We start from the raw sequence: 68696 nt of genomic DNA, 5'->3' as shown, positions 1-68696 counted from the left end.
ATAAGTTTTCATGTTCAGTCTGTCTACGTTGTTTACTCTCTCTTTTTGGTCCGATCCTTGCTCCTCCTCAGACGAGGAGGAGAACATTCGTTACACACAGATGCTTTGTTGTACACTTATTCTAACATTAGTATTTTATTAGGATCCCCATTAGCTAATTCCAAGGCAGACACTACTCTTGCTGGGGTCCAAACATGAACAAAACAACACATCACAACTACGGCTGTGGCGGTCACGAAATTTTGTCTGCCGGTGATTGTCAAGCAAATAACTGTCTGTCTTACGGGTAATTGACCCATAATTAACATAAACACATTTAGCATCTCATGGCTTTGGTTGAGTTCTCAACTAATGTGAATTCAACGTGAAATCAACAACAACAAAAAACACCATGTCATTGGATTTGGGTTACAAATTAGGTGAAAAAAAAATGAAATGCCCTTACGTTGATGACTTTTTGCAAATCCAATAAGTTTTCCACCTTGATTCAACCTCATCACATAGATTTTTMGGGGTTGAAATGACGTGGAAACAAGGTTGATTCAATCAGTTTTGCCCAGTGGGTAATGACTGGTTTGTTCTTTCATAGCCATCATAACAACACCGCTAGAATCTCTATCTTACATTTACATTTACATTTAAGTCATTTAGCAGACGCTCTTATCCAGAGCGACTTACAAGTTGGATCTTCTGCATATTTTACTCAGAAAGCTGAAGGCTTTTTGAAGGGAGGCCCTCCTATAGAATCATTAGCTTTATACTGTAGGCCTAAAACCAGAAAAGGCATGCTGTCCACAACCTATTTTGAGCTAGCATGCAGCTCAGCATACAGTATGGTCTTAGAAAAGAGGCCTCTGAGATGATAACTGAACTGTGTCTTCCCTCTGGCTGTGGTGTTTTGAAAAGTTAGCAGGATAAGACTGCTCCACTCTTGTTCAGTATGTGTGGCCCTTTACTGTAGTCTTTTAGGCTACCACAGGCCATCACCTTTGCCTCTGTCATTGGAGCAGCACATTAACACTGAGGGGCAACACCCTGTTTCCCCTGTTTTTCCATAGCCACCTAACACACTGTTGGCCAAGTGTGAACTGAACACACAGTAGCACCGAGAGACTCATTTGTATGCAGATCGTTTCACACTCCATTCGAGTGCATGGTGCGATGCGTGTCCCTCACTTCGATGTGATAGTAGGCCTATTTATCCCCATTCAGACTGCTTGGTGTTGAGAAGGATTTATTGATGAATATGATCCCCTATGTACTGTACTACCGTAATACCTAAATTCAGATTGTATGTTCATCAAATCAAATCAAAGTGTATCGGTCACATACACATATTTAGCAGATGTTATTGCAGATAATGCTTGTAATCCAAAATGTGTGCATCATGGATTACAATATAATATACAAGTTAAATCTACACATTAGGTAATAGCCTAACAGAATATCATGCCTAAATGATTGACCATGCATGTCTTAGGCACTTCTGGTAAACCCTAGGAACAGTGAAGATGTTTTAAACAAGGGGCATGTGAAAACCTGCTTTGCACTGCTGACATATTTTCAGTATGCTAGTATAAATAAATTCAGTAGCACTGAACAAACAAAACAAGACTGCTAAGCAGTGGCATTCCAAACACATTTAACAAACTCCCAATAGTTTCAGAGAAGTAGCTGAGCATGAGACTATTGATGACTATACAAAGATTAAGGACTGCATGATCTTGTCCCCCTATTATTGGTGTTGCGTCCGTGTCTGTGTCTTAAAAGTAAAGGTTGCGTAAAACAACTATACCATTATTCATCTGCAACATCTAGTTATTGTACTACAGCCAACACAACAAAGAAAGGAACACCTCCATTCCCCAAATTAGGAGGAAATGCTAAAAACGCAGACTTCTCTAGTACCCAGACCTGTAGTCCTTACAATGAACCTCCTGGTTGGCTAAACAGACCTTTTGTCACGACACGGTCAGACAACTCTATATGGAGCAGGGATCAAAGGAATTGATTGCGAATCACTTTGACGTGCGTCTGTATCATGTTTTCTTTAGCCAGATGCATCATCAATCATGGTCCCTCAACCATGTTTGTTTTCCCTTTGTACTCCGCCTGTGGATGAGGTATGAATATCATTGGGCATAGAGTTATGTGTGTGTGTGTGTCACAGTGTCAGAAACCATCATAGACACACACACAGACAAAATACACTTGTGGAAATGATGATGCCTCTTTGCATAGATATCCAATACTTATCTCATGACAAGCTGCCCTTTATGAGTCATGTACAAAATATGGCAGTTGCTTAACCCTTAACCCTGACTACAGTGAAGAGTTCCGCAGAAAGTCAACCGGAATATCATAATAAGCAAATGTTGAATAATGTTGTTTACTCTTGTCAGTGTAACAAATGCCGCCTCCATTCCAGAGAAATACAGGTAGTCTAGCAGGTGCCGAGCAGGGCAGAGAAGAAAACAGTTTACGGTCACCAAATGGGAAGTGTCTTTCCACATTACTTCAAGCACAGTAATAATCCCACACATTTTACTGTACTTATCAGGACTCAGGATAAGACCCAGATGTAAGGTACAGAACGGCAGGCAGGCTCAGGGTCAGGGCAGGCAGAGGTCAGTAATCCAGGGCAGTGTCAGAAAGGTACAGAACGGCAGGCAGGCTCAGGGTCAGGGCAGGCAGAATGGTCAGTAATCCAGGGCAGTGTCAGAGAGGTACAGAATGGAAGGCAGTCTCAGGGTCAGGGCAGGCAGAATGGTCAAAACTGGGAAGACTAGGAAAAACAAAAACTAGAGCACAGAAAACACGGGATCACGCTGGTAGGACTTGACGGGACAAGACGAACTGGCAACAGACAAACAGAAAACGCAAGTATAAATACACAGGAGATAATGTGGACAAATGGGAAACACCTGAAGATAGGTGAAACAGATCAGGGTGTGACAGTATTGTCTGGAACATAAAGCACAGCATCCAAGGGGCTTCAATTCCAAGAGGAACAACATGATTTTCATATTCTCTAAAATATGAAATACACAGGTCGTTGGGGAGAAACCAAGTGAAGCCATAAGCTATAACTGTCACTATGTTATTTCTTGATTCAAACTGTGGTGATTTGACGTGTAATTACAAACTGTGGGAAGTAAATGAGGAGCTTTGGCTGTGGCCCATGTTTACTGAAGCTTCTGAGCCCAGGCCAACCAATCAGCACACCGCGTACAAATACAGTATTCAATACATGTTTAGACAGAGAGATATAAGAAGCTCATAACCCTTCAGACTGTGGAATTTATCCATAGCAGTGTGGTGTCAATGCACTACATTTATAGAATAGAAAGATGAAAGAGATGTACAGTGCCTTCAGAAAGTATTCACACCCCTTGACTTTGTTGTGTTACAGCCTGAATTACATTTAGATTCTGGGTCACTGATCCACACACATCCCATAATGTCAAAGTGGAATTTAGCTTTTAGAAATGTTTACAAATTAATTAAAAATGAAGAGCTGAAATGTCTTAAGTCAATAAGTATTCAACCCTTTAGTTATGGCAAGCCTAAATAAGTTCAGGAGAGAAAAATGTGCTTAACAAGTCACATAATAAGTGCCATCGACTCACTCAGTGTGCAATAATAATGGTTAACATTATTTTTGAATGACTACTCCATCTCTGTACCCCACACATAGTACAATTATCGGGTGTGAATACCTTCTGAAGGCACCGCATACCTGTTGGTGGAGAACTGATGATTGAAAGGTTTTCAATTTAATATCAGAATGTTCTACAAATATTATTTAGTATATTTTGGGGATAAGTAGGATGGTAGACAGTTCCACCCACAAATCCCCAATTTAACCCTTAATTGCATATCACAATAGATTATACCCATCTGTTCTGGTCCATAATGTAATACCATAGGAATATTCCCACAATTCAAGCATGCATTGACCATTGAAATGATCATGACAACAAACACATAAGACAATACAGATGCATAACCTAAGACAAGTGGACAGCGTCTCCACTTGTTGTCAAACTGCAAGACTGGGCAGTCACTCCAGTTAATTGTAGTAACTATAGAAAAACTGGGAAAGGTCTTTAAATAGCAAGGAATTAGGAATGTGAGCTGCCTTAAATCATTTAACTCATGACTGCTTCAACAGTTTTTTATAATAGGAGAACCAAGAACTGTAACTATGTACTAGTTTTAATCTCTAGATTCCCACTTTGTGTCATGTTGAAAGTGAGCTGTTCTTATTACGTTCTAGAAGAGGTGTCATCTTGGATTGTGGCTGTAAAGACTCATAATATGAATTTGTACATACCCTAATTTGTACATACCCTTATAATTAATTTTATTTAACTAGGCAAGTCAGTTAAGAACAAATTCTTATTTTTCAATGACGGCCTACCCTCTCCTAACCCGGACGAAGCTGGGCCAATTGTGCGCCGCACTATGGGACTCCCGATCATGGCCGGTTGTGATACAGCCCGGGATCGAACCAGGGTCTGTAGTGATGCCTCTAGCACTGAGATCCAGTGCCTTAGACTGCTGCGCCACTCAGGAGCCCCTATCATGTGTGCTATTAAGACATTTATAGACAGCCACACAGCTGGACTACTTTGTGAGTCAAATAAAAAACAATGCATTAAAGCAGCATTAGTGCATTGGTAATTGACTCATCCTCATCATTTATTTTCATTGTGTGTTGGAAAGGGTAAGTCCTGAAGAACGTCCTTTTAAACAACCTCTTACTATGTCATTTGTTATTTGTGTATAATAGAATGGAAGATCAAGGGAGGAAGAGAGAGGGAGAGAGCGAGAGCAAGAGAGGGGTTATTGTGTAAGTCCTAAAGGCATAATGAGTGGGTTGGCCTGGGATAAATAAATAAAAACCTGATCATGGGGCCTGTAGAAGGTGATGTGACTCATATCTCTTCCAGTCCTGACACTTCTCTGATATGTTTGTATTGTGGTAACTACAGCCAGACAATGTATTTGTTTTCCTTTTTAGTCATAATTCCTTTTGTGTATATACCCTTTGGTGAGAAGCCATCAAAATGCATAAACCTTAGTGAAAATTTTAAATAAATAAAAATGTTTCCAACCTCCCTAATCAGTCCAGATCAGTCCAGCCTGATCCAATTTTCAAACATTTTTCTGTGAAAATAGTGCATTGAGAAATAAAAAATTGCAATTCCTAATTGGAAATGATATAGCATTTGGAAACAAAAACAAAAATCCCTAAAAACACTACTTTAAACGTAAACCACAATGACTGGCTACCAGGACCTGTGGGCTACTGTCCAGTGGCTTAGAGAGTCACAACACACTCCTGTTATTTTGAGACAGCCTTTTCAAAACCATGTCTAGTTGGAGAGCTGCTCTACTGTACAGTCTTGGAAAAAAAGGTGCTATCTAGTGCCTAAAAGTTTTTTGGGGCTGTCCCCATAGGAGAACCCATTTGAACCCTTTTAGTTCCAGGTAGAACCCTTTTGGTTCCAGGTAGAACCCTTTTAGGTTCCATGTAGAACCCTTGGGGATGGCCAAAGAATACTTCTTTTTCTAAGAGTGTAGCATAACATGTCTATCAAACTCTGGCTGCCACCGTTTCCTTCACTGTTCCAGTCAGATGGGTAGCAGCTAACCATGTTGTATCTGTCTGGCCGAAAGCTATGTGATTTGAAAAAAGACTTTCAGATGTTCATTGTGTGGGGCCATACCACATGACAAATGGGGCCACACCAATAATCCACACTAATTTCAAATGCTCAACCTCATTAGCTGACATCGACGCCCCCTTAGAGTTTGGGTTCAATATTTTATATCAGTTCCACTAATTTAGGGGCCTAGTATTACCACTGGAAGGTCGAAATGAACCACTGGTATTCAGACATGGGTTCAATGAGAGAGCCAAGCCCTAGGGTGAGACTAGGATTTCACACTCGTTACTCGTAAAGCTACACAATGCTGTGTTTACTAAAAGGGGAAAAGTGGGACCTACGTGATGAACAACGTTCCCGAAATATGCACTATATTTACGTCTGTGACGGAAAAAAAGATGGAGAGTATTTATACTGAGCTCAACTCTGCACTGTGTCACTTTCCCAGAGGCAGATGTGTTCTCTAAACAAAGCCATGGCCACTTGAAAGTTTAAACCGTTTGAGCTACGGCTATAATGGCACACTTCTCATAACAGAGGCCTAGACTCACATTATTTACAATGGACTGGCAATGATATTAACAGACACTAGATATACTGTACTGTCTGGGCAACCTGTCACATTTACAGGTGTGACATTAGGTAGCTACTTCACACGTAGTATAGAAGGGAAATGATAGCAATGATAGTATTCCAATCAAATCATGCCTCGTCACACATTTAGCATATTATCGAACATTTTTGCCCTTTACTGAAAAGGATCATTTGGACTTTGCTTCTCGCCATTCACAACCCTTGAATGTGGACTTCTGCTTCTGTGGGGTGATGATCACTAACTCGATGGAACTTTCCAGATTCCTGCATTTTCGGGGAAGGCTGCCGTAAGAGTTCAGAGCTTTCCACACACACTCCTATAACACCCCTGTGTTTACAGCTTAGGCCAATCAGAGAGCTAGAGGAATGGAGACACATATGGAAGACATCTTTACAGGATTTGGGGTTTCGTGCCTCTCACTCAGCCAAAGGCTTCATTTTTAGACATGCTATGAGTGCCGTTCTGAGAAATTACATCAATTGATTGGACAAGTTGGGTTTCAACACGATGGACTTTCAATTAGTTGCTTTTCCAGTCAGTTTTATGAAAGCACTGCTTTGGTGTCCTGGAACATTTCCCCCCACTATTATGACTCGTAGTAAAAATAAAAGTCTGTATATAGTTCTTGTGAATCAACTAGTGATGGGGGGAAATGATGTATACAGTTACGTATCGGGTTATTATTTTTTACAATATATCATATCGTTTGGACACTATCCCTATATTACTTTTGCACTTGTTTCCTGTGCTTTTGTTCAGTGTCTATTGCTGTCTAATAACAGTGTAATTGCAGCGGTGAGTAACACATGACAGTCATGGCCGTGCTTAGAGGTCATTAAGTGTTTGTCCTTCAAAGGAAAATCTCCTTCAGCTCTGTAACTTTTTCTGATAGCTACCTAGCAGAATGACTGGCATTGACCTAGCAGAGAAATAATCACCATGTCTAGGCTACATGGTTGTTCCTCTCACAGACCCATTGGGTCAGGTATGATTGAAGTTAAATGGATCATATTGGGTCTTTATGATGGCCCCTCCATCCTGTTCTAACCCAAGCCAGGCTCTTCTTCACCTGGTCTCCGTTGACCGTAGGGCATCAAAAGACATGTCGGAATGGAAACTTTTAAGAGAAAACGGTTCAATATGACAAGGATCATTTGTACTCTGTTATGCAGTTCAAAGAACATTCTCTGAATTACCCCCAAATGACTCTCCCACAAACTCATATGTCAATTTTCGAAAAGAAAATTTACAAAAAATGTTCACATTTTGGACTTGACTATGGGAGCAACCTACAAATGGGGTAATAACATACGTTTAATGGTCTTACCAGAATGTAGCAGAATCTATTATTGTGCCAATGTCGCCAAAACAAAACAACAAATACAGAGTGCCAAAAWCACATTTGTGACACGTGTCACAAATGCCACTCCCCTTCAGAAAAGCCTTCAATCCAAAAGTAGGCAGTAAAACTGCATATGACATGTATATTTGGTTGTGAGGCCTGCCTATCTTCTGTATCATCTGGTAGTTGTCACCCCCCCCCCCCCCCCCCTTCTGTAAACAGAGGCTGGGAGAGGAGATCTGTGGCGTTCCTGCCGTGTAGTTCCTGTAGGTACACCACCTCCTCCTTTCCGGCTGGGAATCTGGGACTTCTCAAAGACTATGTAGCCTCCAAGTTCAGAGGAGGTTGAACCTTTCACTCGCTTAAAATTCCTCCCTGATCGCTTACTTCCTGAAAATAACACCTCTGGCCCTGCCACACACACAAACGCACACTCCTGTGCTAATACCAGTCAAAACGCCAGACTGAGCAAATCATTAATTGTCTCTAAGCCTGGCAACTGAAAGGCACATTACTTGAATTTCTTGTTAAAACAAACAAGGTTGTACCATGTCAAATGTCTATATTGTCACAAAAATGCGTAGGTAAAAAATAATGGAAAGAAGGAACAAATTAAAGCAGGTGAAGAAGGAACAGTGAAACATTAGATGAGCTGAAACAGTGTTCATCAACATGTTCTGATTTGTAGTCAACTTTCATTGCTCTCTTTTCCTGAAACATCATGATTAATACTTTTGATGAGTGACTTGACCTTATGTGAGGGTCATATTCACAGTGCAATGTGAAAAGAATTAATCAACAACGCTTGACTGGCAAACCTCTCCCAAGAGATCACTGAAGAAAATATTACCTGGGTAAAAATAGCCTAATATTAGCTCTCTTGCTGAGAGACAGATAACGCTACTGATAATAACTGAAGTATTTAAAAATGTACCCAATAAAAAAAACTGTCTTGATGAAAAATATGGAGGCTTATACTTGCTTTTAAGATGCAGAGATAGACACGCTAATCTGTGATCATTTATATCAAGACATAACTTTTCAGAAGTTGTATGATGAATATCTTGTGAATCTAAACACATTTTCTCCAAATAAATATGGTCTTAATAATTGTGAGTTGCATTGACACAGTTGGAGTTTGAATTTAACCATTGCATACAGTACCAGTCAAAAGTTTGGACACACCTACTCATTCCAGAGGTTTCCTTTATTTTTACTATTTTCTACATTGTAGAATAATAGTGAAGACATCAGAACTATGAAATAACACATATGGAATCATGTAGTAACCAAAAAAGTGTTAAACAAATCAAAATATATTTTATATTTGAGATTCTTCAAAGTAGCCACTCTTTGCCTTGATGACAGCTTTGCACACTCTTGGCATTCTCTCAACCAGCTTCATGACATGAGGTAGTGCCCTGGAATGCATTTCAATTAACATGTGTGCRCCTTGTTAAAAGTTAATTTGTGGAATTTCTTTCCTTCTTAATGCAATTGAGCCAATCAGTTGTGTTGTGACAAGGTAGGGGTGGTATACAGAAGATAGCACTATTTGGTAAAAGACCATGTCCATATTATGGCAAGAACAGGTCAAATAATCAAAGAGAAACGACAGGCCATCATTACTTTAAGACATGAAGGTCAGTCAATGCAGAACATTTCGATTACTTTCTTCAAGGGCAAAAACCATCAAGCGCTATGATGCAACTGGTTCTCAATGTATAAAATAAATAAAAACCCTTAAGTGAGTAGGTGTGTCCAAACTTTTGACTAGTACTGTAATTCTGGCAAATCCTTTTCCATATTGGCATAATGACAGACAAAAACCTGACTGAGATCACAGACTTTTCACATAGACTAATTGGACATGTTTCCATGTTTTTTTATGTATTTATATATATTTCGTAACACTTCAAATATTTACAAATCACATTGATTGAACTTCAGTTTTATATGGTGAACATTGACAAAGAATAACAAAGAAAGATGGTTTTCATTTTATATATACATTTTTGTTATTCTTTGTCAATGTTCACCATATAAAACTGAAGTTCAATCAATGTGATTTGTAAATATTTGAAGTGTTACCAAATCACTATGAAATGGAAATATTGAATGAATACAACAATGTATACAATTAACAGTTTTCCATTTATTCACAATAATTGTTTTGTTAAAGTCACACTTGAAATGAAAATGRTAAGTGTAAGTGGCAAGTCTGATTCTGATTGTTGCTAGTTGCGGTTTACTAAACAAACAGTAGGGAGACTGCATTCGTATCTCAACAAGTTACAGCAGAGAACGTTTTAGAAAATTGGAGTGATTATCTTAGAACATACAATTCTATTGTGCATAAGGAAATATTTTATATTCTTTGGGGGGGATTTTTGGTTCATTGAAAGAAGCAGACTCACATGTAGGCGTTATGCTCATTGCCAAGATGTAGACATAATTTATGTACAGTGCATTCGGAAAGTATTCAGACCCCTTGACTTTTTCCACATTTTGTTACGTTACAGCCCTATTCTAAAATGGATTAAAAAAAAAAAATCATACATTTTTGGGGGGTGGAAAATGTATTAAAWWTTTTAAAAACTGAAATATAACATTTACATAATTATTCACTCTTTACTCGGTACTTTGTTGAAGCACCTTTGGCAGCAAATACAGCCTCGAGTCTTCTTGGGTATGACGCTACAGGCTTGGCACACCTGTATTTGGGGAGTTTCTCCCATTCTTCTCTGCAGAGCCTATCAAGCGCTGTCAGGTTGGATGGGGAGCGTCTCTGCACAGCTAATTTCAGGTCTCTCCAGAGATGTTTGATCTGGTTCAAGTCCGGGCTCTGGCTGGGCCACTCAAGGACATTCAGAGACTTGTCCCCAAGCTACTCCTGCATTGTCCTGTTGGAAGGTGAACCTTCTGAGAGTCCTTTAGGTGGGGGCTCCCGAGTGGCGCAGCAGTCTAAGGCACTGCATCTCAGTGCTTGAGGCGTCACTACAGACACCCTGGTTCGAATCCAAGCTGTATCACAACCGGCTGTGATTGGGAGTCCCATAGGGCAGTGCACAATTGGCTAAAAAAATCTAAAAACCTGACTTAACTGACTTGCCTAGTTAAATAAAGAATAAATAAAGGTGCCTTTAGGCAAATTCCAAGCGGGCTATCATGTGCCTTTTACTGAGGAGTGGCTTCCGTCTGGCCACTCTACCATGAAGGCCTGATTGGTGGAGTGCTGCAAAGATGGTTGTCCTTCTGGAAGGTTCTCCCATCTCCACAGAGGAACTCTGGAGCTATGTTAGAGTGCCCATCGAGTTCTTGGTCACCTCCCTGACCAAAGCCCTTCTCCCCCGATTCTCAGTTTGGCATAAGAAGAATCTTGGTGGTTCCAAACTTCTTCCATTTAAGAATGAAAGAGGCCACGGTGTTCTTGGGGACCTTCAATGATTAAAAAATTCWAAAAAACTGTGTTCACTTTGTCATTATGTGGTATTGTGTGTAGATTGATGAGGAAAAACATTTATTTAATCCATTTTAGAATAAGGATGTAATGTAACAAAATGTGTAAAAAGTGAAGGGGTCTGAATACTTTCCAAATGCACTGTATTACATGGTTCCTCAAGAGATAGGCCTGTAACTCATGCGTGAGGTCGTTTTGTGCTCAGGAAATAATCAAAATATTAAACTTCTGACAAAACTGCAGCAGGAACAGATACAGTGAATTCGGAAAGTATTATTATTATACCTTTATTTCAAACAAGGAACACAGACTGAGACCAAGGTCTCTTTTACAGCTGGGCACGGCGTATACATGTTTACACATACAGTTTAGGTACAATGATTAAGAAACTACACAAGACAAACAAAACGATCACAGATAACACAAAAAAAATACATCAACAGATTACATTTACACATAGGTTATTCCCCTAACAGCACAAGAACTTGCATTACCCGAAACAGTTACAAGCAATACAAAAATAAAAATCCTCCAATAAATATGTAAAATGGGCAACAGGGGGACAAGAGTCTCAAGTTTAAGTTTAGTCTGCAGGCTATTCCATAGGCAAGGAGCGTAACAGGAAAAGGCAGCCATACCCAACTCTGTGGAAATCGCATGGGCCTCAAGTGTAATCCATGTTTGAGACCTGGTTTTAGGAATTATAATTATAATATTGACGAGTGATGATAAATAAGAAGGTAGTTTATTCAGAAGTGCTTTATAGACAAACACGAGAGCATGTTGTTCTCGTCTCACGGACAGCGAAGTCCAACCCACATTATGATATAAAACACAGTGGTGAGTTCTGTAGCTAGCACCCGTAATAAACCTAAGTGCGCAATGATAAGTAGCATCCAGCGATTTAAGTGTTGATGCCGTAGCATGCATGTAAATAATATCCCCATAATCTATAACAGACATAAAAGTAGCMTGCACAATTTGTCTTCTATTTGTAGAGGACAAACATGTCCTGTTTCTATAGAGGAAGCCTAGCTTGATTTTTAGCCGTTTACAAAGTTCGTCAATATGCATTTTAAAAGACAGTTTATCATCCAACCATATCCRATCTAAGCTCGTAAATGCTTCGCCTTTTCCACATTTCGTTACGTTACAGCCTTATTCTAACATTTATTAAATWGTTGTTTTTCCTTATCAATCTACACACAATACCCCATAACGACGAAGCAAAAACAGGTTTTTAGAAATGTAGGTTCGAGTCCTTAACCCTAAATCAACCATAACTCTACGTCTCTACCCAAACAGGACATCGCAGTGCCTGGGACATAGTCTGCATATGTGAGATTTGAGCGTGCCTGCTGCTCCTTGCTGCAGCTGGATACTGTATATTGTGGGGCAGCGCTACAGAAGAGTGTTAGGTGAACTATGGCGCTGGGAGAGAACAACGTCCAAATCCCTCTGATTTATTATAGGGATTAACGTGTCTCTGATGAACCCTGAATCCTCATTGTCATCCAACCCTCTGCAGGTGTAACCAATTACCAGCCTATATTACAGACACACTGCCCTTAATCACTGGCCGTATAAGAGCACTCACTGATATTGTTATAAATTAGTGTGTGTATACGGTTTGTGGTTGTGTGTGTGTGTTATACACTGTCTAAGCCTATCACATGTGTTGTTGTGAGTCAGGAGAAGAACATGCCAGTTGTCTGGAGATTGAAATTAATATACTATATTAGTCAATCATTTGTGGTCTAAATCATCTGAGTATATAGGAATGCCAGGGTGGCCTTAGCAAAATAGTTATGCATCACTTGCAAGCATATAATATGAAAAATACATAGATGTACTATACTGTAGGCTATTTATTCAGCAGGAACTGCAGAAATAGCATAATTAGACAAATACATGTGTTAGCATTGGTTTCAGATGTATTATTTGAAAAGTATAATAATGTTTAAAAAAATATGATTCATGTCATTTAAACAATTTTGATTACATTTTGAGGCTTTGGTATTGCTAACAGGATGAGCTGTCTGTTAATCCTTTCTTGACACTGTACAATCTTCAAACCAAGAGCACCCTCCTGTGGTGAGATACCYACACTTACAAGGACAGACTGAGCTTTCAGGCTTGTCTACTCATAGGTAGTGCTGAGCGATTAGTGCTTTTTGCTGTTGCTTCTGTTTCTGTTCGATGATTAAAAATGAATGACGGTTTTCGATTTCGATTATTATTATATATATTTTTTACATTAAATGCACTATGCATTATGTGGGTTGGATGCTGTAACAGCACTGAATAAAACAATTAATAAAAGTCCCATGGTGGTAGTGACTGCCCATTACTGCATAATTTACTCACATTACTTTAATAAAATATTTGTTTTATTTGATGACTATTATTTAATTCCAAGTCATCATCTCATCTCTATTGAGCTGCTGTCTACGCTGTCTAAAAAAAAACTATTTTAGTACTTCAAGTAAATAAGGCATACRTTTATGACTGCTGAATACCAACTATCAATCACTTAGATCATGTATTTTAATGCTTGCGAAGCAACTGCTTTCTATCCCTCTCGATCGCACATTKTCTCTTCTCTCAGTTTCTTCTCTTAGTTTCGGCGTCTGTTCCACACATTAGGACAAGTTTAAGCGGGTGCGCAATGGATTATGGTCACTGTAGTTAATTACCACGTTTCTGCGCTAAACTATGTATAATATTTACTATTGGAAACTACAACTCCCTACTACATAGCACAGTTCAGGCTTGATCTGATTTATGTCTACAGACGTTGCACATCCAGCTCACAAAAAACGGAACTAAATGGAATTCGAATAATTTAACCTACGTTGGTCAATTAGTTGTTTAAAAAAACGCTCATCACTACTAATAGGGTTGCAAAGGGAGGGCATGTTATTGATAACTTTTAAAGTTTACCAGTAAACTACCAGCATTTTGGTAACTTTCAAGTTTGTTATTTTATCACATTACATCTAGTGGCCTTTTTGGGTACTTCCAAAAGCCCCATTCAGCAAGACGTGATTGTCTATGGAGATTGCATGGCTGTGTGCTTGATTTTATACACCTGTCAGCAATGAATGARTTTTACGTGATATGCGCTTCAGCACTCGGRGGTCCCGTTCTGTGAGCTTGTGTGGACTACCACTTCGCGGCTGAGCCGTTGTTGCTAGARGTATCCACTTCWCAATAACAGCACTTACAGTTGACCAGGTCAGCTCTAGCAGGGCAGATATTTGACGAACTGACTTGTTGGAATGGTGGCATCCTATGACGGTGCCACGTTGAAAGTCACTGAGCTCTCCAGTAAGGCCATTTTACTGTCAATGTTTGTCTATGGAGATTGCATGGCTGTGTGCTCGATTTTATACACCTGTCAGCAATGAGTGTGGCTAAAATAGCCAAATCCACTCATTTGAAGGGGTGTCCACATACTTTTGTATATACTGTATATTTCCACACTATGAGGTTGGAATAATACTGTGAGTTGTGGGTTCATTCCCCACAGGGGGACCAGGATGAATATGTATGAACTTTCCAATTTGTAAGTCGCTCTGGATAAGAGCGTCTGCTAAATGACGTAAATGTAAATGTTTTGTACCTGTTTCCTGCAGCATCTTCACAAGGTCCTTTGCTGTTGTTCTGGGATTGATGTGCACTTTTCGCACCAAAGTACGTTCATCTCTAGGAGACAGAACACATCTCCTTCCTGAGCGGTATGACGGCTGCGTGATCCCATGGTGTTTATACTTGCGTACTATTGTTTGAACAGATGAACGTGGTACCTTCAGGCGTTTGGAAATTGCTCCCAAGGATGAACCAGACTTGTGGAGGTCTACAATATTTTTTCTGAGGTCTTGGCTGATTTCTTTTGATTTTCCCATGATGTCAAGCAAAGAGGCACTGAGTTTGAAAGTAGGCCTTGAAATACATCCACAGGTACACCTCCAATTGACTCAAATTATGTCAATTAGCCTATCAGAAGCTTGTAAAGCCATGACATAATTTTCTGGAATTTTCCAAGCTGTTTATGGGCAGTCAACTTAGTGTATGTAAACTTCTGACCCACTGGAATTGTGATACAGTGAAATATAAGTTAAATAATCTGTCTGTAAACAATTGTTGGAAAAATGACTTGTGTCATGCACAAAGTAGATGTCCTAACCGACTTGCCAAAACTATAGTTTGTTAACAAGAAATTTGTGAAGTGGTTGAAAAACGAGTTTTAATTAATAACTTCCGACTTCAACTGTATATAAAGCCTTACCGCTTGCTCTGTAATACGAGTAGTACTTCGATTTCAATGACAATTTTTTTCACATAAATGTATGAATATTCAAAGATATACACATGTAAAAAAAAATATATATATATTTTGGCTAATTTCGCATATATATATATTGTAGAATATAACATACTATACGGGCATATCAAAGTTCCAGACTGGGATCTCTGATACTTTTGGAGTTATGATCCAATTTTTAAGCATTACCAATTGGGTGAATGTGAAAATGGATTCAAATTGGTCGCCTCTGTTGGTGATTTGTAGGATGTGCAATGAAAGTAAAAAGAGGGCTGTGATTGGTTACATTGCCTATTATGCCAATTTCTCTGTATAAAATGGGTCTTAACTATAAAACTAGCAGATATCCCAATCTGGAACTTTGATATGCCCGTGGAGTATATTATGTTCAATAATTTAGTGAAAAAATGTGCCAATATATATTTGTCAATATTTAGTGTTTAATTTAAATCCAAATACTACTTATATTACAGAGCAAGCAGTAAAACTTCATATAACAAACTAATTTTGTCTTTGTAGTAGCTACAGATGAAATATTATGGGGTCTTAAAGGTTGAGTAAATTCTGTCCACAAAAGTACCCACATTTGTATTATATGTAAATAGTTTGATTAATTAATGCCATAATGTAGCCATTTTGTTAGATACTTCTCCATATTAGCTGAAATATGATTTTTTTCAAAGCCATTTTAGCTGTTCGGTCCYAAACAGATTCACAAATCGAGGGAATTTGTTGCGCTATGCACACGGTCTCCCTCCAAAGCATGAGTTGCTAGGCAACCTCCATGTACCTTCTGGGCAGGCCTGGTCCCTCTGTGGCTAAAGCCAGTGTGAAAAAGGGTGCTAATAAACATTTGTGCTATAAAATGAGAAATACTGCACTGACCCACAAAACATATTTGCTAGATTCATGATAGTGTTGTTAGAAAAGCAAGGAAAGTGAACTACAAAACGTGATTTTTCAGCTGTTGGCAAGTAATAAATCTGCTAGCTTCTGATATGACTGCAACTAGAAATGAGACCTGGTTAAGGACAAAATGTAAAATGTTCCAACTTCAATTAATGATTAGTCAATTATGGTATAAGATACCAATGGGATCCTTCTATGGTTTACATTTTAAAATCCAATAAGTCAGGGTCTTGTTTTGTTCTAGTTTCGTGAGGAATCCCACCAAAGCTATCTGACCAGTCCAAATACAAAATCTTTAGAAAACTCAGTAAACCATGAAGACAAGTTTTGCTTTCTGTTAAAAGTTTTAATGTAATTCTGAAATACATTTGATATGACAACTTTACATACTTTTTTTTTTTTCATAACAAGTGATTATTATTTTTTGCCTCTTTTTGTAGCCATTTTATATTAAAGCTCAAAGCAAAAAATAACATGATGATTGTTGAARCTGGCAAGACAGTAGGCTCAACAATACATTTCAGGGAAAGGGACTGGGGCAGTGGTGGGCAACTCCATTCATGGAGATCTGTACAGGCTTTTGTTTCACCAGTGTTCAYGGCTTATTCTATTCCTTCTTCAATTTTATTGTAAATCATTATGTGCAAATAACCAAAAGTCTCTAATGCCTGCACTCACTGCAGCTCTCCAGGTCCGGAGTTGCCCATCCCTGGACTGAGGGTTCCCCACCCAGACCTTTTAGCATCCCTGTGGTTTGTTTGGACTGGTGGACAGACCTCTATGGTTTGGTGACGGACAGCAGTGTCGTAAACACGTCTATGCCACATGTTTCCTTGCCTTCCTTGAGTAAGTCCAGACCACTAAAATGACTCACTGCAATGCTGTGGTTCTCCAGCCCAATGTCACTCAGCAATGAGTCATGTCCTGGTCCCTCATCTCTTACATGTCTATAGGGCGGTGGAAGGGAGGGGAACATGTTGACAATTACCGTCTTTGTTATCCTCAAAACCTTCAAGGAGAAATCAAAGAAAAGTCCAAAAGGCTAAAATGTGTCAATAACATTTGACGGCACTATACTAAGGTTATTAGAATGATGCCTCCCTTCCAGTTAATGTATTAGAGATTCGTTAAAAACATACTGCAGAGAGTGGATGCTCTGACAGCCGTACAAGATATCAGAGAGGAGGAGGAGATTGAAAGTGGTCTTTCTGTGATACACATAACAGAGCTGAATGGTACAGTACTGCTGTGTGTTGCCTGAATGGAGAATTGCTATGACGATGCTATGACCTTTTTAGCCTATCTATTGCTATGATATGACTGCATCTTTGCCCTTGTTCCACACATACTGGGTGATCGATATCAAAATGACTGGTAACGACGTGGGCATTGTTGAAAAGAGACATGTAGCTATTCTAGTGTTCCTCAATGACAAGCACCTCTCCCGATGGGTATGGTCCATCTTTACATGTCTCTAGAGGATAGCTGGTTAAAAAGCCTATCCCACAAGTGGGAAACAATACAGCTTTTTCTGTTCATTTCATTAGCCTATTATGGACCCCTCCTGATCGCTTACGCATCTCTGGCGCACCTACTCTATGACCACATCTCCGTTGTATTGGACTAATCAAAATAAAGAGCAAAGCCACTACTGTGAACTATCAGCTAATGTATTGAAATGGATGACATGTTTAGAAGCCAATGCAGATGACATTATTATGAAAACATATTCCAGTCACAGACACAGTATGGGACAGGTGTTCTTGTACAATAGGGCTCGTCATGTCAACTAAAGTTTCAGAACATCTTGACCACTTGACTTCCATTCAAAGATGTACTGTTTTGATATAATTCTAAGGAATATCAACATTGACTTGTATAGTGATAGGAACGGCAACAAAAWAGCACCAGGTTATGGAACTACACCTAACTTAAAACAGAAAACAGGTAGACATTTTGAGGGACACTAGCAGACATGACAAACAATACAGCAACAAAAATATAACATGAACAAAAGTGTTTCTGTCTTACAGTCACTCCCCATCAAATAACCATCAACAACCCCAATGTAAACAACATTCAACACTTCATCATTGACCACCTTTTGCCATTTTATTAACGGACAGCCCAAGTTAATTTGCATTTACGAACATTTAAAAATTCATATTGATGGGAGAAATATAACAGAGAAGGAAAAGTGCTGAAGAACGTCGGCCCCTGGCTCTTTATACAGACCCAAGATGCCATACATTCATGTCTGAGCCCCATGTCCGGAGGAATAGTCCTATGTTTGTCGCTACATAAGCAGAATGTGAAGAATGGAGAGAACACAAACGTACAGAGCACACTACATGGTGAGGTTTCTACAGACAACGGTGAAGAAGAGTACAAAATAAGGAGGGGCATCCTTTTTATTTTTTTTACACTTAAAGGCTGCTCAATAATATACATTACGGGAATTATACATTTTAACCAAAAACATTTCCTACTTGCCTGTTTTTTTTGTTTTTTTTTCTCTCCAGTTTTCTTAGTGTGCTTTTTTTGTGTTAAAAATACATATTTTCACATGAAAGGCTTATAGTACATGAAAAAGGATCACACTATAATACAACAGTTTAGAGATATGACTAATTCCACTTATATGAAGAAAGGCTTAAAACAAGAGGAGCCACACTTCACTGAAGGAAATATAACTGCAGTCATCTATTCTCGTAGGGGATCCGTTTTAAATACACCAAACCAAAGCCACCGATTAACAGAGGAATAAAGAGGGCTCAGCACCAGACTATTGGTGAGAAACAATGTACTTGTAGTCTTCCATTCATGTGCYTGTAGAACCACCTGTTCCAATGCCTATAGCTCTTTGAATTAAAATGGCAGCATTAGTTGTTCTGAGAGTATATGTGCATTTTGTAGGGTTTTGAGGTCAAACCCATTTAGGATAGATGCAAATAACGACATTTTCGGAAAAACCAACTGCCAACACCCAAACCTAGAAGTTATTATATTGACCTTTCTCATGGTGTGAAAAAACATAGGTAAAATATGTTTGCAATGAACGAGGTTGTTATAAACAATGTCTGTGTAACTTATTTAAAGCAAACTAAATAAACAATTGTAAACAACTAATAGAATTGGTTTATTCAATATATATATTTGGGAAGATATCTTTTCAGATCCATCTAAAAATGTTTTATCTTTTTGAAACAAACAAATCTAACATCTATATTTATGGAAAACTTTGAGATCATGGGAAAAAACCTGCTGTAAAACTATCAAATCCAACTAGCTTATTTGCAAAATGGGTTCATTTTCGAATGAACTTCAAAATCAAAGTCGATATATCAACTACCAATAATAATAATCATCATAATAATGAACACAGGTCAACTCCATTATTAAATGGAATTCTTTATTAAATCATTCACGTCAAAGCAGGTGTTTGCACAAGGGCTTATATTTCAAATGATTTGTGGTCAAAAATAATTTCTAATGTAGACTACAGACTAAAAAACTAAGTGGCCAAAGGAGGTATCGACGGACTTAAAATACAAAATAAAACTTGAAGTGAGAGTTCAGACACTCTTCAATGACAGACAACTCAGTGAAATAAAAAATACTTTATAAACAATTATTTGCTAGGCAACTAGATCTTTACCTCTCTGAACAAAATACAAGCCCCACTGGATTTGAAGTGCCTGAGGTCTGTTTTCTTGCAAGGTGGATAAAGAGGTCCCACTTTTAACGGCAAGCTCTTTAGAATGTACTTACATCGGCGAGAGAAGAAAACTGCTTTCTCATTCCGTCTTGCAACGTCTCACTCATCAATATGATGAGCGACAATTCACAAACTCAAAAAAATATATATTTTTCAGTTCTATAGGTTAAAAAAACTAAAATAAAAAACAAACAGAAAGACCATCCATCCCGGATATACTGCGAATGCAGAGAGACTGAACTGCACAGAGTTAAGTTAGTAGCACCTGCATAGGATCCTTCCTGGAACTCCACTGTGACCTCTGACCATTGGGGAAATGCTGGACTGAGGTGTCCGTGGAGGTGCCTGTAGGGGTCCCGACTGCAGCGTGTGGAGGGGGGCAGGCGCTATGAGGACCCACTCCCGCTGGCCTGGACCTCTGGACCCTCTGGGGAGAGGAGAGACAGGCCTGGTGAGTGATTGCCATTGGACTGTTGTTTTAAATTACATTCTTGGACTTTTTGAATGGGCCAGATGTAGCTTGAAAAAATAAGACAAAATCCAAGACAATTGACAACATCCAATGAAAAAGTACAAAAGTCCCATTCAAAGATGCCCAGATAACTTCCTTGGACCCCCAGATAACTTATTTGGCACATCAGTGGGGGTGTCCAAGATCACTTACTTGGACTTTCAAATATGTTTGTTTGACAGTTAGGGGGCATGTCCAGGCGACCTTTTTGATCCCCGAGATTACTTTTATGGACCATCGATAGGGGTCTCACAGATCACTTCCTTGGAACAACAAATAACACTTTTGGACAATCATTTTGTCCAGATATCATCAATTCACTTTTTGAATAAATCACAGTAAGAGGTGTGGTGGAAATTGTTTTGTTTGGGCTTTTCTATAAACCAATTTCTGTGTTCATGCAAGTGACTGATTGAACGAATTTGGCAGTATGCCGAGAAACTTGTTTAGAGAAAGGGCTCTCTCAGTTTCAAGGTCTCAGCTTAGAGAGAAGAAGCCTCGCTTTCCAGTGGGGGTCTGCGAGGAAATCGGTGGCGCATTTTATGAAGCGCGAGGGAAATTCCCGTCTGACCTAAAGATGACGAGACCCACCCAGACCAGACCCTTACTGTGAGCTGCCCAGGAGGAGACACATCATCGGCCAACAATTGACGGATGGCAACTGATTTCAGTAAGTGAATAAAAAATGTATAAAAGTGAGAGAGAAAAATGAATGAAATCAAGGCGAGAAACCCATAAAAAGGTACCCATAATCTTGTAGAGAGAAGACTATTCACTAGTTTTATGAGAAGACTAGAGTGAGGGCTAACAATATCATGGAATGCCCCGCTGACAGCTGTCTGTAGGCATTTATAAGAAACGTCTACCGCCACTACGAAATAGCAAGGTATTATTGAATACAGGGTGTTATTTATATGTATAGCAAGTAGCGACAAGAGAACCATTGAAGATACATATGGTGCATAGCAAGTAACGACAAAAGAATCTTTGAAGATGTACATGGGGTGTGTTTGGGAATAGTAATAAGTGAATATGGATGTAAAAGTATGATTCTGAGATATGCCATATTAAGCTGACTGAAAATTGGCTGATTGAAATGTGGATAATACATGGACTTAAATTATTACTATTAAGACTGGAATAAGGATCATAAGATTGAAATGTGGATATCAAGCTGATTGAAATTTGCATAACAAGATTGAGATTGAAATATAGCTATAAATTATTGAGTGAATGAGAGCTGTCAGGGGACTAGCTCATGTGTGAAAGAGGTGAATGAATGCCCCAACCAGTTTTTTGATCTGTAACGTTATCTAGGATTCTGTCCACCACCGCTGTTGGATCTACAGGTAGAGGATAACATGTCTCATAAATCTCATAGGTAACATGTCGCAGTAGTGACGAGGATAACATAATAACATGTCTCATTAGATAACATGTCTCATTAGTAACGAAGATAACATGTTATCCTTGTTACTAATGAGACATGTCTGAGGATAACATGACCCATCCGTGGAGTTTGATGGTATAATGTTATTATGTGTGTGGAGATATGAAAGGAGAGTGTTATTCCCGAATAAGCTGTTAAATAGGACAATAGTGAATATTTAAACCCCTGTATGAATATAACACTAGTGTAGAGGAGGAACTTGTGATGTAACAAATGTATAATGGGTTATTAGAGATAAAGTAACATAATATTTGTTTAATGGGTTGCTAGAGATCTGATGAAGTAACAATAGAAAAAATAATKATATATAACTTGCACACCCACACCTAGACSTACATAAGTGGTGTAAAAAGTATTCTGCGAAATGTTCAGAGTGGTCCCTTTATGGATCATTTGAGTTATGATAAGGTTAAAGCATTGTACGGGACTTGACTTACCCCTAACAACAAAAAAAAAACTATAAATAGAACCAATTAAGTTGAACATGATTTTCTGTTAACTTCTTGTCAATATGGGGGCGCTGTTTCCACTTTGTAAAAAATCGTGCCCAAATTAAACTGCCTCGTACTCTATTCTAGATTGTACAATATGCATATTATTATTACTATTGGATAGAAAACACTCAAGTTTCTAAAACTGTTTGAATTATATCTGTGAGTAAAACAGAACTCATTTTGCAGCAAACTTCCAGACTGGAAGTGAAAAATCTGAAAACGATGCTCTGTTCCAGGGCCTGCCTATTCAATTGCCTTATATTTATGGATTTGCATGCACTGCATACGCCTTCCACTAGATGTCAACAGGCAGTGGAAGGTGGAATGGGGTGTCTAGCTTGATCTGAACAAGAGCTCTTGGAATGACGTGTCCAGAATTTCCTTTCTCTACCTAGGCGCGGGAAGTACCTCCATGTTGTCTTATGATAAGCGTTCGGTATACACGGCTAATATCTCCGGCTTTGTTTTTATTTGATACATATTAGAAAAACATCATAAAGTAGGTTTTTTCAACCGAGTTTCATCAGTTTATTCAAAGTTTAATGGGACTTTTGGAGTTTTAATAAATAAATAAACCAAACAACGATTTATTCTGGACAAAGGACTCCTTGTACAAGATTCTGATGGAAGCTCAGCAAAAGTAAGAACAATTTATGATGTTATTTCGTATTTCTGTGGAAAATGTTATTTCTATTATCTAGCGTTTTTGGCGGGCGCTGTCTCGCTATAACGTAAGCTGTTTGTTATCGTAAAGTTATTATTAAAAATCTAACACGGCGGTTGCATTAAGAACCAGTGTATCTTTCAGCTTACCTTGCTATCCAACATGTATTTTTTAGTAAAGTTTATGATGAGTTCTTTGGTCAGATTAGGTGAGTGTCCAAAATATCTCCTGACATTCTGGGGAATCGATGCTACATTTTCGCAATGTATAACCACGGGTTGCAGCTCTAAATATGCACATTTTCGAACAAAACATAAGTGTATTGTATAACCTGATGTTATAAGACTGTCATCTGATGAAGTTGTCCAAGGTTAGTGATTAATTTTATATCTTTTGCTGGTTTTTGCGATCGCTACCTTTTGCTGCTAATAAATGCATTTGTGTGTTTGGCTATTGTGGTAAGCTAATATAATGCTATATTGTGTTTTCGCTGTAAAACACTTAAAAAATCGGAAATATTGGCTGGATTCACAAGATGTTTATCTTTCATTTGCTGTACACCATGTATTTTTCATAAATGTTTTATGATGAGTATTTAGGTATTTCACGTTGCTCTCTGTAATTATTCTGGCTGCTTTGGTGATATTTTTGATGGTAGCTGCAACGTAAAACTATGATTTATACCTCAGATTTGCAKATTTTCGAACAAAACATAAATTTATTGTATAACATGTTATAAGACTGTCATCTGATGAAGTTGTTTCTTGGTTAGTGATTAATTATATCTCTATTTGGTCGGTTTTGTGATAGCTACCTATGCGGTAGAAAAATGTATTTTGCTATTGTCTTTTTTGTCTTTTGCTATTGTGGTTAGCTAATAGAAATACATAGTGTTTTCGCTGTAAAACATTTTAAAAATCGGAAATGATGGCTGGATGGCTGGATTCACAAGATGTTTATCTTTCATTTGCTGTATTGGACTTGTGATTTCATGAAAATTATATTATATGATATCCCTGTCGCGTTAGGCTAGGCTATGCTAGTCAGCTTTTTTGATGAGGATGCTCTTTTTTCTTTTCTTTTTTGTTTATTTTTGATTTAACAGGCAGTGTTGTTTATTTGGACGGATGAATCACGATGTGACTCATGTATCCAAAAGAGGAAATTACCAGTCCCCTAGGGCCCTTAAGTAAATATACAAATTGATGTATTGATGCCTTCACATTCGTGCCTGTAATATGAAAAAAAAAATGTTGGTAATGGTTGACAGTTACTCCAAATGGATTGAATTTTCCCCCACATCAAGGGATGTGTATTGCTGTTGTCGTTTTATTTTATTTCTTTTTTTTTGTCTTGCTTCAATAAAATAATCTCTCCAGATTGGGTCTGCTGGATGGTCGGGATTTCTCCCTAAGGATTAGCCCTCAACTCCCTGACCTGTAACTCTGCAGTGAGATCACCAAGATGATAGGGGTGAATAAACCAATTTGGATTTTAAAAAATGGTTTCAACTGTGTGTTGTTATTCTCTTTGACATTTGTTTTAGAAATCTGTATTAAGAATCAGCTAGTAGTAATAATTTGTCATACAGTTAATAATTTGMCTGGATTTCCTGATTCAGAAATAGCCTAAACTAAACTGTTGTTCTGGTCTGTCCTTTCGAGGTTATGGCGAAGGTGACCACAGATGGTGTCTAGACACATGGAAGGGATAATTTGACCAAGAACAGAGTGAACCTCACCCCCCCCTAACTGGCTGAAGTAATGGTGAAAATGGCATTCAATATGGTCCTTCACCACTACCTTGAGACCTGAGTCTGAGCCAGCAACCTGTAAACAGCATCCAGATGAAGCTATCAACTGCCTTTTCTCTCAGGAGTGCAACAAGAGTCCACATGGAGTGAGCATGGAGAGAGATCCCGTGCAAACTTGCTGGTGTACTGGTAGGAAAATGGACAAGACATAATGGACTGTAAAGGACTGTGGTGACAAACATTATCAAGGGCTGTCCACTTTGAACATGTCCTGTTAAAAGGACGAACTGAAACACTTTCTGAAAAAGAACATGAAGAAACACCAATCTGTCATTACCACAAGTGATGAGAAAAGTTAATGCTAGAAATATAAGATGAATATACTGTATGTCAATGTACATTCTGCCAGTATCAGCGTGTGCTAAGTTGAGGGTCTTAAATTAAAGCGATAGAACCAACGTGAAGCAATAAGTACTGTCATTCTAAATTTGGGTTGGATTCTTTATCAATAGTTATAATTATGATTTGGAAAGGCTTCTAGYGACAGAGCTATGCCCTTAAATTGTGAGGAGAGCCACTAGATTGTAGCTTGTGCTAACTTTGCCCCAATCTCATTCTTATCAAGGTTGATGTGAAACTGTTATAACATGTGTTCTCTCGCTTCCCTGTGAAAGTCAATATGCATGTGCCCTAGACCAAATTTGGGAGATCTCTAGAGACGTAGAGAAAATTGGCATTGCTAAAATAATTGTGTAATTGGGCTCTGCAAAACAGAGGCTATTGACTATCTTTTGTTAACATGCTGTAAGACGATCTGTGCCTCTCTGGCTGGTAAGATTTTAGCAGCTATCATGTTTTACGCTCCTCCAGAGGATGGTGAAACTAATGAACTGACAACTCTGGAAGAGCTCCCATTCCCCCTGTAGATGAGTAATGATTGAAGGTTGTTTTCGTTTAACAAGTTGAGGGTAAGGTCATCTAAACCCTTAACCTGTTTCCATTATGTAAACACTGAGCTAATGAGCCAGGACCAACCTTTGAAGGGTTTAGCAGAATTGTTAAACAGGGTTTTATATTTTGATTAAGTCGATGTCCCAGGGACAGTTAGAAAAACATGGGTCAATCCAACCCGATTGTGGTAAGAGATATGGAAATAATGATTAACATTGAGATATTTTTTCACCTCTGAATCTACAGCTCCCTTGTGTATGTGTGTATTTTTGATACTCACTTCAGTTGATTATAACCTTTTGATAGTAGATTTGAGCTTGATGGATTCTGTCAAAATGTAACATGTTTCATGTTAAACTGTAGTTAGTTTGTATCCTGTTTAGTGAATGATTACTGTGAATATTAATGGATTTTAGGCCATGAAACTGTGTGTATGCTAATTTAGAAATGTTGACCTAATCAGACAAGAGGAAATTGCCTAGGATCAGGCCCGGAACAGAAGATGGACGGGGTGTGATTCTGACATCTAGCTAAACAGAGAGAGCACCATGGACATTCCACAGGGGAGCCAGGGGGAAACTCATTGAGGTCATAAAATGTATTGCTGGGGAGGTGACACCTACAAGAGGGGGGAAGAGTATAAAATGTGTTGTGAACTTTCTAAATGCATGCACTCAGCTGACTGTATCTTTGGTATTAAACACTTGAAACTTCTCGAGCTTTGTCTCAATTCCTTATTGCAAAGAAGTTGCAAAAGCATTTTTCTTTTTAACAAGCTTTATTAGGATTTATTATAATGATGTAGTTAATAGAAGTATAACCTTTATTATGATTTATTATGATGTAATTTCATAGAACCTTTTGATAGAAGCTTAAATCTAATGCTTACATTAAAATGTAATGATTTTTATCACACAAGTGATAAGAGGATGGAAATTGAATGTTTGTGCTTTTCTATTTATCAATTTCTAAATCCCACTATACCCTCCGATGAACCATCAAACAGGCAAAGCGTCAATACAGGACTAAGATTGAATCCTACTACCCCGGCTCCGACTCTCGTCGGATGTAGCAGGGTTTGAAAACTATTACAGACTACAAAGGGAAGCACAGCCGCAAGCTGCCCAGTGACACGAGCCTACCAGACGAGCTCAATTACTTCTATGAGCGCTTCGAGGCAAGCAACACTGAAGCATGCGTGAGAGCACCAGCTGTTCCGGATGACTGCGTGATAATGCTCTCCATAGCCGATGTGAGTAAGACCTTTAAACAGGTCACCATTCACAAGGCTAAAGGGCCAGACGGATTACCAGGACATGCACTCCGAGCATGCGCTGACCAACTGGCAAGTGTCTTCACTGACATCTTCAACCTGTCCCTGACCGAGTCTGTAATACCAACATGTTTCAAGCAGATCACCATAGACCCTGTGCCCAAGAACACTAAGGTAACCTGCCTAAATGACTACCGACCTGTAGCACTCACGTCTGTAGCCATGAAGTGCTTTGAAAGGCTGGTCATGGGTCACATCAACACCATTATCCCAGAAACCCTAGACCCACTCCAATTTGCATACTGCCTCAAGAGATCCACAGATGATGCAATCTCTATTGCACTCCACACTGCCCTTTCCCACCTGGATAAAAGGCACTCCTATGTGAGAATGCTAGTTATTGACAACAGCTCAGCTTTCAACACCATAGTACCCTCAAAGCTCATCACTAAGCTAAGGACCCTGGGACTAAACATCTCCCTCTGCAACTCGATCCTGGAKTTCCTGACGGGCCGCCGCCAGCTGGTAAGAGTAGGTAACAACACATCTGCCAAGCTGATTCTCAATACGGGAGCCCCTCAGGGGTGGGTGCTCAGTCCCCTCCTATACTCCCTGCTCACCCATGACTGCATAGCCAAGCACGACTCCAACACCATCATTAAGTTTGCCAACGACACAGCCTATAGGGAGGTCAGAGACCTGGTAGTGTGGTGCAAGGATAACAACCTCTCCCACAARGTGATCAAGACAAAGGAGATGATCGTGGATTCCAGGAAAAGGAGGACTGAGCACTCCCCCATTCTCATCGATAGGGCTGTAGTGGAGCAGGTGGAGAGCTTCAAGTTCCTTAGTGTCCACATCACCAACAAACTATCATGGTCCAAACACACCAAGACAGCCGTGAAGAGGGCACGACAACGCCTATTCCCCCTCAAGAGCCTGAAAAGATTTGGCATGGGTCGTCAGATCCTCAAAAAGTTCTACAACTACACCATCCTGACTGGTTGCATCACCACCTGGTATGACAACTGCTCGATCTCTGACAGCAAGGCACTACAGAGGGTAGTGTGTGTGGCCCAGTACATCACTGGGGCCAAGCATCCTGCCATCCAGGACCTCTATACCAGGCGGTGTCAGAAAAAGGCCCTAAAAATTGCCAAAGACTCCATCCACACTAGTCATAGACTGCTCTCTGTGCTACCGCACGGCAAGTGGTACAGGAGCGCCAAGTCTTGGTCCAAAAGGGTTCTTAACAGCTTCTACTCCCAAGCCATAAGACTCCTGAACAGCTAATCAAAATGGCTACCCAGACTATTTGCATTGACCTCCCCCCTCACCCCCATTTTTACACTGCTGCTACGCTCTGTTTATTATCTATGCATAGTCACTTTACCTACATGTACATGTTACCTCAATTAACTCGACTAACCTGTGCCCCCGCACATAGACTCTGTACCAGTAGCCCCTGTATATAGCCTCGTTACAGTTATTTTATTGTTGCTCTTTAATTATTTGTTATTTTTCTATTTTCTTGTCTTTTTTTACTTCAGTTTATTTTAGTAAATACTTAACACTTATTTTTCTTAAAACTGCATTGTTGGTTAAGGGCTTGTAAGTAAGCATTTCACTGTAAGGTCTGTTGTATTTGGCGCATGTGACAAATAACATTTGATTTGATTTTGAACATTGTTTAGAGAAAGGGATATCTCAGTTTCAAGGTCTCAGCTTAGAGAGAAGAAGCCTCGTGATGTATTGGACAGTCAAATGCATGACCCAGTATTGGTCGTCACATGACTTAAGCAAACATTAATTATGAATGATGAATAAGCTAAATCATGCAAATATAAGTATGTAAGGGAACTAACGGGACTGCCCCGTTAGAGCTCCCTGACAGGCGTTCAAGTTTGTTGGAACCTCTCCAGCGCGCTGACAAACAATGATTCATTTAAGATTGACTTTCAGTGTCCCTGTGTAAGAATGTTCACGACAGGTCTTCAGATCCGTTTGGGGTGATTAGATCAGTTAGGGTAACAGTTAGACTAAAAGGGATCTATAGTTTACCTGTGATGTTGGCAGTGGGTGTGAGCGATTCGTCCTCATCACTATCCTCCTCGTTAGACTGGGGGTGAGGGATGTGGCTGTCTGGAATGGGGACCCGGGGCTCTGGCTCCTGGTCTGAGCGGCTCCGCAGTGCCAGGATACGGTGATGCAGCGCTGCGTACAGCTGACCCGTGTCCTTAGAGCTCGCCTGGAACAGACACATAACTAACACATCAGTACTATGCAGAATGTCCTGGCAGTGTTAGATATACTCAACTAATCTATTACCGTGTAATTACTAGGGATGGGCAAAATATTTTACTATTCAAATAATATGACATTTTGATTGATAACTGGGAATTCAGAAATTCAAAGATTTAAATGTTTTATTTTATCTTGGACCTTTCTGAATGACGCAAATGCACATGGCAGAAGTAAACAGCGGATATCTGCTTTTCTCCAAAAGTTTGGCTTGCAGCAACAGAGATAAGAAGTATGATTTTCACCACGATAGTACTTATTCTGTTACAAAAAGGTTCTGGTTAGTGTTTTGCATTGATCTATGTCAGATATTGTGGAAACTCTATTAGGCGAGCGCCTGTGATAGCTACTTGAAGTGGGGAAAATAGCATACCTATGTCAGGGCAGCCTGGAGGGATAAATGCGCAGCAGTAGCTCAAAGTACCATTCAAAATACAACATTCAAAAGTTTGTTTTATTAAATTAAGAATTTCAAATGTCATGGTATATCCTTGTAGATAAAAATGTCAAATGGATACATTTATTTAGACAAAGCTTTTTCATTGTTAAAATAGGTCAACAATTTTTTTCTCCTAAGATGAACACTCAAGTAATCGCACACTAACGTCCGTTCGCATATTGGGATATTCCAATAACCGTGCGCATCCTTAGTAATTACTATGTAATAAGTAATGTGGTCTTACTCGTACCGATATGAGGAAGACCTTGACCCCCTGGTCCTCAGTGTCCATGGCTGTGATGCGGACGCTCTTCTCGCTGGCTTTGTCCGTCTGCATTTGAGGCCACAGTTTGGTGTTGAGGATCAGACGCAAACTGCCCTGGGTCCTCATCACTACAGGGCCAAAACAGCACAAATTCAGGTCATACACAATGCATATAATAACCAATGTAATACATTCAAACAGGATTGCGTTTTGACATGATTGATTCAAGTGTTATGCCACTGCAATGACTGTACCTAGCCTGGACTGTAACGATCCCTCCTCCGTGGAGGCCATATCATTAAGCCTCAGTAGTCCTCTGCCTCTCTCCACCCAAGACTGGGATGCTTTGTCAAAAACAAACAACTTGCATTGGACCTGAGAAAAAAAGAAAAAAAACATTCCATTGTCAGATGAGTGATCATGGGCGATTTCAGCCTATTTCCAACCCTGTCTGAGGTGACATGTAAACACAAAACTACTGTGGGTAACCTTACATCAACAATTGCTAAATGTCCTGGTGAAGTAAATTGAACGTTACTATAAATACACTAAAATTGAAGAACTAACAACTAGAGCTTGTGCATACCTGTAGTACATTACTCTCCGACTCCTCTCCAGTTCTGACCTCTACCTTCTCTAACAAGCACTTCTTGGCTGTGGCTTTGGTGTAGGCTGCTGCCGACTCCTCCAAAGACTCTGTCACATTGGTATCTGCAAAGAGAACCACAAACCCATTTGAAAATTAACAGCAAACAAGGAGGACACTTTGGACACCTGAAAATAAGCCTGTGTCTCCTTTCTTGGATTGCCATTATTATATGGGCTTAGTAACATGAATTACATATTTTTTAATATGCAGTATGTTATTTTCTCTGCCCACCTTTGTCGGGGCTGCTGTCCAGTGAGGGTGGCTCACATGGCGGGGTGGCAGGGGGATCTCTGCTGCTCTCTGCTGACGGCTCACATTTCAGCGGACTCTGCAAAACAACAATGTAATACAACATGCTTTAACACAACTTTGTGGATCCTGTCTTTAGTTGGCAGGGGAACAAACGCTAGAAAAACTACAGAGATAACAGATGAGTAGATTAGCCTCACAAAACAACACGTCTCACCAGGACACGATCCGACATGTTCTGTCCAAACACAAACTTAGCACCGTCGTCGGTGTTGTTCTCAGCCTCCTGTAAGCTGGGTGGAAAACATACAGCGGAAAGGATGTTATTTTAATAAGATTACAAAATTGTGATAAAGTATTAGCCTAATAAAAGTGATAACTGATCATATCCATTGGAGCCAGAATCCAAGAGAGACTAACCCGGGAGTGCTTCTGTACTGTAGGAAATAATTGGTTTCCCCTGATTCTGCTGACAGACAGACTTTCTTTTCACTGCTTCCCTCAACCTAGACGAATGGGGGGAAAAAAGGTAATGATCAGACAAATAATAACAAAAAGAACATAAAACTCACGTAATAAAGCATGCAAGGCCACAAGAGGCTGCTATATTTAAACAATAAGGCCCGAGGAAGTGTGGTTTGCGACCAATATACCGCGGCTAAGGGCTGTTCTGCCTGAATACAGCCCTTATATTGGCCATATGCCACAAACCCCTGAGGTGTCTTATTGCTATTATAAACTGTTTACCAACGTAATTAGAGCAGTAAAAATACATGTTTTGTCATACCCATGGTATAAGGTCTGATATACCACGGCTGTCAGCCAAATCAGCATTCAGGGCCAGAACTACCCAGTTCATCATTTGATTTACCCACACCTCAATGGGGTGTTGTTAGGTATGAGGCAAAGCCCAGAGCATCTTTCAAATGTATTCCATATGACATGCACTTTAGTTAACTATTCAAGTCACCTTGGCTCTGTCTTTGACATTCTGACCAAATACAAATGTGGATTCCACAGGAGGATCTGTTCTCTCTCCATTCCTGCTCTCATCGCTCTCGCTTTTCTTCTCCTTGAAAGATGAGAGCAGCGAGACACATTCATGGAAATTCCATGCTGAATGTCCAAGAATAAAACCTTCCTTGTGTCCTGTTGTGTTCTTTGTTGTTTTTAGAAGCTTGATAACTATATAGGTTATTATAGGCCACTGTGGAGCCCTTCCAATCAGGAAACATGTAGCTAGCGTGGCACCCTTTGACCTCTCAGCTTACCTGTGACTTGGCCATATTGTCTGTGGAGCCATCACAGTTCTCTGTGTTGTTCTGGGTTACTGGCAGACCCTCGGACGATCTGTTCACTCCATTCGTACCACTGTTCAAACCTATGAGGACCACAAGAGGAGAGTCAGGGAAATTCCAGAAATGGCTAGATTTCTTTCCCCTTCAGATGTTTTGTCCAAGCACATTGAGAAGAAAGAAAGCTGGAGGAGAATGGCCATCGCAGAACAGAACGAAGTAGCAGAGCTGTTTGTCTGAGAGGATCTGAAGACTTTGAGGTTAAGCTTTCCTCACTCAGTGTACTTACCGGTCAGGGTTAGTGATTTGCTAGGCGGAGGGGCCTGCAGTACTGCGGGTCGTAGTACGCTGCGCTGCTGCTCCTTGGGCTTCTGGCTCGGGACACCTGCAACACATTATACTTGGCCTAAATATAAGGCTCTGGACAGACCAATGCCAGACAAACAAGGGTCATCTTTCCAACTTATTGTGATGTTTTGTACATTGCTTTTGTGACTGAGCCTGTGTGCTGAAACCACCGAAACACATTTCATATTTCACTCAATGGACAATAAAGCCACTCTGAAATTGACAGGAGAGAGCAGCCACCTGCACGAGGAGCCTGTCCATGGATCAGGGTGGGAGGCTTCAAGCGGAATCCAACCGTCTTCTCCTCTGTTGACATCAGAGAAAGATGGAGAAAGAGAGGGAATATGAGATGGAAGTTAGGCCAGAACTTTGATTAAGGAGAAAAAGCAAACCATTCTTGTCACGATTCTTCAAGGGTCGTTCTCCTTATCATGCAAATACCAAGTAAATTGAAAAGGAGATCTTAAGACAACTATTCATGAACTCACCAGGTTCTGAATCTGAATTATTTCCTGTCGGGGACTGACAGAAACTGGATGGCATGAACACATTGTTCTTAGAAACTGCAACAGACAATGAGAAATAACATGAGTACAGACCCTTTCTCTACACACTAACAAAATAATATTTTAATGAAACAAAACGTACAATTACCTGAATGTGCGGGTGGGAACTGTGTTAGTGATGATGTTCTTTCTCTCTTGGCCGGGGGACAGTAACTACTCTCATCTTTATCAGAGTCTGGAGGAGATAGAATCAGCAAAGATTAGCAAAGTAACTACAATACAGTAACATAAGATAGACATGTCAATTTTCCAAAGAACCATAACCTGCTAGGTTATCCTCCTCCTCCTTACCTTCTCCATCCTCAGCACTGGACCCTTCTGCTGATCTCTGTTATGGGTATGACAGAAAAAGAGAGAGATAGAGGAAGAAACAGACAGTCAGACACAGGAAACTGAGTGAATTATCCAGCCAGTGTGAAGTCAAGTCTAACACATAGTGTGCAGTCACACTGTTTCAATTTTCAGCAGAGGTGTGAAAAGAGTGTCTCACCTTCTGTGCTTTATCTTCCTGGAACACAAACACAGGTGGGGCTATGGCAGGCTTCTCTGCAAGAGAAATCAGATGTCACTGTTGAAGATACAATTTCGCACATCTTCGGGCAAAAGCTTAAAGGGAAAATCCACTCAAAATCTAAAATCTAGTCGAAGGTCCCCCGGTACAAGTTGAAAAAAATGAAAGGAAGTATACAGTGCCAGTCAAAAGTTTGGACACACCTACTCATTCAAGGGTTTTCATTATTTTTTACTATTTTCTACATTGTAGAATAATAGTGAAGACATAAAAACAATGAAATAACACATGGAATCATGTAGTAACCAAAAGTGATAAACAAATCAAAATATATTTTATATTTGAGATTCTTCAAAGTAGCCACCCTTTGCCTTGATGAAAGCTTTGCACACGCTTGGCATTCTCTCAACCAGCTTCACCTGGAATGCTTTCCCAACAGTCTTGAAGGAGTTCCCACATATGCTGAGCACTTGTTGGCTGCTTTTCCTTCACTTTCCGGTCCAACTCATACCAAACCATCTCAATTGGGGTGAGGTCGGGTGATTGTGGAGGCCAGGTAATCTGATGCAGCATTCCATCACTCTCCTTCTTGGTTAAATAGCCCTTAAACAGCCTGGAGGTGTGGTTGGTCCTTCTGTTGAAAAACAAATGATAGTCCCACTAAGCACAAACCAGATGGGATGGCGTATCGTTGCAGAATGCTGTGGTAGCCATGCTGGTCACCTACTCTGCGTCTCACAAAGACACAGCGGTTGGAACCAAGAATCTCAAATTTGGACTCACCAAACCAAAGGACAGATTTCCACCGGTCTAAAGTCCATTGCTTGTTTTTCTTGGCACAACCAAGTTTTTCTTCTTCTTATTGGCATCCTTTAGTAGTTTTTTCTTTGCAGCAATTCGACCATGAAGGCCTGATTCATGCAGTGTCGTCTAAACAGTTGATGTTGAGTTGTGTCTGTTACTTGCTCTCTGTGAAGTATTTATTTGGGCTGCAATCTGAGGCTGGGTACTCTAATGAACGTATCCTCTGCAGCAGAGGTAACTCTGTGTCTTCCGTTCCTGTTGCGGTCCTCATGAGAGCCAGTTTCATCATAACGCTTGATGGTTTTTGACATTTTCCAAATGGACTGACCTTCATGTCTTAAAGTAATGATGGACTGTTGTTTCTCTTCACTTATTTGTGTTGTTCTTGCCATAATATGGACTTGGTCTTTTACCAAATTAGGGCTATCCTCTGTATACCACCCTACCTTGTCACAATAAAACTGGATTGGCTCAAACGCATTAAGGAAAGACATTACACAAATTAACAAGGCACACCTGTTAATTGAAATTCATTCCAGGTGACTACCTCATGAAGCTGGTTAAGAGAATGCCAAGAGTGTGCAAAGCTGTCATCAAGGCAAAGTTTGGCTACCTTTTAGAATCTTAAATATATTACGATTTGTTTAACACTTTTATGGTTACTACATGATTCCATATGTATATTTTTGACTGTTTAGTGCCAAAAATACATATAAAAAACATTATAATAAAAAAATGGGGTTTCCTGTTTATCATCTCTCGCAAACATCTGTTCCATTTAGTGAATCTGTTATTCAATGGTTTTGTATGGGCTAATAGCAGTAAGACCAAATTACATTTTTCATCAAATATGTTTTTCTTTTGATACTTCAAGAGGTCTTAAAATTCTATATCAAATAGCTAAATGATCCGTGGTATGACCTTCTTAAAACAATTCCATATAGCTTCATAGAACCCCTACCCCAGGCATAAACAAGGCGTACACTGTAACGGATTAACCTTTATGATGGCGTCTCTTGACATTGTCCATAAAACCCCTCTAATTCTATTCAGGAGCCTTCTCTGTACTTCTAAATTACAAATATTACCAATTAGGCTTGGGCGGTATACCGGGGTATTTAGAAAAAGACACAGAATGGTTTTTCAATACCATCAAAATTATTTCCTTGGAAGATTTTTTAATCCATTTGAATATTTGTAGCTACTTTGTAAAATACTTCGCATTCAATGTTTGTAATACGTTAGGAGATAAAGAACATTGCGTTCTTCATTTCACCTGTCACATTATTAAAAGGCTTACGGTAGTCCCCAGTCATGTGTCATGTGGTGTTTGTTTACAAGCACACAATGACGAAAGACTGGAGCCTTGTAAGTCACTCACTAGTGATCTACAATATACAAACACAAAAGTATGTGGACAGTGGACACCCTTCAAATTAGTGGATTTGGCAARACCCGTTGTTGACAAGTGTATAAAAATCGAGTACACATCCATGCAATATCCATAAACAATCGCCTTAATGAAGAGCTCAGTGACTTTCAACATGGCACCGTCATAGGATGCCAACAATTTCTGCCCTGCTATAACTTCCCCGGTCAACTTTAAGTGCTGTTATCGCGAAGTGAAAACATCTAGGAGCAACAACAGCTCAGCCGCAAAGTGGTAGGCCACACAACTCTCCCTACTCAGTTCCAAACTGCCCCTGAAAGCAACGTCAGCAAAATAACTGTTTATCGGGAGCTTCATGAAATGGGTTTCCATTGCCGAGCAGCCGCACACAAGTTTAAGATTACCTTGCTCAATGCCGAGCTTAGGCTGGAATGGTGTAAAGCTCGCCGCCATTGGACTCTGGAGCAGTGGAAACACGTTCTCTGGAGTGATGAATCACGCGTCATCATCTGGCATTCCGACGGACGAATCTGGGATTGACAGATGCCATGAGAACGCTACCTGACCCAATGCATAGTGCCAACTGTAAAGTTTGGTGGAGGAGGAATAATGGAACGGGGCTGTTTCTCATGGTTCATGGATCGGGCTATTTCTAGTGAAGGGAAATCCTAACACTACAGCATACAACATTCTAAACGAATCTGTGCTTCCAACTTTGTGGCAACAAAGCATGACAATGCCCCCGTTTACGAAGCGAGTTCCATACAGAAATGGTTTGTTGAGATCGGTGTGGAGAACTTGACTGGCCTGCACAAAGCCCTGACCTCAACTCCATCGAACACCTTTGGGATGAATTAGAACGCTGATTGCGAGCCAGGCCTAAACACCCAGCATCAGTGCCCGATTTCACTAATGCTCGTGGCTGAATGGAAGCAAGTCCCCGCAGCAATGTTCCAACATTTGGTGGAAAGCCTTCCCAGAAGAGTGGAGGCTGTTACAGAAGGAAAGAGGTGACCAACTCCATATTAATGCCCATGATTTTGGAATGAGATGTTCGACGAGCAGGTGTCCACATACTTTTGGTCATGTAGTGTAATTACAGTATGCAATTCACAACTAAATGTTTGCCAGTTAGATATCTTATAACTATTGAGTTAACTGTCTAAAATGTGCTGAATGCTCTGCAGTTGTGCATTTGGTTCGCTAATACTTGTATAGTTTAGGTCAGAAACTGTTCGCAATGCGCTCTTTAGCATTTAGACAGGATTCTCTATGGGATTTTACATGTACTTGTTAGCATTGCTAACCTTCAGATTACAGAGTATCAGTGGGGTTTGAAAACAGTGCCGGTATTACCGAATATCCCAGTATGGCACAACGTCGGTATGAAGGTATGACAATATGGATACCACCCAAGCCTAAATTAAATTCTACAGAGCTGACAAAGACCCGCAGGTTAGGCCAAGGCGAAAAAGTAACAGGTTTTGTTGAAATGTGCACTTGCTTCACCTCCCCCAGAACACCACTAACCTCAGGGCTCAGGCATCCCAGTCAGTGTAAATAGACTCCCCTGTCACTGTCAGTACCCACTCAGCTTTGATAGTACCCCAGCCAGGACCAAGTAAATCTTCTCCCCAGGCTATAACTAGAACTCTCTAGTCATGAGACTTCCCTGAATAAGAGGCTCTAGCCACTAACCCCAGTCCAGCTGGAATAGCCTGCTACCTGCCACAGCTGAGGGAGACGTGCCAGTTGTGATCGGGTAGGATGAGTGGAGGACTGCCAGCCCCAGCAGATGGATTTGAAGGATGATATCAACCCTAGAATGACTCCCTGCTGCTAAAATTTGCCCTTGACTATTTTTAGGGTAAGCCACGTGGAGGGGATCGGATTGCGAGGATGTTTGTATGACTTTATATAATTTGACCGCCTACGGGTGCTTCGCATTTTTAGGGATCCGGGTCAACATGATGAAACTACACTGGGGTTGACCCAATAAATCAGGCAATAAATATATAGAAACAAAACTAAAGGAGCTATGGTGAAGGTGATATGGCCATGAGAGGAGAAAAATTCAGAACGAAAGGGCGGCAAAGACATGACCTGTTTTAGAAGGCTGGGCAGGCAAATGTGCTAGCTACTGACACTGAACAGTAAAAGCAGATATAAAAAATAGCTTTTCAATATATAGACCTAGTAGCTTGAAGGTTTATGTGGTCAGTCATCCCCAGCTGAGGCACAAGGCTTTGTGATGACTTAGCATTGCTCATGTGCCCTCGAGGTGTGAAAGACATGCATAAATGCTTGCCAGAGATGGTGGATTCACACTGAAAATTATTTGACTTCTGAATTAATACAGTGTTTTACTGATGCCTCCAACCACACCACTGCTATTCTCTGTGATACGGCAATGAAACATTACCCCTTTTTATAAAAACCTAAAGGAAAATAAATGGATTTGCCTTGTCACAAAATAAGCTCTATGGCACTTATACTATCAAATTAAGGAAGTGGATCAAAGACTGCACTTCCATGATTTAATCTAAATTTGAAACAATGCCGAGTTACACTCGATATAGCCTACACACTAGTCTATACTTGTTTGAAATGTAGTCTATAGCCTTTCTGACTAGGCTAGTTCTTTCAGTCTCTTAACATTGACAGAGGAATGTCTGTTAAGTTAAAGTAAAGGCTACAATGCAACTCAATCTACTTCATGTAGCCTATAGCCTTAGTTCTTTATCATGAGAGAGTAGCTGGCCTAAAAATAAGTGAGGTGACGCTTGCTTATTAATTACATCACCAGAACTCAGGTGGTGGACTAAATAAAAGTCCACAATTTTGCAACCAAACTACTTTCAATGAGGCAAAAAGGATTTGGAAGGGGAAAAAATTACAAAGATCCACCTCGTACCAAAACAGTGTCTCATTAAAGGTAGATTGAGTGCAAACTGGTTGTTTCTGGGTCCCTTACCTACTCAGCATAGATCCCCTCATCCATCTCCCCTAACCTTTGTCCTCAACAATGCTGGAAATTAATGATGTGTGATAGGCAGGAACGTCTCCTATGACCTCACGCATCGTAAGTAACAGCGGACGAAATGAGAAAGGAATCCAGGACACAGAAGAAAAGCTAGAGGGGTTTTACGTTGAAATGGAATTGGGGTTCTAGTGTCTTTCAATGGAGCAGCTGTCAAACAGACAAACTCCAAGACCCCTCTACAGTGACATTCTGGAGGGGGAAAAAACACACACAAAAGAGTGTCTACAGGCATTAATCTCATATTCACATAACGTCTAAGCATCTTACTTTTGGGATAGCTGCACGACTTCAAATTTTCATTAAATCTCACACATTTGAATGAACAATTGAATGAATCAGCATACACTGAAGACAAGTTATCACAGCAAGTCATTGTTATTTTTGGTGGTGAAATCAGAAAAAGAAGTCCAGAGTAAAGAGCCAGTTGAAGGTTTGAACTTTCGGCAGCTGTGCCTTAGCTCTATGTACAGCTCAGTAGATGGCACATTTCCGTGATAACTACTGTTCAATACTGGCAATGCTCAATAAGATATCTTTCTGTATTGGCATCATTCTACGTATATAAAATTGGATTGATTTGAAACTGTATAAAAGTAATTCATTCAAATGCATCTAGCTAAGTACTTTGCAAATCCTGTTACGCAACTAGGCTATCTAGGTTTCTGGTACAGTATAGCTATGCATTGAACTCGCAACATTGTAGGCTGTACCTCAATGGGATAGACACCTGTAACATGGAGCAATGACAAGAACCAATTGACTGAAAACAGCACGGCCATGCAAAAAAAAAAAACTAGCCAAGCTGGGTGGGACATGTGAACTGTTTTTTAACGATAACTACCTAATTTAGGCGTTTTGACCATAGACGGCATACTGTAGATAGCTACATGGTGATAGTGGGAGGTTTAAAAAGGCTATTCGATAAGAGCAAAATTCCACCCGGTGTTTTTCCCATGTGACCCAGACGGAGCCCTAAATATCTATTGTTTGTGCTTCCATGTGCATGARTTCTAAAATTGGAACACACATAGATTTACAAAATGCAGTTAAATCGGAAGGTATAGTTCGCTCGCTACAGATGTGATATTTTCACGACTGACAACTGCCCCTCCCCCGGTTGTGTTACACGGTCCGGCCTGCCGCCCCCACGTAAAATATAGCAAAGGCCGGGACTCTTAACGTATGCTGTTTAGTCAAACCGCTGCCACCACATCGAGCTGCAGGCAAAACGGAGCATTCCCTGCACATCTGCTGACAGTCCCGTCGCTGTCTGAACTACATGCACTCACTGTGGTGATTCATTAGATTTGTTTATCTTTCCCAACGAGCAGTTCCTTACCTTCGTTTGCCAGGTCCGCCATTTTACTTCCTCACTGACACCCACAATACTCCGCGGTAGACATGCGTGTATGGCTGGGCTAACAAAATGTTACCACCACTAGAGGGAGTCATGTCACAATGTAAGCATAATGAAACATCACATTTTAATTAAGTTGAAAATATTTTATTAGTTTTACAATAAAGCATCATGTTTTCTGTCTATTTCAAAATAGCAATTATCTTTCAAATATATATATAAAAAAAAAGTATTGTATTGCAAAAAGTGAGCCATTGCTTTGACAGTTTTTCAAGTTCAAGGCCTATACTAGTCAGTAAAAACCAAAAACTACAGTTCCTCCCTTAGTGGTATCAAACCATAATTTACTCACAATTTATGGAACACAATGAAATCCCTATTATCCTACAATCATTTGAAAGTTATTTTTAAGCAAAGGCCCTGGAGGCATACTTGCAAACAGAAAAAGTTTAAAAACGGGCGAATTAAAATCGTTGATGTAGTTGCACGTGATCAAACGCTACACGTTAGCTGTTCCCATTACATAACCTGACACATTTAGCCCTATGCTAACCTGAGCAGGTGGCAGTGATTATTTCCTGTAACAAATTCTGTATCAGCCTATCAACGTTACCAACCAATGGCATTTCTTAAAATAGGTCAAAATGGCCACCAAATGATATTTTAATAATCGCACAGCACTAACATCTATGTAATATAGTTTATAGAAGTGATGATTATTTATGTAGCAGTGCCAGTAGCCCGTGTCTGTCTGCAAGAGGGACTCCAACAAGAAGCTCCTCATTAAATGTATGCGTAATCTTAATTCACAAGGTTTTGGCTACACTTCTCCTCAACACACTAAAAAGTAATTCTGCATTTCAAAAGGGGGGAAATAAACTCATGAGATTCAAACCCTTGCCACAATCTGCAACAATTACGTGGAGTTGGCACTCTACACAGAGAGCTATTTGACCAGTCAGTCAAACACACGTGATCTAGTTGCTTTGATTATCAGAACGTGTCGTTGGACTTTTGTTAAGGACACTTTCATGAAAAAGTGTTGGATCAGGTCCAACTACGTCAACGATTTTAATTGACCGATACAGCATTTGAACCAGATATGATCACGGGCCAGCTGTGCAAGTTAGCACAAGGTTGCGTTTCAAACTCATAAAATAAATACCCTCCACCACTTGTGCCCGTAAAAAAAATGTTGTACATTTTTTTAACCTTTATTTAACTTGGGGGAATCCCCGAAGCCATCTTTGCCGTCGGTCCAAATGATTAGCCAAGCAAGGGAAGTTGGCAACGTAAGCCCTTCTGCCCTCGCTTTTGATCGACTTTGCGAGTGTACAATTATGTTCAATCCAGGGCTTAAACACCATACTCAATTCGCGATGATTGTACATTCACTAAGAAAAGTCAGCCAAAACTTAAAACCAACATTATATGGAGAAGTCTACATACAAGTGTAATTAGAAATAAATGTAAATAAGTTAGAAATTGTGCTACTAATGTACATGACGGCTCAAACACATCATAAAAGTCATTATGTTTTTGTTTGGTTGGCTTCTGGAAACGTTTGCTTGCGCATATAACTTTCTTGACATCACACTTATACATTGTAATTTTCGATTTACCGGATATAGTAGGATGGCTAACATTCACTGTCTGCGGAGGCGTTGTCTTCTAGTCAAGATATTAAATGCAATCATTATTGACTGTAGAGCATAATGCACACGCAACAGTTCCATGATGACTAAAAACACAACCGTGGGATGAACGAGTGACACACTTCCAGGCAAGAGCAGTCCATTAAAAATTTATTAATTCTTCCCTTGCCCTGCAAGTGTCAACTCATCAGACCTAATAAAACGTCATCAGAAGTGTCCAATTAATTTGAGGGGTGAGGGTGTGTCTTTTAAGTGTTTGGAATGCAGACTAAATCTGACAGGTTATCTGAAGGGAACATCTAACATTAATGCCGCGTTCAAAACAACTGGGACCTGGAAAATCTGAGACTTCCAAGCGTTCAAGACAACTGCGAACTGGGGGGGGGGGGGTACTATTTACGACTGGGAAAATGTATTTTGAGCAGTCTTCCAACTCGGAATTCCAAGTCGGGAACTCTAGCCTCTTTCTACAGCTTTGACTTTCCGAACTGTAGATAGATCATTGATGTCATGATTCAACCTCATTCCCCCAACCCCCAGAGTTCCCAGTTGTCTTGAAAGCACCAATAGTGTTTGATCACGTGCAACTACACCAACGATTTTAATTGGCTGACGCATTTTGAGACGGAGAAAGTATGGCCCCCCTGTGTCTAAATAGCTTCCCATTCAATGACTGGGAACACTGCATAGAAGAAAGCCCTTATATTAGTCCTTCAGTAAATCATTTGGACTCAGTCTCACTGGCAGAGGTAAAGAGTAAAAGGTAATTAGCCTATTCCTGGTCACGCACAAACTCATAATGTCGTTTATGTCTGTACAGACAGTAATGCTGAATGATGAACACCACATCAAAGAATATGGAGAACAAGCCAAGTCCTGCCTTTGTGGGGTCCCCAAAGATGAGCTTCCATTCATCTAGGAAACAATAGAAAAACTCATGAAACCCTGAGTAGACCATCAATTAATTCAGCAAGTGATGTAAACAATTCTGTTTAAAATGGATGGAATTAATCTGAAAAAAACAACAACAAAATGCATCACTATTTCAATTTACTTTTATAACCTTTTTAATACATTGTTTAAATAACCCTTTTCCTTTTCTGTATGTTTTTCTATTTATGTTATGACTTATTTGTTATGATTTGTCTGTTCTTCTCCCAGACACAGGTAAAGAGATGGGTGTGTGGGTAGGTTGGCAGGGCTCGTGGGTGGGTGGACATGAAAAGGAAATCCTGTATTATGAATATTGTGACACTGTCGTGTTAATGTGCAGGAATAATTGTAAAAAAAAGTAATACATACATACACATATATATATAAAAAACATAAAATGATATCTATACCTTACCAGTCAAAAGTTTGGACACACCTACTCATTGAAGGATTTCTTTATTTTTACTATTTTCTACATTGTAGAAWAATAGTGAAGACATCAAAACTATGAAATAATACATATGGAATCATGTAACCAAAAAAAGTGTTTGAAATTCTTCAAAGTATCCACCCTTTGCCTTTGACAGCTTTGCACACTCTGGCATTATCTTAACCAGCTTTTTAAATAATTTTTTAAAATAAAACGTAACCTTTATTTAACTAGGCAAGTCAGTTAAGAACAAATTCTTATTTACAATGATGGCCTACACCGGCCAAATTCGAACGATGCTGCGCCCATTGTGCACCACCCTATGGGACTCCCAATCAGGGCCGGTTGTGATACAGCCTGGAATTGAACGAGGTAGTCACCTGGAATGCATTAACAGGTGTGCCTTGTTAAAGGTTAATTTGTGGAATTTCTTTCCTTTTTAATGAGTTTGAGCCAATCAGTTGTGTTGTGACAAGGTAGGGTGGTATACAGAAGATAGCCCTATTTGGTAAAAGACCAAGTCCATATTATGGCAAGAACAGCTCAAATAAGCAAAGAGAAATGACAGTCCATCATTACTTAAGACATGAAGGTCAGTAAATACCAAAAATTTCAAGAACTTTTAAAGTTTCTTCAACTGCAGTTGCAAAAACCATCAAGCGCTATGATGAAACTGGCTCTTATGAGGACCGCCACAGGAAAGGAAGACCCAGAGTTCTCTCCGCTACAGAAGTTCATAAGAGTTACCAGCCTCAGAAAATGCAGCCCAAAAAAAGTAACAGACACATCTCACAAACTGTTCAGAGGAGACTGCGTGAATCAGGCCTTCATGGTTGAATTGCTGAAAAGAAACCACTACTAAAGGACACCAATAAGAAGAAGAGACTTGCTTGGGCCAAGAAACACGAGCAATGTACATTAGATCGGTGGAAATCTGTCCTTTGGTCTGATGAGTCCTAATTTGAGATTTTTGGTTCCAACCATCTTGTCTGTGAGAGGCAGAGTAGGTGAAAGGATGATCTCCGCATGTGTAGTTCCCACCATGAAGCATTGAGGCGTTGTGATGGTGTGGGGGTGCTTTGCTGGTGACACTGTCTGTGATTGCTTTAGAATTCAAGGCACACTTAACCAGCATGACTACGACAGCATTCTGCAGCGATACACCATCCCATCTGGTTTGCGCTTAGTGGGACTATCATTTGTTTTTCAACAGGACAATGACCCAACACACCTCCGGACTGTGTCAGGGCTTTTTGACCAAGAAGGAGAGTGATGGTGCTGCATCAGATGACCTGGCCTCAACCCAATTGAGATGGTTTGGTATGAGTTGGACCGCAGAGTGAAGGAAAAGCAGCCAACAAGTGCTCAGCATTTATGGGAACTCCTTCAAGACTGTTGGAAAAGTATTCCTCATGAAGCTGGATGAGAGAATGCCAAGAGTGTGCTAAGCTGTCAAAGGCAAAGGGTGGCTACTTTGAACAATCTAAAATGTATTTAGAATTACTTATTAAAAATAAAAACAGATATACCTTTTTACATAGTTATTCAGACACTTTGCTGAGACTCAATTCAGGTGCATCCTATTTCCATTCTTCATCCTTAATATGTTTATACTTGATTTGAATTTACCACAGGTGCATCCTATTTCCATTGATTGGACATGATTTGGAAAGGCACACACACACAAACCTCTCTATATAAGGTCCCACAGTTGACAGTGCATGTCAGAGCAAAAACCAAGCCATTAGGTCGAAGGAATTGTCTGTAGAGGCATCTGGTCTGATGAAACCAAGACTGAACTCTTTGGCCTGAATGCCAAGTGTCACGTCTGGAGGAAACCAGGAAGCGCTCATCACCTGCCCAATACCATCCCTACGGTGAAGCATGGTGGTGGCAGCATCATGCTGTGGGGATGTTTTTCAGCGGAAGGGACTGGGAGACTAGTCAGGATCAAGGGAAAGATGAACGGAGCAAACCTGCTCCAGCGCGCTCAGGATATCAGACTGGGTCGAAGGTTCACCTTCCAACAGGACAACGACCCTAAGCACACAGCCAAGACCACGCAGGAGTGGCTTCGGGACAAGTTTCTGAATGTCCTTGAGTGGCCCAGCCAGAGCCCGGACTTGAACCCGATCGAACATCTCTGGAGACCTGAAAATAGCTGTGCAGCGGTGCTCCACATCCAACCTGACAGAGCATGAGAGCATCTGCAGAGAAGAATGGGAGAAACTCCCCAAATACAGGTGTGCCAAGTTTGTAGCGTCATACCCAAGAAGACTCAAGGTTGTAATCAACGCCAAAGGTGCTTCAACAAAGTACTGAGTAAAGGGTCTGAATATTTATGTAAATGTGATATTTCGGTTTGAATAATTAATACATTAGCAAAAATTTCTTAACCTGTTTTTGATTTTTCATTATGGGGTATTGTGTGTAGATTGATGTGGGGAAATAAACTGATTTAATCCATTTTAGAAGAAGGCTGTAACGTAACAAAATGTGGAACGTGTAGGGATCTTAATACATTCCAAATGCACTGTATACACACACAATGAATGATTTATAAATGACAAACAATGAATGACTACAATAAAAATGTTAAATGCCCACAACTGAAGACACGTTTTGAATTGTTGGGACTGTCCTGTAAATATTTTCACTGACTAATTATTGCCTGTTCTACTGAGGCATGTGCACATTAGTGTACTGTGGGAAGCGTGGGCAGCCTTACCGTTGTTATACGACTGAAGGAACATCTGAACGAGACTGAAGCTGCCTCCTGTGAAGTCCAGCAACACATTGCCAATGCTCCACCCCTCTGTGCTTTGTCTTTTGTAGTTCATGTAGACCTGAGGAGACACAGAGTGTGTGATCATGAAAATCAATAGCATCATACATTTCCAAGTGAGGCGCAACAACATCTACAAATGCTAATTGCATAAGCGAAAACCATCCGATATGCAGTAAAATATTGTGAAATCCATACCTGTGGGATGTATTTGACGAGGGTGACACCTAGCTTGATGTAAGAGAAATAGTAGAGATATTCCAGCCAGGTGATCTTACTGGCCACAGCAACAAAGAGGGTGACCAGGGCAAACGTCCAACCAATCACCAGAAGGCCAATAGCAATCTTGGACACCTTCTGCCCTCCTCTCTGCAACACAGGAACACAGTAATCACTTTCACAATGCTTTTAACTTTCAATGTTTCTTTGAGGCCTTGACAAAAATGATTTCCTTCCAAAAAAAAGGATCAGATGAATATCTGTCTTTCCCAACAATCAAAACATAAGCTAATCATTATTTAGCCAGCCAACATCTGTCTCCTGTTTATAACCAAGGGGGACATTTAGGAAGTCACTGAAGACTGGTCTATTGTTACTCACTTCATAGATGGCACACTGAAAGACATATACAAGAGTCAGCACAACTGCATGGAGACTGAAGAACACATCGTTGGCATCCACTGGGTTTACACCATTTGGATTTATCTTCAAAAACTCTTCCTGTAAATAAAAACACACTGCTATATAACCATGTGGAGTAAATACTGAGTCAATAAGACCATAAACTATCCAGCGCAAATTCCCATTGGTATCAATGCATGACTGACAACATTTGCAGACCTGTGTGTGCAGATCTCAAGTCAAGATTCGTCCCAATTTGTTACACCATTTGTGATAGCATGCAAACCATTACCTTCATGTACGGAACCCAGAAGAGGCCTACATTGAAGACACTGTAGGCAATGAATCCTGTCAAGTTGAGTGCCAGAAAATCAAAGTTCAGCCCCACCACACTGTCAAACAGACAAAGTTAGTCAGAAACCATATCCAAAAGTCCTTTAGATCTAAATCCTGTGATGCAGAGGATTTTGAAAAAAGTCCAAGTGTCAGAGGCACTACCTTTTTCTTCTCCAGTTCTCATATACTTGAGGGTAGAATGATATAGACCATGCTAGGAAGTAAATCCAACCAATTACTTGGTTAATGATATCAACAATGTTGCTTCTAATGACCAAGAAACGGATTCGGGTCTTATGGCTGCAAAACATAAATGAGAGACATTTAGTACATTATGTTGGTTTAAAAATCAGTCTGAAAGTGAGAAATGTTCATGGAGTTGAAATTCACTGACAGAAACCCTGTACAGCTCACCTTGCAATGCCAGTGTTGTTGCTGTATAAATAGGCTGTCACCTGACCCACATGTTCTGCATGAACCTCAAAAGTGCTTGATGTGGCGTTTGCAAGCAACTCTACCTGGAGATCAGAAATACAGAACATATAACGTCGGAAACACTGCACTTAAATAATCAAATATATAAAAAGTCACTGTAAACAATTGTTACATTTAGACATAATATGCATTTATGCCTACAACGTAAGTGCTAGTATTTATTTTACACAGTGGCCACTGTAGGTCATTTAAATATGATAGATGCAGATATCAAAGTGCATTAATAATCAATTACATGGTTATTGGTTCTTGCTCTTCAGTTAGTTTGAATTAAACAAAATGCATACCTGTTGAGGCAGTTGAAGTATTGAGCTAACATTTGCAGAGGAGTCGGTGAAGTTAAAAATAATGAGTGTTGAGACATTCTGAGGAGTGCTACACAAAAAAAGAAATGTCAAATACTGCATCTCAACAAATATATATAATACTGATAAAAACTGGTAGTAGATAACCAGCTTATAAGCATAGTTACCTAGGCGTTATGGTGATATTAACTGAACCTTTCTCCTCCAGATTTACAGTGGCTGGAGCAGATAGGGATACAATCCCATCTGTTGAAGGAATATGACATTTCAGTATTCAAATAGGGGATGTTTAAATGGAAAGATATTAAATCCGAGCTTATGTTGGTTGGACAAGGGCAAACTCACCACATGTAATGACCGTACAGAGTGTTATGAACAAGAATAACAGAAAGTTGTTATCTGTCATCTCGAGGGATAGCTGAACTCAAAAGTGCAAAAGAAGAAGAGATGACAGATTTGTATGAGGCACAAACAATCTTCATTAGGCAACATATGCCTCCATACAAATCCATAATTACAACATAAATGTGCCATATATATCACGGTAAAAAAGCTTCGTCTTAACAACAATAGTTAGCTAGTTCAACACAGTATCTAACTAATCCTGAAATCAACTAATTATACACTACCGCAGCTGAGCAGTCCTTTGTTTTCCTCGGTTTCCGTGAGTTTGCGCCAATGTAAGGTCATATGACTTGGCTCGTCTGTAGGCTATGACGCGTTGTCTAGGGTGCGTTCAAGACTTTCAATGTTGTGGGATGTTTGACACGCGCAGTTAAAGCAATCCTAAAGAGGGTGTTCTACTAAACTGACATATGGAATTGTTTTAAGATGGCCATACCAAGGATCATTTAGCTATTCGATTTGGAATTTTAGGACCTCCAAATAATTTGATGAAACATAGAATTTTGCCTTACTGGTTTAAGTCCATATAAACACATTGAATAACAGATTCATACATGGAAAAACAGACAGCCCAAAAATAAATCAAACAGAAGTTTGTTTTAAAGTGTCTGTCGTATATATGAGAGATGTTAAAAAGATCAGGAAATTATTCAAATTAGATTTTCATCCATTTGTAACCCCTTTTTTTGGTGGTGCACTAAACTACTTCCATATATACTTCCTTAGGTTTTTGTTACTTGTACCGAGCCAGGGTCAGTGTTATGGACGGGCCCTAGGGGGCCTGGCCCGCCCAACCGTACCACCTTGCCCGTCCACATAAAATATTTCAATATTGATCATTAATTTGACCGAGACACTCGCAGAACAAAAGATCTCAGTTAAAGCATCCGAGCGAGCGAAACAGCACCCCTCTGTCTCAGTATGTGTAGACCATACATCTGATATTGTCTGGACAAAAGGAGAATCGCATTTCATACTTTTTCTGGCCACACAGCATCGGCTACATAGCAAGATAGAGGGACGCTGTTTCGCTTGCTAGTTTCAGCAGAGAGGATGATGTGAAGCGAGAGGGCTCAATCTCACCAAAATCTGTCCTGAAAAGCCAAATGCGTTTTTGGGCATAATGCAGACCTAAGCTTGTCGCCCGAATTCCTGTCTTTGGGACAACGACTTGCATTATTAGGGCATAAACATGAGCATTTTGTCATTATATAAGCCTAGAGATCTCTGGTTTCAGCCACTTGCAAATAAGAAAGGAAATTTAGCGGGTACACTTTGCACTTTTCAGATGCTGGCTTCCCCTAAAGTAAATAGTTTTCTCCAAAATTATAAGATTACTCCTGTCTAAATAAAGTCATTCAAAATACTTTACCAGAGAGCTTGACTTAGCTGTGGATTGTTTCATAGGCCTATGCCTATTTGGGAAGCCCAGTAATTTGGGTAGCGTGTGTGGCAAAAGACCTAGCTGATTATCAAGTTGCGGCTGGCCGCTGTCTGTCGCCAATTCTTGCACATTCATTGTTTCATTGTGTGAATTGTTTGCCCTTTGTTAATTTGATAAATTCCCCATTACATATGTAACCAGTAGGTCTAGTAAATGTACCGTTAATCCCCGTCATTTGGTTACATTAATTTCTGTTAATGCATGAATTAGGCATTTACCGTTGTCATTCTTGAAGTGGAGATATTGTTTGCAGAGTTGGGTTTGTCATGCTCCTTCTTCACCACACTGTCTGTGTGGGTGGACCTACAATGACTCTGCACATTCACACATGCTACTGACAAACACACACTCGCTGCTGCCATAATTCATTAATTGAATATAGTGTTTCATATTATCATTCGATAGTGCTATATTGTTAATTACAATTATTAGTAGTATTTATCCTGCTACTTCAGTCCCTTTACATAATTTTTTTAACTACATTAACTCTAGAGAACAATCCATTTCCTTCACTTATTTGATGTACTTCTTACAAATGGACAATCTAAGTACTACAACAGATAAAATATGCACACAGCTGATAGTTTTCACCCTCTACCCCTAAAAAGAGGTTTACCAGTCAGCCAACTTCATAGACTGCGTCGTGTCGGTGACACAAAAATATAAACAAAACATGTAAAGTGTTCACCATGGTTCGTGAGCTGAAAAATAATCCCAGAAATGTTCCATACGCACAAAAAGCTTAATTCCTCAAATGTTGTGCACAAAAGTGTTTACGTCACTGTTACACAACACAATGCCACAGATTTGATGTCTTAAGTTGAGGGAGTGTGCAGTCATGTGAAACCCATATAGTAGAACCTAATTAATTAATTTTGTTATGTACCCTAGCAAGAAAACCAAAAATGTCACTCAAACAGAAGGGGGAAGTAACAAAGTCAATGACAACAACCAAAACAGGTGGGGTTTAAGGAGGGGTTCTGAAATACACTCATGGGGGAGTCCACTGAAAGTTGACTACAAAAACTGGAACCTGAAAGTCACCCACCATTAGCGCCCACTAAATTTGCCCAAGGACAGTCAAACAAAATAAAAACCAACACCAAACATAAAGACAGAAACAAAACAAAAAGTGGAGCAAAACAAAATCAGATTAAGGAATGTTTGTCTAGAGAAAGAAATAATAAATAATCTTTTTTTTAAATAGGGCGCACCAACTATAGGTGTTGACCCTCCACATCTCTCAAGACAACTGAAACACTGGGCAACCCACTCTTAAATAGCACCTGTGTCACGTTCCTGACCTTATTTCCTTTGTTTAGTCTTTGTTTAGTTGGTCAGGACGTGAGCTGGGTGGGTGTAGTCTATGTTATGTGTTTCGTTGTTTAGGTTTGTCTAATTGGCCTGATATGGTTCTCAATCAGAGGCAGGTGTTTTACGTTGTCTCTGATTGGGAAGCATATTAAGGTAGCCTGTTTGCACTGTTGGTTTGTGGGTGATTGTTTTCTGTCTTTGTGTTCTGCACCAGATAGTACTGTTTTCGGTTTTCACATTTATTGTTTTTGTAGCTTGTAGTGTTCACGTTCTTATTCTTTATTAAACATGTTGAACACTAGCCGCGCTGCGTTTTGGTCCTCTCCTTCATCCCAGGAAGAAAGCCGTTACAACCTGGGCCAGCACAGGTGAAACACCTTCCCCCTAACGAGACGGCAACCAGCACAGGTGTAACACATACTGACTAACGAGATGACACCACTCGGTACGCCCTATGTGCTAACGAGCTATATATGCTAAAGTCCAACATCAAAACATAAATGGAAAACCAAAACCTGTAACAATTTCAAATGATTGATTTCCTTATATGAACTGTAACTCAGTAAAATCGATGAAAGTGTTTTTGTTTTTGTTTTTGTCTCCCGGGTGGGGCAGTGGTCTAGGGCACTGCATCGCAGTGCTAGCTGCACCACCAGAGTCTCTGGGTTCGCGCCCAGGCTGGGCTGGGTTCGTGCCCAGGCTCTGTCGCAGCCGGCCGCAACCGGGAGATCCGTGGGGCGACGCACAATTGGCATAGCGTCGTCCGGGTTAGGGAGGGTTTGGCCGGTAGGGAGGGTTTGGCCGGTAGGGATATCCTTGTCTCAGTATGTAAAAATGTAATAAAATGTATGCACTCCGCTCTGGATAAGAGCGTCTGCTCTTGGCCGGTAGGGATATCCTTGTCTCAGTATGTAAAAAATGTAATAAAATGTATGCACTCTACTGTAAGTCGCTCTGGATAAGAGCGTCTGCTAAATGACTAAAATGTAAATGTAAAATGTTCAGAATACCTCTTGTAGCACCATAAGAACTTTATATGCCCTCAGCCTTCTAGGACCTATGAGATAAAGTCATGTATAACTTGCACAACTAAAGGAGTTATTTATATATTACAGTGTTTTTGCAATAAGATTTATATCGGAAAAACATCTTGCGCCTTGAAACTACGCATTGGAGAACATAAATCCACTATCAGACATCAAGATATCACCTCGGCAGTTGAGAGACTTGCATTGCGTCAGGATCTAAAAAGTGAATCCACCACCAAATTACTCCAAAGAGAAGCCATGTGGATATATACATTAAATTCTGTATCTCCATATGGTTTATTTTAAAGGAAGAACTCCCACAGTGGAGGTGTCATGAAAGTACCCTTGTCACCTTGTCCAAGAGAGACCTACATGGTTATCAAAACMTCATGCCAGGGTAAGCCTACATGAAACACAGCCCTTATTTTAAGTGTTTCTAAAATCGTCTATGGGAAAAATGAACGGTGAAAAAATGATTGGAACCATTTCCCTGTTCGACAGCTAGGTTTTATGGGTATTATGACTCATACTATGATACTTTATATAAGAACACAGTCCATATCAGATTTTGCATATTGTTTATGAGTCAGTCCCACATATTTATGAACGGCTGAGCCTAATGTTCTTTATGGTAAGCTACGGTGCATTCGGGGAAAGTATTCAGACCCCTTGACTTTTTCCGTATTTGTTACAGCCTTATTCTAAAATGGATTAAAGAAAAACATTTCCTCATCAATCTACATACAATACCCCATAATGACAAAGCGAAAACAGGTTTTTAGAAATTCATWAAAAAWAAAAAACAGAAATACCCGATTTACATAAGTATTCAGACCCTTTGCTATGAGACACGAAATTGTGTTCAGGTGCATCCTGTTCCCATTGATTATCCTTGAGATGTTTCTACAACTTGATTGGAGTCCCCCTGTGTTAAATTCAATTGATTGGACATGATTTGGAAAGTCACAAAACTGTCTATATAAGTCCTACATTTGGCAGTGCATGTCAGAGCAAAAACCAAGCCATGAGATCGAAGGAATTGTCCGTAGAGCTCTGAGACAGGATTGTGACGAGGCACAGATCTGGGGAAGGGTACGAAAAAATGTCAGTAGCATTGAAGTTCCCCAAGAACATAGTGGCCACCAACATTCTCAAATGGAAAAAGTTTGGAACTGCCTAGACTCTTCCTAGTGCTGGCCACCTGGCCAAACTGAGCATTCCGTGGAGAAGGGCCTTGGTCAGGGAGGTGACCAAAAACCCGATGGTCACTCTGAAAGAGCTCCAGAGTTCCTCCGTGGAGATGGGAGAACCTTCCAGAAGGACAACCATCTCTGCAGCACTACACCAAGCAGGCCTTTATGGTAGAGTGGCCAGACAAAATCTAATCCTCAGTAAAAGGTACACGACAGCCCGCTTGGAGTTTGCCAAAAGGCACCTAAAGACTCTCAGACCATGAGAAACAAGATTTTCTGCTCTGATGAAACCAAGATGGAACTCTTTGGCCTGAATGCCAAAAGTCTGGAGGAAACCTGGCACAATCCCTACGGTGAAGCATGGTGGCTGCAGCATCATGCTGTTGGAATGTTTTTCAGCGGCAGGGACTGGGAGACAAGTCAGGATGGAAGGAAAGAGGAACGGAGAAAAGTACCGAGAGATCCTTGATGAAAACCTGCTCCAGAGCGCTCAGGACCTCAGACTGGGGCAAAGGTTCACCTTCCAATAGAACAACGCAGAAGTGGCTTCGGGACAAGTCTCTGAATGTACATGAAGGGCCCAGCCAGAGCCCGGACTTGAACCCGATCGAACATCTCTGGAGAGACCTTGAGAGGATCTTGAGAGGATCTGCAAAGAAGAATGGGAGAAACTCCCCAAATACAGATGTGCCAAGATTGTAGCGTCATAACCAAGCGTCAAAAGCGTCACAACAAAGTACTGAGTAAAGGGTCTGATGACTTGTGTAAATGTACAATACCAGTCAAAAGTATGGACACACCTACTCATTCAAGGGTTTTTCTTTATTTGTACTGTTTTCTACATTGTAGAATAATAGTGAAGACATCACAATTATGAAATAACACAAATGGAATCATGTAGTAATTAAAAAAGTGTTAAACAAATCAAAATATATTTTAGATTTTAGATTCTTCACAGTAGCCACCCTTTGCCATGATGACAGCGTTGCACACTCTTAGCATTCTCTCAACCAGCTTCATGAGGAATGTTTTTCCAACAGTCTTGAAGGAGCTCCTACATATGCTGAGCACTTACTGGCTGCTTTTCCTTCACTCTGCGGTCCAACTCATCCCAAACCATTTCAATTGGGTTGAGGTCGTTGATTGTGGAGGCCAGGTCATCTGATACTGCACCTCATTACTCTCCTTCTTGGTCAAATAGCTCTTACACCGCCTGGAGTTGTGTTTTGGGTCATTGCCCTGTTGAAAAACAAATGTTAGCCCCACTAAGCACAAACCAGATGGGATGGCGTATCTCTGCAGAATGCGGTCATAGCCATGCTTGTTAAGTGTGCCTTGCATTCTAAATAAATCACTGACAGTGTCACCAGCAAAGCACCATCACATCAAATCAAATTGTATTGGTCACATACACATGGTTGGCAGATGTTATTGCGAGTGTAGTGAAATGCTCCACCTCCATACTTCACTGTGGGAACCACATATGCAGAGATCATCCGTTCACCCGRTCTGCGTCTCACAAAGACACGGCGGTTGGAACCAAAAATCTCAAAAATTGGACTCATCAGACCAAAGGAAGAAACTTTGAAAGTTCTTGAAATGTTCCATATTGACTGACCTTCATGTCTAAAGTAATGATGGACTGTCATGTCTCTTTCCTTATTTGAGCTGTTCTTGCCATAATATGGACTTGGTCTTTTACCAAATAAGGTAATATTCTGTATACTACCCCTACCTTGTCACAACGCAACTGATTGGCTCAAATGCATTAAAAAGGGGGGGATTAAAAAAGGGGATTAAAYAATCCACAAATGTACTTTTAACAAGGCACACCTGTTAATTGAATTGCATTCTAGGTGACTAACTCATGAAGCTGGTTGAGAGAATGCCAAGAGTGTACAAAGCTGTCATCAAGGCAAAGGGTGGCTACATTGAAGAATCTCAAATATAAAATATATTTTGATTTGTTTAACACTTTTTTGGTTACTGCATGATTCCATATGTGTTATTATAGTTTTGACTTCTTCACTATTATTCTACAATGTAGATAATTGTCAAAATAACGGAAAACCCTGGAATGAGTAGGTGTGTCCAAACTTTTGACTGGTACTGTAAATTTCAATTTTTTTATATAAATGTGCAAAAATGTCTAAAAACCTGTTTTTGCTTTGTCATTATGGGGTATTGTGTGTAAAAACAATTTAATCKATTTTAGAATAAGGCTGTAATGTAACAAAATGCGGAAAAAGTCAATGGGTCTGAATACTTTTCGAATGCACTGTATGTCATAAATTGATATTGTGTATCCAAGTGAGCAGACACCTAAGTCAAGTTATTCATGAATTTCCCTGCGTGCCCGCTCCCTTACCCTATAATTCTGTATTTCTTTGTAACTAACTTGTATTCAGGTAGACCAGAAAAGCCACATCCCTGATTGGCAGATGAGTGGCAACCCAGATTAGAAGCACCTGCAGCTCATCGGTTGTCCCCTACAAATGCTGTTTTGAATTAAAAGAGAATTGTACAAATAGAGAAAAAGTTGGTGAAGGAACAGCTGTGCTGGAATGTGAACAATATGGGTGCTACTTCGAGAACACAAACTCTCACATCTTTTACAGCAAAGAGATAGGGAGTCCGGGGGATGACTGGAGGAGCAATAGCGGAAGCGGAAGTATTGTGTGATTCTCTTGGGACAAGTACAGTTGGTAAGAATGAGTGGACGATGGTGAAGCAAAGTGGAGTGAAAAGGGCTAAAGTTGGAAATGAACTGCAGTTCATGGTAGGAGTGTGATTCACGAGCAAGGATGTTTTTRTTGGTGACCCGTTTGCGGTCTCAAAGATGGTGAAGGACGAATTGGGTATAGTGGAATCAATGCGAGTGACCAGGAGCGGTATGATACTGGTTTTGTGTGTGTCAACAGKGCAAAAGGAGAAAGCTCTGTGGCTCAACAAGATGGCGACGATGATGTGGAAAGTTATGACTTTCAGAGTAGGGCACCAGTTAAAGGTGTCATCTCTGGTGTTTCGTTGGACAGAGGCTGTGTGGTTTAGGGAAAACATTCCAGGAGTGGTAGACGCACGCCGAATGAATCAAATGATAGACGGAAAAAGGAGAAGCCTAATCAGTTTTACTGTTCTTTGATGAAGTGGTTTCCAGGACTTACAGTTGAAGTCGGAAGTTTACATACACCTTAGCCAAATACATTATAAACTCAGTTTTTTCACAATTCCTGACATTTAATCCTAGTAAAAATTCCCTGTTCTTAGGTCAGTTAGGATCACCACCTTTATTTTAAGAATGTGAAAATGGCAGAATAATAGTAGAGAGAATGATTATTCAGATGTTATTTATTTATCACTTTCCCATGGATCAGAAGTTCACATACACTCAATTTTGTGTTTTGGTAGCATTGCCTTAAAATTATTGTTTAATTTGGGTCAAACGTTTCAGGTAGCCTCACAAGCTTCCAACAATAAGTGGGTGAATTTTGGCCCATTTCCTCTGACAGAGCTGGTGTTAACTGAGTCAGGTTTGTTAGGCCTCCTTGCTCACACACGCTTTCTCAGTTCTGCCCACAAATTTTACTATAGGGTGAGGTCATGGCTTTGTGATGGCCACTCCAATACCTTGACTTTGTTGTCCTTAAGCCAATTTGCCACAACTTTGGAAGTATAGCTTGGGGGTCATTGTCCATTTAGGAAGACCCATTTGCGACAAGCTTAACTTGCCTGGACTGATGTCTTGATGTTGCTTTCAATATATCCACATCAATTTTCAATCTGGCATGCCATCTAGTTTGTGAAGTGCACCAGTCACCTCCTGCAGCAAAGCACCCCCACAAACGATTGGAGTTGGCTTTTGCCCCGCCACCCCCCCCCGTGCTTCACTGGTTGGGATGGTAGTTCTTTCGGCTTGCAAGACCTACCCCCTTTATCCTCCAAACTTAACAATGGTCATTATTGGCCCAACAGTTCTATTTTTGTTTCATCAGACCAGAGGATATTTTTCCAAAAAGTACAATCTTTGTCCCCATGTGCAGTTGCAAACCGTAGTCTGGCTTTTTTATGGCGCGTTTTGGGAGCAGTGTCTTCTTCCTTGCTGAGCGGACTATCAGGTTATGTCGATATAGGACTCGTTTTTTACTGTGGATATAGATACTTTGTACCTCTTTCCTCCAGCATCTTCACAAGGTCCTTTGCTGTTGTTCTGGATTGATTTGCACTTTTCGCACCAAAGTACGTTCATCTCTAGGAGAACACAGCGTGTCCCTTCCTGAGAGTATAGACGGCTGCGTGGTCCCATGGTGTTAATACTTGCCTACTATGGTTGTAAGAGATGAACGTGGTACATTCAGGCATTTGGAAATTGCTCCCAAGGATGAACAGACTTGTGGAGGTCTACAATTGTTTTTTCGAGATCTTTGCTGATTTCTTTTGATTTCCCCATGATGTCAAGCAAAGAGGCACTGAGTTTGAAGGTAGCCTTGAAATACATCCACAGGGTAAACCTCCAATTGGCTCAAATGTTATTAATTAGCCTATCATAAGCTGCTTAAATCATGACATATTTTCTGGAATTTTCCAAGCTGTTTAGGGCAGTCAACTTAGTGTATGTAAACTTCTGACCCACTGGATTTGTGATACAGTGAATTATAAGTGAAATAATCTGTCTGTAAAACAATTGTTGGAAAATGTACTTGTGTCATCAATACACAAAGTAGATGTCCTAACTGACTTTCCAAAACTATAGTTTGTTAACAAGAAATTTGTGGAGTGGTTGAAAAACGAGTTTTAATGACTCCAACCTAAGCATATGTAAACTTCAGACTTCAACTGTATGTAAAACTTGGGTATGTGAGATATGAGGTGAGACCGTTTGAACAGAAGCCGTTGCAGTGTTACAATTGTAAAAAGTTTGGACACGTGGCAAGTGTTTGTGAAAGGAATAAATATGTAGTACTATAGTTGAAGAGTCAGATGAAGCGTGTTGTTGTAATTGTGATGGGTGTGGGACATTCACTACCATCTCCTCTCTGCTCACTCCTTCAGCTATTTTCACGGCCTCCATATAGGAGACCTGCTGGATGGCCCTGATCCTAGATACTACCACCTCCCTCATCCATACAGGGCATTCCGGAACCTCGGGAACGTGATTGCCATGCAGGAGAAGGATCCCGACATACTAATAGTGAAGAAGGTGGACTTTGTTGCGTTTATAGAGCAAGTGATAAATTGCACTAGTCAAACTAATAACAAATCTTAGAAGCTAGGCATCATTGTGAAGGCGGCAAATAGATTTCTGGATCTCCAGGACTTTACAGCCAAAATGTTACAGGGAGTACTGTATCAATCAATCAAATGTATTTATAAAGCCCTTTTTACATCAGCTGATGTCACAAAGTGCTGTACAGAAACCCAGCCTAAAACCCCAAACAGCAAGCAATGCAGATGTAGAAGCACGGTGACTAGGAAAAACTCCCTAGAAAGGCCAGAACCTAGGAAGAAACCTAGAGAGGAACCAGGCTTTGGGGCGTGGCCAGTCCTCTTCTGGCTGTGCCGGGTGGAGATTATAACAGAACATGACCAAGATGTTCAAACGTTGATAATAATAATAATAATAATCACAATGGTTGTAGAGGGTGCAACAGGACAGCACCTCAGGAGTAAATATCAGGAGTAAATGTCAGCCGATCATTCAGAGTTGTGCGGTAGAGAGAGAGTCCAAAACAGCAGGTCCGGGACAAGGTAGCATGTCCAGTGAACAGGTCAAGGTTCCATAGCCGCAGGCAGAACAGTTGAAACTGGAGCAGCAGCATGACCAGGTGGACTGGGGACAGCAAGGAGTCATCAGGCCAGGTAGTCCTGAGGCATGGTCCTAGGGCTCAGGCCCTCCGTGAGAAGAGATAGAGAGAAAGAAAGAGAGAGGGAAAGAGAGAAAGAGAGAAAAGAGAGCGAGAGAGAATTAGAGCGAGCATACTTAAATTCAKACAGGACACCATATGAGACAGGAGAAATACTCCAGATATAACAGACTAACCCTAGCACCCCCAACACAAAGTATTGCAGCATAAATACTGGAGGCTAAGACAGCAGCAGTCGAGAGACACTGTGGCCCTGTCCGACGATACCTACCCCCGGACAGGGCCAAACAGGCAGGATATAACCCCACACCACTAGAGGGATATCTTCAACCACCAACCTACTACCCTGAGACAAGGCTGAGTATAGCTCACGAAGATCTCCCCCACAGCARGAACCCGAGGAGGGTGTCAACCCGGGCAGGAAGATCCCCCCTCCCAGCTTACTGAGCCTGTGTAGGCATCTGAATAGTACCATTTTTTGTTTGAAATTCAGGGTAGTGGTGTGAATTTGGTTTGTGTTTATTTTTATTGTTTTTGGTTATTAGTATGATTTGTTCATGCCCCCCAAAAAATGTTTTTTATTACCCCGTACAGCATGTAGCGGCAATACACTTTATGAGTGTAGTCTGCCAATAAAGCTCAGAGAAGAAGAAGATAATCATACCTACACACTGTAGAAGGCTGCAATGCCGAAACAGCGTACGCTATCCTTGATACAGTGAAAATAAAAATAAAAAATGAAGTAAGCTTTATGCAACATATTTTTGAGTGCTTACCCATTACACCTTTTCTTTGTCTGAAATCGCGGGTTTTACATACCAGCCAAGCTTCTGGGAGAGCGCGATGGTCCCCTTTTGATTACATGTACCTTCCTTCCTCAATCACTCCAGTTACCAGTACCCCTGCACATTGTAATAGCATTTGCCAATAAAACTTGAAACCTGAAACACCTTCACTAYAAAGTACCCTGTACAGTCTTAATTTTCCAAAAATATCTCATCCTGCAATGAAAGCAGAAACAGGAGAAATATTAGATATGTTTTCCTTTGGGATTAACACCAAAGCATGCTTATCCTTATAATAAAGTACATCCTGAACTGCAGTGCATTCAATTAATCATGACTGTAGGCCTAGGGTTCACTTGAAAGTCACCCCTATACTCTTGACATGAAGATTAATACTTTTCCTGTAACAGCGTAACAGGATCATGTTACTTTTTTATRCCAACAGTTTTGTTATAATTTCTTTGGCAGTTTCTTACATAACATTTAGTTTCACAGTAAACAGAAACTCATACATCTGAAGTTACTGCCAAATGTTAAGATGGGGTTAAAAAAAAATACACGTTGCTCCATGCTAAAGGTCATTAGGGAACAATTTTTGGGGGCTAAGGATACCAACAACATTGGATGGCAACATATTTCCTTCCCATTGTGAGTTTTAATTGGCTATTTTGTCAGTCCTTTTTCAAAATATGTAAGGTGTTGACTTTTCAATAAATGCAAATGGATCATAGATTCCCATTTTCGAAGAAAAGTATCAAAGATGAACAAGACTGGGAGAATTAGAGCATATGACTGGCAGGAAGTCATATTTTCAAATTGAACAGAAGATATTTACATTTTATTGTGTCTCAATAACACTTTGCGAAAAGGAGTTACAAGTGTTTTCCCAATGGCCATTTGACTGTGGGGAAACTATTAAAATGAAATATGAATCAAGTTCAGGGACATCACATTGTGGCTTGTCTTGTCAATAGTTTTTTTTTACAAGTAAGATGGTCTCAAAAGGAAACAGGTGCAATGATTTAAATCCATACTGATGGGACAATTGCATTTCAGAACTTTATTCTATTATACTTTTGACATAATTGCTTGGATAAAGATCAGGCATCGGATTTTACATAAACATACAGGCTGGTATTCAATCAATTGCAGACAGTGGATTTCCAGACAGTGCTTTCAGTGCTGTTGTACAAAARATATTTAAGGAGGAGTCTTTGTGTGGTCCGCATTTTCTTGGTTCGAAGGATGTAGTTGATTTTAACAGTTGGTAAATGACTAAAACAAGTTCTGATCCTGTATACTGAGTGCTGGCCTGGCTCCCTGAACCTCAGATCATTCTCTAATAGGAAGGAGGGGCCCTATGTAAGCCCTCCTGAGAAGGGAACGGTTCCACAGTTTGTCACTTATCTTTTCACTGGACTGAGCGAAGAAAAACAGTTCAGTGGCATTCGATTGTGAATCTTGTTCAAATTGTACCTCTTCCCAGCAATTGTAAAACATACTGTGGTTTTCATGCCAGAGGAGGTGTGGCTGATTGAGGTAACAGGGTTGGTGGAGAGGTGAAGGTATCATATAGCAGCTATAAAACAGCCAAGGGAACTCAACGAGGACATTTCTGCTGAGATACCTTGTAAGTTTTGAGGAGCTTATTTGCGGCATGTTCTGCTATGTTGGTGTGTGTAGGCTTTTGTGTTGAGAGGTTGTCAGCGCTGTTTATATGTTGACCTAGTGCGTGTTTATATCCTTGCCTAATGCTGAATTCATACTTCAATAACTTTTGGATTAATGCTGTAAACATTCTGTACTTTTGCATTTCTAACTAATAAAAGACACAAGTTTATACAGCTGGCTCAAGAGACAGAGTTTGGCTTTATCTGATTGGTTGTTGATTTATTAGAACATGGTCAGAGTTTCAGCCAAACAAATGATAGCTGGAGAAAACAGCTGAAGACATCTGGATCTGGTTGACTGGTACCAAGAAAGAAGTGTTTGTAATCAAGGGGTCAGTGTGGGGGTCTAGTATTGTGGTCCAGAATGGGAACATACTGGTATTGTAGACAGGGTGGTCTCAATACAAACATCACATTGATGATGTGGAGGAGGTATTAAAAAGAGAAAGCTTCACTTGCTTTACATTCTGTCCTGTTCTTGCAGCGGACCATACAGCACCAGTGACACCATGAGGTTCCAGGCTCTGTTCTTTCTCCTGCTCCTGGCATGCATGTACCTCACTCTGGCTCAAGGTAGGCACCATTATTAAACAATCTAAGGAACGGTATTCATATTCTGTAGATTCATTATTATGAAGTTTATGTTCACTGAAATTGGTGTAACAGCGTAAAGCAAGCCTTTCATGTGTTTTGGTTAATTCTCAGTACTTCTTGTAATTTACTTCTTGTTGAAAATAAATCAACTGTACATAGTAGCCTATACTCRACATTTGTACACTTAATGCATTGTTGTGCCTGGAGACCTCATTGTACCTCTGGAATGGAGAAAGGTTGTTCTATGTATTTAAAGTTTTTTTTTTACAAGCTTCCAATGGTCCATACTTTGTCCAGAAGAGGAATATTTGGCCACTCAAAATAATGTAGATAATTATTTATGGGACAATTTTAAACTGATGTGTTTGCATATGTCTGTCTCCCCCTCCTTTCAAAACATTGTCTCAAATCGCCTGGCACCAGATTTCACAACACTTTGACGGTAGTTTACATAGCTCATATGCAACTTCAAGCAGCTTAAATATGAAGTCCCTTTGATGTCTCTCTTGCATACATCTGCAATACCTTAACTCATAATTCTTTCTCAAATTACAGAAACTACTCATTACACTAGTTTGCTATTACAATTGCACAATTCAAACCATTTGCTACTGAAATATCCTTACATGACAGTATGTCATGGGTCAGCACAATAAGAGTATAGAGAAGATTGTAACCATTTAACTTCCTCATGCTTGTTGTTAGGGTCGTATGAGAACTGCTGTCTGAGGCATGTTACTGGCCTGAAGAAGAGTACCAAGAGGAATGTTGTAAGCTACAGGATACAGGAAACAGATGGAGGCTGCAACATCAAGGCCGTCGTGTGAGTGTGTTGCAACATGTCCTCACCTTGTCAGCCTGCCCTTTAGCACAATTAAGTGTCCAAATAAAAACAAAGCCACGCATAACAGACAATCATTGTGACACTGGTAGGAACATGTCCTCAAGTTGTGTCAAGAGGACTTGTTCAAAGAGAAATATGAAATAGTTTGTTTTCCTTTTTTTCTCCTCATAGAATGTGAATCTAAAAAACAATACTGGCAATGAGTCTAATGAAAAAATTAATATATATATATATATATCTCCCACCATGTGTCTAATATCCATAGGTTCACACTGAAGAAAGGGAAGACTGTTTGTGCCAATCCCAGCCACAAATGGGTACAGTATCTGAGGACTGTTGTCGATAAGGTACTACTCTCACTCTTATAACTACATTATTTAGTAAATTCATGTATGTTCGACAAGTTTCCAGTTTCTAATTATGGCCTTTTCTCATCCATAGACTCCAGGGAATGAGGGGATGTAGTTGATCAGTTGCWTCGTTGGAGGATCTTTCAACCAGTGTATGCCAATTTCCAAAAATAGGACAGTCATATCATCCTGTAACTAGAATGTGAACTTCATCATTATATTACTCATTATATTACAGTTTGGCTGAATGAGTTTATATTACATGCTTTTGGGAGGATACCTGAGATTCCATGGTTTAGATGGCTGTTAGCATGAGGTGACTAACCATGCCTGCTTGTAATGTGCCACGGCAGCTTAGCATTATTGTGTGTGAGGGACGGAGGGGGTGGAGCGGGGGGGGGGGGTTATTCACTAACCTCATGGGTACCGGAAATCCCCCAGAAGTCCTCACAAGGATAGTCAATTAGGGAACATTTTCCCTCATGGGGACATTTCCCACATCCCCACGAGGACAAAGGCTATTTTAAGCTTAGGGGTTAGGTTTAGGTTCAGGGTTAGGTTTCGGGTTAGGGTTCAGGTTAGGGGTTAGGGAAAATAGGATTTTGAATGGAAATCAATTTTAGGTGGGGGGTGGGGCAGAATGCATTGAAAAGCTACAATTACTATTTTGTTAAACCTTGAGACACTACATGACCAAAAGTATGTGGACACCTGCTCTAGCCGAGCATCTCATTCCAAAATTATGGCATTAATATGGAGTTGGTCCCCCCTTTGCTGCTATAACAGCCTCCACTCTCCTGGGAAGGCGTTCCACTTTATGTTGGAACCTTGCTGCGGGGACTTGCTTCCATTCAGCCACAAGAACAAATGTGAGGTCGGCATTGATGATGGGGGATTAGGCCTGGCTCACAGTCGATGTTCCAATTCATCCCAAAGGTGTTAAATGGGGTTGAGGTCAGGGCTCTGTGTATGCCAGTCAAGTTCTTCCACACCGATCTTGACAAACCATTTCTGTATGGACCTCACTTTGTGCAAGGGGGCATTGGCATGCTAAAACAGGAAAGGGCCTTCCCCAAACTGTTTGTCACAATGTTGGAAGCACATAATCATCTAGAGTGTCACTGRTTGCTGTAGCTTTAAGATTTCCCTTCACTGGAACTAAGGGGCCTAGCCCGACCCATGAATAACAGCCCCAGACCATTATTCCTCCTCCACCAAACTTTACAGTTGGCACTATGCATTGGGACAGGTAGAGTTCTCCTGGCATCCGCCAAACCAAGATTCATCCGTCGGACTGCCAGATGATTTAGCGTGATTCATCACTCCAGAGAGCGCGCTTCCACTGCTCCAGTCCAATGGCGGTGAGCTTTACACCACTCCAGCTGCTTAGCATTGCACATGGTGATTGTAGGCTTGTGTGCCAGAGGCAGTTTGGAAGTCGGTAGTGAGTGTTGTAACCGAGAACAGACCATTTTTACGCACTGAGTGCTTCAGCACTCGGCGGTCGCGTTCTGTGAGCTTGTGTGGCCTACCCCTTTTACGGCTGAGCCGTTGTTGCTCCTAGACGTTTCCACTTCACAATAACAGCACTTAAAGTTGCCCGGGGTAGCTCTAGTAGGGCAGAAATTTCACAAACTGACTTGTTGGAAAGGTAGCATTCTATGACGGTGCCACGTTGAAAGTCACTGAGCTCTTCAGTAAGGCCATTCTACTGCCAAGGTTTGTCTTTGGAGATTGCATGGGTGTGTGCTCGATTTTATACACCTGTCAGCAACAGGTGTGGCTGAAATAGCCGAATCCACTCATTTGAAAGGGTGTCCACATACTTTTGTATATATAGTATATTTTTCTATCAGTACTATGTGTTAAAAGCAATATTTGTATAACTTCACATTTGTAATAAAGCAAAAAATTATAACAAAATGTTTATTAGCCTCATTCTTATTTATGTGTTTATCAATTCAGGATTTGTTCACCTGTCTATATCAATAATCTCCCCTTCATACTTTTCATTTGTATGATTCTAAGGACAGCTCACTGCACACTACCTGTACTTGAACTCTTTATACACATTGCATTGGAAAAAGAAAACAGACAATTGCTTCACGCCTCAAAGCTTTAGCCCATCTTATTGCCTTCAGCATGAACCTATATGAGTTCTTTGAAGCTTAGCAGTTGTAATGCCACATACTTACCTGAAATGTGATATGATGGACAGAGAATCAATGACAGTTTATACATGCTCATTCTTGCTCCAGTTTCCATGGTACAGTGAGTGTGATGCCCCAGGAGAAATGTCTTTAGTAACTCCAAGGCTCCAATATGCTGCGGGGGGACTAGGTTCCCATGGGAAGATGTATGATTACACGGTGAAGAATAAATACAGTACATTTAGTTTGAAAGCACACAAACTTCTTTCCCAGMACAGGGCAAATCAAATCAAATTTTATTGGTTGCGTATACAGATTTGCAGATGTTTTCGCAGGTGCAGCGAAATGCTTGTGTTTCTAGCTCTAAAAGTGCCGTAATACCTATATACAAAACAATACACACATAATCCAAAAATAAATTAAGAAATATCAGAACGAGCCATTTCAAAGTCCGGAACATAAATATATATTATAAACTGGATGGTTCAAGCCCAGAATGCTGATTGGCTGAAACATTTATTTTTACTACTCTACGTTGGTAACCAGTTTATAATAGCAATAAGGCACCTCAGGGTTTTGTGATACATGACCAATATACCACGGCTAAGGGCTTCGTGTCTAAGTAACTGGCCGCGGTTGCGTCGTGCTTTAGAAACAGGCCCTTAGCCGTTGGTAATAATTGGCCCATATACCACACCCCCTCTGGCCTTATTGCTTAATTATAGGCGTGGCTATATATAGTATGGCATTGGTTGAAGCTCAATGTTAATTTCACTCTGCACCTACAGTACATAGCTCACATTCTAGACGTCGTATTAAAACGAGACTATAGCGTCCATAAAGTGACCATTGGACTTAAAAAAGTTTGTTGGTGCAAAAGTTTTTATAAAAAGTATAATTTATCGCTCACATGGGCTAATTTCTGTCCATTAAGAACAAACGATGAGCTACCTTTTTGTAGCATATCTGATGTTAACATATTTTCAGCCAAATTTCAGAGTTCCAAAACCAGGACCAGCAACTCGGTTGCTGCTCAACAGCAGCTAGCTAGTATCAGGCTATGAGCTATAATTAGCTAATTAACATCAGTCGGATGAGAAGCATGCTACAAGCAAAGGAAGCTTTTAGCATCTCCATACATACAAGCCGCATACAAACCACTGATTCGCACCATTGGAACGTTTACATTTTAAAAAGTCAATAAATCAATTTAATATACACCATCATAATAAATCCATTATTTAGTTTAGGCAGCTCTAAAGAAACGTTGTGATATGAAGAAAATGTATTTCAGAAGAACAGAATATGAGTTGGCCTACTGTATGTTATCTGGCTATGTGCCATGCCATAGTCTGTAGGCTTGTTCAACTTTAGTTGTGAATGACAGAAACCTTAGAATGTCTTAGAAATCAAACCATATATGGGCTGCATGATGTCAGTGGTGTAAAGTACTTTAAGTAAAAATACGTAAGTCGTTTTATGGGGTATCTTTTCTTTACTTTACTATTTATGTTTTTGACAACTTTTCCTCCACTACATTCCAAAAGAAAATAATGTTCTTTTTACTCCTTACATTTTCCCTGACACCCAAAAGTACTCGCTACATTTTGAATGCTTAGCAGGACAGGAAAACTGTCTAATTCACGCACTTATCAAGAGAACATCCCTGGTCATCCCTACTGCCTCAGATCTGGCAGACTCACTAAACACAAATGCTTTGTTTGTAAATTATGTCTGAGTGTTTAACTGTGCCCCTGGCTATCCTTACATTTAAAAAACAAGATAATCGTGTCGTCTGGTTTGCTTAATATAAGACATTTTTAATGATTTATACTTTTACTTTTGATACAAAAGTACATTTAAAACTTTTACTCAAGTAGTATTTTGTTGGGTGACTTTCACTTTCACTTGAGTAATTTTCTTTTGAGGTATCTTTACTTTTACTCAATTATGAAAATGGGGTACTTTTTCTGCAAAAGAAAGCTTGCTCTGTTAGTTGCCTCAGGCTGCACACGCTCTGTCATCAAGTCATCATATTTTGACCCATCAGACTCTTCTCAATTTAATCTTGTCTTCACTAATATGTAAAATAAGTTTCGATTTAGAATGGTCCATTATCAAATGGCAGAACAAAAATATATGTAATCCTTATGCACTTGAATAGATAATAGGGGCAACTTTCTTGCCATTAGGCTACTCTGTTATTTCACTCCACACATCAACCACTGTTTGAGGAACATGCAGCCTCTCGCTGCACAACATGTGATATTCCACCCAGATGTATTAATTAATTAATTTCCAAATTCTCACTCAGCCGACTTATTCAATACTTTCAGAGTCACTTATAGGAACTGGTATCGTGCTTAATGTCCAGCAGCTGTTGATATTCACCACCTCCCCTCTTTAAAGGGAGAATCCATATGTTTTGCATAAATGCAAATAGGCATGTCTATGAAGTAGTAGCCAGGGCCCGGTTTCCCGGTGGCAATGGAATTTAAGCTTACGAGTGTATTAACGACGCATCGTTTCTATAATGGCTGAAGAACCAAAACACCACATAACTTTCAATAGGTGCATGGTTAGAGCATGTGTCAATACTGAAGGATCGAAAGAAAGGCAGCGCTGCTCTCTGATCAGCGTTCTCCATTCAAAGCTTACCTCAACATTAGATACTGATGACGGATCAGTTCCTAGAAAGAAATGATCACCTATGGTTGCAAATATTGAGGCGGCTGATTCTAATGCTTAGGCAATGCACTAAATCGAATATTTGGCACATCATTGCGCACGTTATTAGGCCTAGACATTGAATTGAGGCAAAAGTTACAGACAGTAGGCTATATTAGTGATGCAGAGAGTGGCTCGCGAGTGGCGCAGCGGTCTAAGGCGCTGCATCTCAGTGCAAGAGTCAACACTACAGTCACTGGTTTGAATCCAGGCTGAATCACATACGGCTGAGATTGGGAGTCCCACAGGGCAGAGCACAATTGGCCAAGTAAACTTTAGGTTTGGTTGTCATTTTAAATAATAATTTGTTAGAAGTTATTTTTATATATATACATAGTTGAAGTCAGAAGTTTACATACACCTTAGCCAAGTACATTTAAACTCCGTTTTTCACAATTCCTGACATTTAATCATGGTAAAACTTCCCTGTTT

The 68696-nt window shown here is 40.2% G+C and overlaps 3 protein-coding genes and 1 long non-coding RNA gene across 8 annotated transcripts; 2 read left to right on the top strand and 2 right to left on the bottom strand.

The window, feature by feature from the left end:
* Positions 1-18398: 18398 nt before the first annotated feature.
* LOC111975839 (ran-binding protein 3) lies at positions 18399-40414 on the bottom strand. 3 transcript variants are annotated; one of them, XM_024004473.2, is made up of 17 exons: positions 40322-40414; positions 33725-33780; positions 33526-33562; positions 33323-33409; positions 33157-33231; positions 32909-32974; positions 32610-32705; positions 32297-32406; positions 31996-32097; positions 31446-31531; positions 31243-31318; positions 31008-31104; positions 30714-30838; positions 30382-30502; positions 30113-30255; positions 29184-29370; positions 18399-20453 (listed from the first exon to the last, which is right to left on the bottom strand). In XM_024004473.2, the coding sequence occupies exons 1-17, from the start codon at positions 40341-40343 to the stop codon at positions 20413-20415; spliced, it is 1527 nt and encodes a 508-aa protein (XP_023860241.1). In that variant the 5' UTR covers positions 40344-40414; the 3' UTR covers positions 18399-20412. The 3 variants fall into 3 exon arrangements, with proteins under 3 accessions (XP_023860241.1, XP_023860240.1, XP_023860243.1); XM_024004472.2 differs by lacking the exon at positions 40322-40414 and adding an exon at positions 36344-36440; XM_024004475.2 differs by lacking the exons at positions 31996-32097; positions 40322-40414 and adding an exon at positions 36344-36437.
* Positions 20931-26601, top strand: LOC111975840 (uncharacterized). Its single transcript, XR_002878871.2, has 3 exons — positions 20931-21207; positions 24525-24618; positions 24810-26601. It is a non-coding gene; the product is annotated as an uncharacterized lncRNA (long non-coding RNA).
* A 2267-nt stretch (positions 40415-42681) lies between the features above and the next one.
* On the bottom strand, positions 42682-49995 carry LOC111975838 (cystinosin). Of its 2 annotated transcripts, none has more exons than XM_024004470.2 (11): positions 49967-49995; positions 48245-48317; positions 48067-48145; positions 47882-47969; positions 47514-47617; positions 47262-47399; positions 47056-47155; positions 46743-46862; positions 46341-46511; positions 46086-46203; positions 42682-42909 (listed from the first exon to the last, which is right to left on the bottom strand). In XM_024004470.2, exons 1-11 carry the CDS (start codon positions 49973-49975, stop codon positions 42767-42769), a joined length of 1143 nt encoding a protein of 380 aa, XP_023860238.1. In that variant the 5' UTR covers positions 49976-49995; the 3' UTR covers positions 42682-42766. The 2 variants fall into 2 exon arrangements, with proteins under 2 accessions (XP_023860238.1, XP_023860239.1); XM_024004471.2 differs by lacking the exon at positions 49967-49995 and adding an exon at positions 48529-48606.
* An 11326-nt stretch (positions 49996-61321) lies between these two features.
* On the top strand, positions 61322-63624 carry LOC111976135 (C-C motif chemokine 25-like). 2 transcript variants are annotated; one of them, XM_024004893.2, is made up of 5 exons: positions 61322-61559; positions 62084-62172; positions 62899-63016; positions 63303-63384; positions 63479-63624. In XM_024004893.2, exons 2-5 carry the CDS (start codon positions 62109-62111, stop codon positions 63500-63502), a joined length of 288 nt encoding a protein of 95 aa, XP_023860661.1. In that variant the 5' UTR covers positions 61322-61559; positions 62084-62108; the 3' UTR covers positions 63503-63624. The 2 variants fall into 2 exon arrangements, with proteins under 2 accessions (XP_023860661.1, XP_070303625.1); XM_070447524.1 differs by lacking the exon at positions 61322-61559 and adding an exon at positions 61579-61931.
* The last annotated feature ends 5072 nt before the right edge of the window (positions 63625-68696 follow it).

The sequence above is a fragment of the Salvelinus sp. IW2-2015 genome, linkage group LG16, assembly GCF_002910315.2.
Source record: "Salvelinus sp. IW2-2015 linkage group LG16, ASM291031v2, whole genome shotgun sequence".
NCBI classification, from domain to species: domain Eukaryota; kingdom Metazoa; phylum Chordata; class Actinopteri; order Salmoniformes; family Salmonidae; genus Salvelinus; species Salvelinus sp. IW2-2015.
Note: the sequence above shows the minus strand (reverse complement) of the source record. Positions and strands in the feature narration are given on the sequence as shown.

Bases quoted from the DNA above. Each gene is read 5' to 3' on its own strand.
- LOC111975839 (XM_024004472.2), bottom strand. From the start codon at position 36,392: ATGGCGGCGAGCTTTACACCATTCCAGCCTAAGCTCGGCATTGAGCAA. The intron at 33,232-33,322 runs GTAATTGTACGT...TGTCTGTTGCAG, and splicing joins GTTCCCACCCGCACATTCAG to TTTCTAAGAACAATGTGTTC. The intron at 31,319-31,445 runs GTTAGTCTCTCT...TTTTCCACCCAG, and splicing joins CAGTACAGAAGCACTCCCGG to CTTACAGGAGGCTGAGAACA.
- LOC111975838 (XM_024004470.2), bottom strand. The intron at 47,156-47,261 runs GTAGTGCCTCTG...TCTGTTTGACAG, and splicing joins GAGAACTGGAGAAGAAAAAG to TGTGGTGGGGCTGAACTTTG. The intron at 42,910-46,085 runs GTAAGGCTGCCC...ATTGTTTCCTAG, and splicing joins CCTTCAGTCGTATAACAACG to ATGAATGGAAGCTCATCTTT.
- LOC111976135 (XM_024004893.2), top strand. From the start codon at position 62,109: ATGAGGTTCCAGGCTCTGTTCTTTCTCCTGCTCCTGGCATGCATGTAC. The intron at 63,017-63,302 runs GTGAGTGTGTTG...TAATATCCATAG, and splicing joins TGCAACATCAAGGCCGTCGT to GTTCACACTGAAGAAAGGGA. The intron at 63,385-63,478 runs GTACTACTCTCA...TCTCATCCATAG, and splicing joins TGAGGACTGTTGTCGATAAG to ACTCCAGGGAATGAGGGGAT.